Source organism: Arachis stenosperma, chromosome 5, assembly GCF_014773155.1.
Source record: "Arachis stenosperma cultivar V10309 chromosome 5, arast.V10309.gnm1.PFL2, whole genome shotgun sequence".
NCBI lineage: Eukaryota > Viridiplantae > Streptophyta > Magnoliopsida > Fabales > Fabaceae > Arachis > Arachis stenosperma.
The window spans coordinates 126,984,945-127,056,594 of NC_080381.1; the positions used below are offsets into that span (position 1 = coordinate 126,984,945).

The window sequence follows — 71,650 nt, forward strand, 5'->3', positions numbered from 1 at the left end:
GCTTATGGATTAAATGGAATGAAATATATGTAAATGTGATATCAATTATGTGAATGAAATATTGTTATGTATTTGATTATTTTTTTTTCATGGACCTAGAAATTGATGACAAAATAGAAATGAAATTATATGTTCTTTTGGGTAATGATGTATCCTGTGAAAGTTGTATAAAACTGAGATTATATGAAAGAGGTATAAAATTTTACAAAATAAGTTATAAAAAAACAAAAGATAGTGATTCATTAATAATTCATAGCGATTAATCATTGTCCTCAGTGATAAGTAGCAATAGCAATAGCAGTATTTGTAACACACCACAATATCCTACATAACACAGTTTTAGAGTATCCTAAGCCAAAACAGATTACCCTACATAACAGAGTCTCAAAATATCAAAAGAGTATAGTTTGATCAAATTCTCTCTACAAAATATGTCCTACACAACTTTTAGTCAACATTGAAATCGCATTCTATTTTGTTGTTGGTTGTTTGTAGCGTGGGGTGGGGACGAATTTCATAAACTCTGCCAAGCGTGCAGCTATCCCAGAACTTGCTCCTTACATTGAGTCCATCTTAAAAGTTATTTTTCTCTTAGATTGCAGCTTCTCAGGCCTTGTCACTTGTTGTGCAGGTGGAGGTGGAGGTGGGTCTGATGGAGAGACTTAGTATGATTTTTAACAGAATTAAAAACTAATACAATCCAATTAAAAGATATCAATATATAATTAAAGAATCCCGCTAGAAAAACAATGGAATATATTTACAATGGCTACAGTGGGTTTTAGAATTGGCCCAATAGAATAAAAACACCCCCTTCTCCCACCAAACCTTAATTTTAACTATTCAAGTTTTAACCATCCTTCCCCCACCCACCCACACCCCCCAAATTTGAAAATACAGTAGCACACACCCTAACCGTCGGTGCTGCAACAGAATCTCCCACGATAGTCCACTGCAAACTGCACATCCGGCGCCATCCACACACTTCTCCCGCAAGAATCAAGGTCGGCCATTCACGGTGGTCGCGCACTGCTCCCCTCTTCCCGCGTGCCTTCCTCACACCACTATCGAAAGTTGATGTCGTCGAGAAGCTCCTGGTAGCCGTCGCCGCGCCGCCAACCGTACGCATCCGGGGTCGCACTCCATTGCACCTGACCTAGCGCTGACCCCGGAGCTTCTTTGCGCCCCCGCTATTTTTGCGTGAATGCCCCCGACGCCGGGGTTTCTCCCTCCTGCTCGCTGCTGTCAAAGGTTAGTTGCTTGTTGGTTGTTTATTTCATGAATAGTTGTTCATGCAAAGGATTTAGTTGATGGTTGATTGAAATGGATGTGTTGCATCTAGGGGTGGCAAGCGGGGAAGCCCGCCCCGCCCCGCCAGAAGCCTGCCTTTTGGCGGGCTGGCCCGCCCCGCCCCGCCTAGTGAGGCGGTCCTAGAATCCTAGCCCGCCCCGCCTAACTGCGGGCTGGCGGGCTGGCGGGCTAAGCCCGCCAAAGCTCCTCTTTTTTTTTTTTTTTACTATTAACTACTAAGTAATATATATAATTTCACAATCATATTAATAAATTTATAATTTCTAATGGCATAAAAAATTATATTTTTTATATTCACAAACATTAAAGTCTTTGTAATTATAAATATCTAATAAATATAATTATAAACCAAATTTTCATTCAAAATATAAGTATAAATATTCTCTCCAAAGCAAAATAAATATAATCCAAAACATAATTATAAATATTGTCTCCAAAATAACATAAACATAATTCAAAACACTCAATTTTTATCTTCATACTCTTGTAAGTTAGGTTGGGGGAAGTTAGGTATTGACAAAAAAATTGCAAAAATACCCCCTCACTAATAAAAACCTTGGCCCGGCGGGGAAGCCCGCCCCGCCCCGCCAAAGCCCGCCAAAACCCGCGGTTTAAGCGGTGCGGGTTAGGCGGGCTTTTGCTATTTGGCGGTCCCGATTTTCGAGCCCAGCCCGCCTTTTTTGGCGGGTTACACGGACCGGCCCGGCGGGTTTAGGCCCGTTTGCCACTCCTAGTTGCATCTGCTTAAAGGTGTATATATTTGATTTATTGCACTAATTTAAAAGAAAACTTATTGTGGTTGGTGCTAATTTATTGGTTTTTAACCACTGTCGTTTATATACTTTTTTATTTGGGTTATGTTTGTCCAGGCAGAGAAGCTCCTGGTTGCTATCGCTGTGCCGCCAAACTTTCGCACCCGGCATCACACTCTCTTCCACCGGACCCGACGGTGACCGCCTCCCTCATCGCTGCTTCAATAGGTTAGTTGATGGCTATGGATTTATTTGATAAACAGATGTTTACTCAACGGCTTTGGTTAAGTTACTGAATTTTTCTTCTTCTGTACACCATTTTATTATTTGAATAATTTGTTAGATATTTATTATCAACTATAGTGGATGTTCCATATACTATGTATGCAGATGTTCATTTTATTCTGTGTTGGATTTGAGTTTCACTCTATTTTATTGATTAAAGTGAAGGCAATCATTTAGTTATGCTTTGATGAATTTAAGATTTTCTTCTCATCCCTATTGACTTTTCACTAGGTTGAAAAGTAAAAGATTTTTAGTATTAAAACCTGAAAATTTTGATACTTGAATGGACCATTTTTATGGGTTTAATGTTGCCAAATAAGAAACCAAACATGTCTATTATTTTGTAGTTTCTAGGCTTAGTGGAGCATCATGGCTTGCGTATAACTGTTGCTGATGCACGGTTCTGCAAGCCATTGGATTGTTTCCGCAGCCAGTTATATACATCTTTAAAGATATTATAAATCGCGGATAACTCGTGCATTTTTTTGCATAAAAACTGGGCAGTGGAGGCCAATGGTTCTTCCATATTGTTATATTGACCACGGATCGCCTACTGATCAGTGGCCTTGCTCCAACTCAGATAGCAACAACTGTGTTAAACATACTTAGACAGACAAGGGAGGCACTAGAGATTATGTCATAAAAAGAGAAATATCAATAGGGGTTAAATTTTCACTCCTTACAATATACACATATTAACGATATAAATCACCTTGTGTAACACAAACAAGGTACTATTAGAATGTGAATTACGTAAATGTTAGTAACAATGTAGTTATATCAAATAGTAGTATCAGCTGGTTGCAACTTGCAAGGAAGAAATAATATCAATTTTTCGATGCTATTTGCTGAGGAAGTTGGTTCATGAAATGACCAAATTTAAAATAGTTTTTTTAGATCGTTTATTACAAACTCAATCCAAAATTGGCAAAATCTACAAAATGGCATTTTACATGGCATTTTTGCTTGATCTCTCTCTCATTCTTATCTTTCCTATTTTGCAAATTTGAGACTTCTCTATCTATCACTTACCTGATCATGTTAAAAACTTTTACCTTGTATTTAACTATACTTTTTAAATTGCACACTTTCTAATCAAATAAACATCCACTTAAGAATAAAAATAACCATCTACATACCTAGTGAATTGAACATCCAACATATTTTAATTTTATGTACTTAAATTCAATCCAATCAACTAAATATCCACTTAAAAATGAAAATAGTCATCCGCATACCTAGTAAATGAACAATCGACATATTTTAATTTAAAAATATGATTTGAAATTGACCATTTCACTAGTGATCAATGATCATGTATTTTAGTTAGCCAGCAATAGCAAGGTAACTATTTTGTGACGAAACTAACTTATTCTTTTTGTTTAATGCATTTTATTATTCTATTAATTACTTAACCCTTCATTTTTTCATTGTTGTTACCCTTCATGCATTGATGACACGAATATATTATACGTTGAAAAGGATTAGAACCATCTGAATGATGCAAATACGTGAACCACATACATAGATGTAGGTTAATTTAGAAAAACATTAAAATCAAAGGTGAGTTCACTCTTATTTAATCTTTGTCACAATTTAATTTACACCACTATCTATAAAATTTATATATATTGAGAACGATAAAGTTTTCTAGTTACTCTTTCTAACGAGTAAAAGATTAATTTAATTTTAATACATTGTCAATATAAATTAGTTTTATGCATGTATCTGACTATTGTTATTACCATTTTACTTTAACTGCGTGAATAATTATCTAAAAAAATAGATGTAATTGGTCGATTACGTAAAATATTTTACACAATCAGTGTATCAAAATTAAATTACTTAACGATATAAAAAAATTTTGCCTTTATATATTCACATAAGGTACACAATAATTAATTAATACAAAAAACTATACATCCACCTGAAAATGAAAATAATCATTCGAATACCTATTAAACTAAACATCTAGTATAATTTAATTGTATCTAGTTGAATCTAATACTAACAACCAAACATCCACTCAACAATAGTAATATGAACATCTAACATCTTTCATAATTTAATTGTATTACTTGAATTCAATCCAACCAACTAAATACTTAATAATTATATTCCAAATTTCTGACATTCTTCATAATTTGCTGAGGAAGAATTACAGAAGAAGTTGATATCTGAGATAGAAAAAAAAGATAGCATCTCTAATAATAGAGGAAAAATAATCCAATACAAATTAGCTTATGTGAAAAAGTTGATTTGGTTAGTGCAACAACCACCATGCCTCTTGAGTATAGAAACTATTTTAACTCTAAAGGTGCATACAAATTATGAAATTAAGTCTTATGGCCATCATTAACAATAATGTAGTTAATTTTAAAGAACATTGTGTTTTGAGATTTTACATCTTTTATAGTTGAAGAACAGAAAAAAACAATGACTAAGTCTAAACAAAATGCACAACACTAGCTAACACTTTATGTTATTATTATGTTAATATAATTAACATGCACAAAAAATGGCTCTAATAAACTGACCAATTGAAACAAGACATTAAGAACAGGATAGGATAAGACATTGAAGGAAAGAAACATAAATTTTTGTGATCTTATATTCTGTTTGGTGATAAACTAAAATAAATTATAAAAATTTAATTTATTCTCATTTTTTTTCATTTAAAAAATTTGAGATGAAAAATATAATAATAACAAATATAATCATGAAAAATTAATAGGAATAATAAGAGAAAAAATAAAAAATAAGTTGTATCTTGTTAGTATCTCCGTATCCTTCCTATCTCAATGTCCTATAAAACGTATTGTCTCTGTCTATATCTTCTCTGCCAAATACGATTCTGTATTTCTGTGTCCCTATCTCAATGTCCTATAAACAAATGTAGCCATTGTGTCGGAAGTATCACCACCACCATAAAAAGTGGCATGTCCACCCTGCCAACCACCACCATAGTCAGTAATGGCACCTTCAAGATTGATAACAATAAATAAAACAATGAGAGCAACTTTGCAGTTTGTGTATAACCTTGTGGATGCTGGTCTGCATGGCGCTTGGTGTTAGAATTTTTGTTGTTTTTCTGAATTTGGGTGCTGAGAATTATGTTTTTTTCGAAAGCGTTAGGTGCCAAGTTTAGGCGCTGGGGCCAAGACTCTGAGAATTAGAAAATTTTTGGACATTAGACGCTAGTATTGGGCACTAGGTGCCCATTCTCTTCTTCATTGCAGGCGCCACAAAGAGGACGCTGGGCTCCCATTCCTTGGGTGCTTCCATGGGCGCTGAGGGCCATGTTATGGTTACTAAGCACTCAATCTTGTTGCTTTCTGGGTATTTTTTCTAATTGCTCATCTTTACCTAAATTCTTCAAAAATAACTCGAGCACATAATTTTTAAAAAACTCCAAATGACATAGATTAGTGGTGAAATTTTTAATAAAACATAAAAAAAACTTTTAAAAAGACGGAAAAAACTACTAAAAATACCAAGACTTTAAAGATCTAATTACCTTATAAATTATAATGAAATTTATTAAAAACTTATTTATTTTATACGTATGTTAAATACTTTATTGTTAATAGTAGAAAAAGCAGGCAGTGTGATAAAAATGATACTTAAATTTTTTAAAATAATAAAAATTTATTAGAATTAAAATATCTAATTTGAGATTCGTTCAGAATCAATTTAGATATATTCTAATTATTGTTATTTGTATTATAAAGTAAATGAAGAAAAAAAAAATATTGAGGGTAAACCATCAAAATATAGTAAAAAATTTATTATGATTACAAAAATAATACAAAAAATATGAACGATAAATAAATCTGTAATAATTTAAAAATATGAAAAATATAAAAAATATCAATTTTTTTATAGATGACAAAAAAATTGTATTTGGTAAATCTTATGCATTTGATTCAACTTTTTTTTAAATATTTGCATAATTATTTAAAAAATACATGCCAAAAGTTAAAACAAATTTAATTTTATATTATCTTAATACAAAATTATCAAATTTTAAAAATAAAAAATCACAAACTTTAAATAAAAATTACAAACATAATATTAAAATCTAATTTTTAAATTTTAAAATATATATTTAATATTTAGTTATTTTTATCATATTTTTATGATTATTTTTGTTCAACTATATTAATTTTAGGATACAATTTTCATAACATGACGTAACCAGTGGCAAACTGGCAATTCATACTCCGACAGTCTTTTACTACTTTAATTATTTATTTATTTATCTTTTTTGTCTTAATCGATCATTAGATATATTCACATGTCATAAACTCATAACTCATAAGACTGACTTTTCAAATATTACTTGTTATATTTATATATTTCTCAATATTCTTTGAAGTCTTTTGTAAGCTTTACAGCTCTAATTTTTGATGGTATTCTTTGAAGTCATAAATGTGTTCAGTTCAGACTTCAATTCCTCTTTGTCTTCCAAGCAACTCTCTCAGAGGAGAACCTCTTCTACAGTTATCAACAAGCTCTTAAAAATGAACTTTTTCATCACTTAATTTCGTGCTGCCTGATTCAAAAATCCTCTTCCTAACAGGTCTTAGTACTACTCTTTCTAGGTTTACATTGTCTTTTTGGTTGGTATTATTATTATTATTATTATTATTATTTGGTTGCTGTGATGTAGACGAGTTGTGTTTGTTTCAGAAACTAGAGATTGGATTATGTATGTATTCATTGCAATTAGATATATGATTAGGGTTTGTTTTTGCTTTGTTTCTCTCAAAGCTTTCATAGGATTTGTTATGAGGGAGTTCATTACTTCTTTCTTAATACGTGATCCATTTTAATGATTAAGAGGGGAATCCAAACCTACAAGGATGCATTCAAGTATTCAAACCCATCATAGATTTACTCTTTTTAATTTCAAAACAAGCACTCCTTGGAATAACTTCTTATTCTCAATGTTTCTGTTTTATAGTTATAAAAATGTGATAGTTTCTTCATCTTTGAAAAGAAAATTTGCAGCCAATTTGAGTTTTGGTAAAGATTAATAATGAGTATATGACTAATACATGCAACTATGGAGAAAATCGTATCTTTTTGGGGACAGACAGATTTTCTTATAATATTTTATAGGATTCAGCTGCTATGGCCACATGTTAAGGTTATGTAGAATTTAAATTTTTAATGTATTTGTTATTTATTTATTAAAGCAAAATGTTAAGAAACTTCTATTAATAGTAATTTTGAACGCATGTTAACTACATCCTATTTGGGTTTATATTATGTGTAAGGATTTAAAAAAAAAAAACTAATTTTTAAACGGTCTCATCTCCAAATTTGAAATTACTACCAAACACACTTTTATCTCCGTTTTTGTCTCCGCTATTTTCTGTGTTTGGACTAATAAAGCCTTATGACACAGTCACTAGTTTCTTATAGTTTTATTATTCATATTCTCCTTCTTCAGGTTTCCAAAATTAAGATAACTTATATGATACAGGTTATGTATTCAGTGGCAGGTTAATTTGGGAAGAAATTACAGAACTGGAAAGGAACCATGGCTAGTCTTAAAAATGATGAGCTGCCAATGCTGTTGAGAAAGGAATCAAAGGATGAAGAACAATATGATGAGACCCTGAATTCCAAATTGCAGAGATTCTTATCCAGGACACAAAGTTCAATTGCAATTCCTATGAGCACCCTGGAGTCATATGATAGCGAAACTAGTCTTGTTGGACACACTGGTCCACTGAAGAGTGAGAGAAAAACCCCCTTTCCACAAATGAGCGGTCCACTATATGCTACCGGAACTGTCAGTCATTTACAGCAGAGGATGGTTGGTACAGGAAGAAAAGAAGATGAAAGAAAGACAGAAAAATTTGATGCTTTCCGTGGCACTGGTTCGAATAACTGGCATAATAACCATGATAAGGAAAATGAACACTTAATGAGGTCTGGACAACTTGGAATGTGTGATGATCCTTATTGCACTTCTTGCCCAACATACTTCAAGCCTTCTCAACATAAAGTTTCAAAATCTTCGACAATATTTGATCCCAAGGTAGCATCATAGTCGAAAATTTAATGGTACATAGCTTTTCATGGTATAGATCTTGATTCTAGATGCAAGTATAGCCTTCTAGATGTTTGATAAATTGACTTATGTGATTCTCAAGTAGCCTATATAATTTTCATAATTATTCATATCTTTTTTTTACCTTTTACATTGTTTCTATTGTCAGTTGCTTCAATAGATATACTTTAGTATCTATCTTGTAATCTGTATCATCGTAATATAATTTAGTATTTATTTTGTGTTATACATCAAGATGATGACTGGTATTTCCGTGAAAAGCACTTTCGATTGGTATTTACCTAGATATGCATTCATAATAACAGGAAAACGGTATTAACCAAAAGGAACCAAATGTATCTTGACCAAAACCCTTTTAGTTACTCAAGCTGCACCAATGCATCTTGTTCTCTTGACTGCTGAAATTAGTTTTGTTGTTGCTATCACTGTTCACTTTGAGTTATTGTCACATGGGTACTTCAAGCTGTCTCATTGTTTATCAATAGTCAATAGAAATTTTTCTAAGACTATTCAAAGCTGAACCGTATCATTATTCTTTACCTTCATTTTATTGTAGATATTTATCATGTATTATCGGTCTATAACTTTTGCATAATGTAAGCTACTTTTGTTCATATTCTGAATGCCTGCAGTTCCACAATGCTCTCTATGGGGACGCCAAGGGATTTGCAACAAAGTTTTATTCCCTTTGTTGTTCGTACATTCCTGGAGTTATAAATCCTCACACTAAAGTCATACAACAATGGAACAAGATTTTGGCCATTTTTTGCTTGGTTGCTATTTTTGTGGATCCATTATTTTTCTTTGTATTTTATGCACGAGAGGTATGATTGTTTCTGATAATACTTAATTGCAACATCTTGCAACATGCAGTCTCTTATTTTTCCTTGATACTATGCCTAAGGTTACTCTGCACCTTTTTTCTTTTCACTGGTTGTAGGATCATAATTGTATTGTTGTCGACTGGTCAATGACAACAACACTTGTTATTGTTCGAAGCTTGAATGATTTGGTATATTTCTTTAACATTCTTCTCCAGGTATGTTCTCTATAACTACCATTTTAAAAAGGTTCCTTTGCACTCCTTCTAATTTATACAAATCAATATATACTTGTGGAACATTACTGCATTGATAATACAAGTGGAGGATTTTCTGATATCTTGTTGAGTCACTCAACACAATCTTAGCCTCAATTCATCTGAAATTGTTCCATATATCTTTGAATCATAGATGTTTTTTCTGTTTCAATCCACAAACCTTAGACTTCAGAGTATTGATGTTTTTATCTTTTTTCCCCGTTGTTAAAGGATATTTGTTATTTACTGAAGTTAATATGACATACAGTGTCAACTACCTTTTATAGATTAGACGGGAAGAAATTACAAATGAAATGGTTAACCAAAACAGATGATAATAATCTGGACTATAACCTTGTTACTTCTAAGTAGAGCTGCATTCTGTGCCAATTTCTTTGCTTTGCTATTTTTGAGGTTAAAGCCAAGGGGAATAGAGAAGAAAAATAACTATGCATTATGTTATGAATTCTAAGCATGGATGTTAAGTTTTCTCGTCTAGTGTCCAACTTTCTGTTATTAAAGGCTTACATATGCAACCAAATGTTATTAAAGGCTTACATATGCAACCAAATTGCCACTTTGCAGTTCAAATTGGCTTATGTTTCTCCTGAGTCAAGGGTGGTTGGTACTGGAGATTTAGAGGACCATCCGAAGAAAATCGCACTTCATTACCTTCGGGGTTATTTTTTTCTTGACTTATTTGTTGTATTTCCTCTTCCTCAGGTAGATGTCTTCCCATCTCCCTTTCTTTGCTTGTCATGTTTTTTCAATTTACAAATACCCATTTTTTCATGATGTCTTCCCATCTCCCTTTCACCATGAATACTTTCAGACTTTATTTTTTATTTTTTATGAAGGCAATGAGATCCAAAAATGTATATTTTTCTAATATATAATGTATGTTCTTGCACAGTTAGGATTTTAGTTGCCATACATCTTTGATAAAAAAAGGAAAACACAAAGTTCGTTGGTGCTTCCATTATATTGAGATTGTCATTGATTAGTTTGACTTTATTGGAATTTTGTATTTCAACTTATTTGAAATTTAGTCATTTTGTAACCATACTCCTTTCCATGACATATATAGTGAAATATGTGCAGATAATGATATTGTTTGTCCTGCCAAAATCCCTTGGGGGAGCAAATTATGCTAAGAATCTTCTGCGTGCAGCAATCCTTGTGCAGTACATCCCCAGATTGTTTAGATTTCTGCCTATGCTAATTGGCCAGTCTCCATCAGGATTTATATTTGAGTCAGCCTGGGCAAATTTTATAATAAACCTTCTAATTTTTATGCTATCTGGACATGTTGTTGGCTCTTGCTGGTACCTCTTTGGTCTACAGGTGAGTGAAAACAGCATTCGAAGCTTGTTTTTCTTTAAATATATAAAAAAATATGATACGCTGTGATTTGTCGCCCTCTGTTCAAGAGGTGGCAAGCTCTTGTTATTATAGGTTTCAGTATTAGAAGCTACCAACTGAATGCCTAAACCTCAAACTATGATAAGAGTGAAAGAGAAAAAAAAAAAAGCATAAAAGTAATGTATGATCAACTTGAAGACACACTTTAATGTCACAATGCCAGTTATATTATCATATGGAATGAGATTTAGGCTCAAGAACTAGAATTTTCACCTGAATTTGCTTATCCCAATAATGCTTTATACTTGTTGATTCTTGATGCCTTGATGGATAAGTCCTTCACATCATATCCTATTGAACAATTGTATTAAATAATTCTGATTATTTGTTTTGGGTTATGTAAGTATCATGTCCTCATAAATCTGATCCTTCTAATTAGCACTGCAATACTGGTAGTGAAATTCAGACTATCACAGTTATTATGTTTCCTTCAATAATTTAATAGATGGCTAAACTAGAATTGAAGTATAATTGATGTTTTATTTGCTAACTTTTTCCTTTTCTACCGTTTTCTTTCTTCAAGAGGGTTAACCAATGTTTGCGAGATGCCTGCCACAATTCTAAGATCCCCGGATGCATGACATTCATTGATTGTGGGCATGGTCATGATGGAGTCTTTCAGCCTGGCCAAACATCAAATCAGTGGAACAACAATACTGATGCTGTTGCTTGCTTGAATCCCCCATCTGATGGTGGTTTTGCTTATGGGATATATCAAAATGTTGTACCTCTTACTACAGAAACTAATGTGATCAACAAATACATCTATTCTTTGTTTTGGGGATTCCAGGTGAGCTGTTACCTTTTTCTTTTTCCTCCCCCCCCCCCCCCCCCCCCCCCCTTCTCTCTCTCTCTCTCTCTCTCTCTCTCTCTCACACGCACACATTCAGTAGCTAGTTGTGAAAATGATTTTAGTCAATTTCACAAAAGGAATGTATAATCCATTGACTGCCTGAACAATATAAATTGAAGTATAGATGTATAATATATCAAAACTAAACTCTAATTAATATTATGTTAATCTAACATAACTTTTAGACTACTTGCCAAGGGAAGATACATAAATGATTTTGATATATGTAAGAGTAACAATTATACCCTTGATGATATTTGTGCAGCAAATCAGTACTTTGGCTGGTAATCTAGTCCCTAGCACTTTTGTGTGGGAAGTCCTTTTCACTATGGCCATTATAGGATCTGGACTCTTGCTTTTTGCTATTCTCATTGGTAACATACAGAATTTTCTTCAAGCTCTTGGGCGGAGGTAGAACTTACCGAATGCTGAAAGTTGGTTGTAATTAAACTTTGACAGCCTTATTCTAATATATTATCTTTTGCAATATGGTTGAAATCTTTTTCTTCCATCAATTTTTTAGGAGGCTAGAAATGCAACTCAGGGGACGTGACGTGGAGCAATGGATGAGCCATCGACGCTTACCAGAAAATCTAAGAAGGTATAAATTCCTCATTTTCTGTAGTTTACATGCACATTTAATGACAAGTGACATGATGACTTATTTCAGATTTTAAAGAGATGCAAATTATAACTTGAAGTTTCTCCTTGCATCTACTTCTAGCTGCCTGCAAATATGTTTATGTTCCTGTATGTGCAACTAGTAAATCTGATTTATAGTCACCAAAAGAAATAAGTATGAATATGTTTTATCACTATGTACCTTAAAAGTGCACATAATCCTGCAATGGATGTGAAATAATTGTTGAGATCGTGTTATTTGGCATCGTTTTGAATTAAGTTATTAGCACTAAAAATGGTTGTGATATAGAAATATACACATAAGAGAAGTTAGTGATAGACCTGAACTTACTCAATAAGTCAATATTAAGAAAATAGAATGTCCTCTATTTGTCATTTTTGTTTAGGTTTGGTGTTGCATGAAACTTTTTACTCACATAATGTATAACTCAGATAATACATCTACATTGTAGGAGAGTACGACAGGCTGAACGTTATTCTTGGGCTGCAACAAGGGGAGTGAACGAAGAAATGCTTATGGAAAATTTACCAGAAGATCTACAGAGAGACATAAGGCGTCATCTCTTCAAATTTATTAAGAAAGTATGCACTGGTATCATGCTTATAACAAGTTATCATGATAGAATTGAATACAAGTTTAAACACGAGTTGTATGTATAAACAGCCAAATTATTGTCAAAGCATACTAAAAGTGGCCTTTGATGAAGACTTTGCTTTCATTCTTAATGGAATTTGTGCCCAACATTTGCAGGTTCGAATTTTTGCTTTGATGGATGAACCTATCCTAGATGCCATTTGTGAGAGATTAAGACAAAGGACATACATAAAAGGAAGTATTATATTGAGTATGGGTTGTCTGGTAGATAAGATGGTATTCGTGGTGCGAGGAAAGCTCGAGAGTGTCGGAGAAGATGGAATAAGACTTCCGTTATCCGAAGGGGATGCCTGTGGCGAAGAACTTCTAACATGGTATTTAGAACATTCTTCTGTCAGTACAGGTATATTAGCAAACCTGAAAAAACCATGCCCTATTAAAGAGTAGATTTCCTTAGGAATTGCAATAATCAACAACTTTTCTAGTAAATTCATGGATTAATGTATATGAATACAAAAGGTTTGTTTCTAAGATAAGAATTTTTTTAATTGATAATTTTAAATTATCTTTTGAAAAAGTAAGAGTAAATATATCATGAAAAAATATTTCTTTTATCTATGAATTATGTTTGAATACAATAATATAAAAATATTATTTTTTTAGTAAAAGAATCTTTTTAAATTTGATGTAAATTGTAGTTTTCAAATTTTTTATTTTTTAAATATTTTTATTTTTAGTAGTAAAAATTGATCAAATCTACTAAAAATTCATTAACATTCTTTTTAACGGCCATCCAAAGAAGCTCAAATTTCATCTAGGCACTTTGACTTATGAATGTCGTATCAATATGATTTTCCATGCAGATGGTAGAAAAGTAAGGCTTCCTGGACAAAGGTTGCTTAGCAACAGAACAGTGAGGTGCTTAACAAATGTAGAGTCATTTTCGCTCCGCGCCGCAGATCTTGAAGAAGTCACAATCCTTTTCACAAGATTCTTGCGGAGTCCGCGTGTTCAAGGAGCCTTAAGGTCACATCTCTTTTCTCCATTAAATTTGTATCAAGCTTCAATCTACGAATTCAAATCCATGATTCATTCGGTAACTGTGTTGCTATTGTAGGTATGAATCACCTTATTGGAGATCCTTAGCTGCAATTCGTATTCAAGTTGCATGGAGATACAGGAAGAAACGTCTAAGTCGTGCTGATTCTGCAGTTTAAAATTTAAAATTGAAATATAGTGCGAGTATCGTTATTCGTTACCATATACAAACGCGTAATTGTGTAAATAATAAAGGACAAGATTGTAGTCTGAAAATTTTCAATAAGACAATTATTGTAACTAGTAAATGCCCAAAAAATGAATCAGATTGGTGAATCGCTGACGCGGACGTTATCATTTTCGCAACAGTTGCAGGTACGGTCGCTTTAGGTTTCTCGCAGTTTGTGTTTTGCAGGTGCGGGGGCTTTTAGGGTTTTGATAGAAATTTTATATATTATAGAATGCACTAGCCGGGAGGAGAACTTCTTCATAGTTCATAGATCTAGATCTGTAATTGTGAGAGAGAGAGAGCGAAGAGAGAAAGAAGCAGCGGCGAATACGATGAGGAATTTCTTCGGTGACGGCTGAGTATATATCATCACGGTTGGTTCAAACAGCACTGTCTTCTTTATTTATTTATTTTGCCATATTTATTTTGTTTCTTTTCGGTCTTTATTTATTTAAATATTTTTGGTCAGGCTTATTTTGTTTGAATCTTCTGTATTCTTTCTTTTTTGGTGAACAATGTATTATTTATTTTTGAGTTGAGTTATCCATAAAAGCATGAAAAAAAAAAATAAAAACAATGGATGCTCGAACGAAAAATTGAAAGTAGGGTTAGATCACGAAGAGTACTACAATTGTGAGATTGTACAAAATTCATAGTCTGAGATTTGATTGTGAGATTTTGTCAAGGTATAGTATCTCATTCTTAGGAGGGCCACTGGTAGAAATTTTTTTTGAAATAAAATAAAAAAGTATTTATTCTGAAACAAATTAATCCAACTTTGTTTAATATATAACTTTGTTTAATACCCACCGATTTTAGAGCAGAATCGGGATAACTGGCACGGATCTGTATGCAAATCGGGAAAAATCACTTGATCCGGGAGAAAACACAGATCAGAAGAGTGGAACTGGGTGGCAGAGGCATTGCACCAATGGTCAATATGTTGGCATCATGGAAGCCACATTCCAGGTTCGAATTCCAGCTATGGCTGGGTAGTAATGAAACCTTTAGTGTGTGTGAGTGTATGACCAAAAGAAAAAAAAAGTGGAACTGGATTTTCTTTATTTTAAATCTGCCTGTCACTTGCTCTATCTTCTTCTTGGGTTGAGTTGAGATGACAACTCTGTGGCCATTTTTTTTTAATTTTAATTTTTAATTTTTATTTTAAATTGATATAATTTTTAATTTCTTTTAATACAAAACAATTTTTTAGGGGTTAATTTTTTTCGATATGAAAAAAATGTTGGTATTTTTGCTAGAAATAGAATTATTTGACATAATTTCTGATGGATAGATGTTGCAGGTAGAGTAGGATGAACACATAGGGGACGTGTTTGGTTAGCACGCGAGACACGTGTTAGTCACGTGGCAACATCTAAGGCAACACGCAGGGGCATGTTGGGTGCTCTGTCTATATAAGGCGACGCTCATTTCCATTTTACTTAATTGCGAAGAAGAAAGTTGTTTGTGTGTTGGTAGTGTGATGGAGGGTACTGCAAAAATGGTAGTGTATCATAACGGTAAAATTATACGAAATACTCAAGAGGGGGTGAGTTTTTGAGTGTGAAAATTTGTTTTCGCTTGTGGTTCCATGCACCATGACGTTTGCAGAGTTACAGTACAGCCTCTGTCAAAACATAGAGAGTGATATCTTAAAGAGAGTAAGCAATATTCTATATCGGAATCTCGTTATCATATTTGGTAGCCTAATACAGTTTGATATCATGCCGATCATTGATGATGCAAATATGCAGCGTATGTTCCATATTCATCGACAGACTCAGGTGCAACAGACAAAGATTGAGTTGTATATTGAGTTTGAAAATATAGATGCAGATGAGATTCAAAATGATTCAGATATGAAAGATGATAGAGGCGAAGTATATGAAGGAATGAATAGTGATAGCGAAGAGGATTTTGAAGCTACCTACGAAGCTGATGAGAAGGATGAGAATGGTGATGTGAGAGGTGAGGCAATAATAAAAAATGTAGTGGTTTCACCTGCAGTCAGTCAACCGATGGACGTTTCACCTTTTATGCGTAGTTTGAATCTTGACACCATACATGTACCGAAATTTCCTGAATATACAAACATAGGTATGTGATGAATGAGTAATACATTTTCCTTAATTTATATTTTGGATAGATCAATGAGTGACAATTTATTTTTTCTATAGGTGTTGTTGATCTTGAGGAAGGAAAATTTAGGATCGGAATGGAGTACAGCTCTAGAAAGTCGATCGTCGAGGCAATTAGGAGCTACACTATTTCTAGAGGAGTCGATTACACTGTTTATAAGTCCGAGCCACAGACATTTTATGCAAAATGCAAGATGTATAGCCATGGGTGCGATTGGCTTATCCGAACCAGCTTGATACGGAAGAAAGGTTGTTGGGAGATACGGAGATATAAAGGGAGGCACACGTGCACCTTAGGAACGGTTTCACAAGATCATTCCAAGTTAGACTCAAACATGGTTGCTGAGGCTATAAGGCCATTGGTTGAAACCGACCCATCCATAAAGGTGAAATCTATAATTGCAGAAGTCCAGTTAAGGTTCAACTATACCATCAGTTACCGAAAGGCTTGGTTGGCAAAGCAGAAGTCGATAACCAGATTTTTTGGTGGTTGGAAATTATCTTATGAAGCTTTGCCGTGGTGGTTCTTAGCAATGGTTCAGAAGATGCCTGGCTCAACTTTCAAAATAGAAACACGACCCTTGTGTAACGGGGGTGAAGAGGCGGACGGTGTCAGGATACTTCAGCGGGTATTCTGGAGTTTCACTCCATACTATAAAGTGTTCCGGCATTGCAAGCCTTTAGTTCAGGTTGATGGCACACACCTTTACGGCAAATATAAAGGTGTCTTTTTGGTTGCAGTTGCACAAGATGGGAACCAAAACATTGTGCCGATTGCTTTTGCCATTGTGGAGGGATTGACTACTGATACGTGGTACTTTTTTTTCAGTAATTTAAGAAGGCGTGTTGTTAGGAGAGACGGTGTAGGGATAATCTCTGATCGACATGAGTCAATACGGACAGCAATAAATCGTAGCAACAGTGATTGAAAACCTCCAAGAACATGGTGGATGTTTTGCATTAGATACATCAGTTGTAACTTTTTAAGGGCATTCAAGGATCCATACTTGTAGAAGCTTGTTGTCAATATAGGTATTTGACGCTACTGTTATTTCTACTTATGATGGTTGGTAGTGCCTAATATGACTATGTACGGTGTGATTTGCAGGCTATTCAAGAACCGTGGATGAATACAACATCAACTACAAGAAGTTGCAAGAGCGAGGTGAGAGATATGCCCGATGGTTTGACAATCTCGAACTTCACCAGTAGGTATTGGCATTTGACGAGGGACATCGATGGGGTCACATGACGACAAACCTAGTCGAATGTCTAAATTCATTGTTGGAGGGTGTCCGAAATGTTCCTGTGTTGGCCCTTGTCCGAGCAACATATTATCGGTTAGACCAGCTCTTTATGCAAAAGAGTGCTGAGGCTCAAGAGCGCAAGCGTGCTGGATTTACCTACTCTGAATTTGCCACTCAACGCATAGAAGAAAATATGCAACGTGCAAAAAATTTAGTTGTGCATCAGTTTGATGGAAGAAATGAGGTGTTCACGGTGCGCGAAATGCCTAGTGGAAAAGTGTTAGTTGTTGATCTTGCGCAACGGGTGTGTAACTGTGGGCATTTTCAGGTGGAACGACTACCTTGTTGCCACGTTATTGCTTGTTGTGTTAACCAGCGACTCAATTGGCAGGTGTATGTTAATGATGTATACAAGATGTCAGAGATTCGCAAGGTCTATGGAGTGGAGTTTGTCCCAGTAGGCGATCCTGAGACATGGCCTGCTTACTCGGGACCGACGTTGGTCGCTAATCCTACCTTGAGGCGAACGTCGAAAGGTCATCCCAAAGGTCCTCGGATATGCCATCTCTGCGGTAGACAGGGTCATAGCCGTAGTCGATGTCTTCAGCATGTTGGACCGAGTGGGGTTGGTAGCAGTGGTGGTTCATAGGTCTTTGTTGGTCGTTGTATTTGTATTTTAAAGTTAATTTTATAAATTAATGTATTTGAATTTATCTATTAACTTTTTGAATTAGTATAGTTGAAAGTTTCTGTTAATTTTACAACTGAATACAACTAAATATGACAAAACACAACTTTTAATGAGCAAAGTACTTCTATTATTAATAAAAAATCTAATACAATAAGCTTATACAAAAAAAATTAAAATATGATACAATAAACTTACAAAAATTAACTTAAAAATACAAATAAACTTGCACAAAATTCTGATATAATAAACTTACACAACTTTTTTATGAACACCCGCTTACTTTTTTCCGAGGATCCACTTCATCCCCTTGCTCATTAACCCCTTATCAAACCCCGATGGAGTAAACTTATCTGGTGGATTTCTCTCCATCCGTAGGTTATACAGATGACCCCGACCTGAAACACTAACATTAGTCATACTCAACCCACCTGCCCCTCTCTTGGGCATACCCAACCCAACTGCCTCTCCCAAAGTAAATGCACCAGGGTTGTACTCATCACAACCTCTTGTTGTACCACATTCAAGTCAGGATTGTTCGGCCTAGTTAGTAGTAGATCAACACAAGCTATATCGAATAAAATATGAGAAGCGATGCTACCACTCCCTCGGGAATCAACCGACATATAACTTGAAGTGTGGTCAGAAGTAGTCTCCCTCGACGAGAGGCCATATCAACAGACACCCGATGTAGTTGAGACAACCCCTATTGTGGCTCAAATATGGTCCAATCCGAAAAACTACCCACACTGGTGTTAACCCATTGCTGGATATGATCATCCCCAACAAAAGGCATTTGCAATGGGATTAGGGAGAACTCTAAGTATAGAGGACTGTAGTTTGCGCTCTTGTTTAATGTTGGTGGTGGTGGCTGTGGTAGCTGTGATAGTTGTGGTGGTTGTACTGTAGTTGTTGTGGTGGCTGTGGACGGTAATAAGGAAATGGTTGAGATACTACATACTAAGGAAATTATTGTTGCTAAGGCGGTGGCTGAGGTAGTTGCTGAGAAACTCCCTTTGACAATCTCAGTCATACTTCGAATAAACCCAAGTATCAATCATGGTAATTAGCAGCTGGTCTAAAATCTCAAATTGGAAGGGGATGCTGTTCTCGCAATTGAGTGTTGCGACGGTTGCCCCAATCCTCTATCCATCCCGCATGTATCACCCTTCACTCATGAAGTTGTGCTTCGCAAAAAGTAATACAATGGTCTTCCACTCTAATGATTTTTGCAGGCTTAAGGGCAGGTTGTGCATACCTAAACTGGCGCATCACTCAATTCGTAGGGTGTCATTCGACACACTCGAATGACAACAATGGTACCATTGTGTCACACACTTTAAGGTGTTCATATAATTCGTCGAGTATGATTGATCCTTCGTATGGTTGCCATACAAACTGTAACATATTAGAAAATAAAAAAAAATTATGATCGTGTTAAATATTAACATACACCAAGAACAAACACTAATCTCTGCCATGTTATTATAGGTTTTAGTATCAGAAGCTACCAACTGAATGCCTAACCTCAAACTATGATAAGAGTGAAAGAAGGAAAAAAAAAGCATGAAAGTAATGTATGATCAACTCGAAGACAACTGTAATGTCATAGTGCCAGTTATGTTGTCATATGTAATGAGATTTAGGCTCAAACTAGAATTTTCACCTGAATATGCTTCTCCCAATAATGCTTTATACTTTTTTATTCTCGATGGATAAGTCCTTCATATCATATCTTATTGAACAATTGTATTAAATAATTCTGATTATTGTTTTAGACTATGTAAATATCATGTCCTCATAAATCTAATCCTTCAAATTAGGACTACAATATTAGTAGTGAAATTCAAGCCGTTACAGTTATTACGTTTTCCTTCAATAATTTAATAAGTGGCTAAACTAGAATTGGAGTATAATTAATGTTCGATTCGTTAACTTTCTCTTTCTCTACTTTTTTTTTCTTTCTTTGAGAGGGTTATTCAATGTTTGCGAGATGCTTGCTAATAAAACGGAAAGAGTACGCAAAGATAATAAAATTGTGAAAGGATAATAATGAAAGAAAAGAAAAGATGAAAAAAATTTATTGATTGTTAATTGATTGAATTGTTCACTATGAAGGTAAAACTAAGTATATATAGAGCATTAGCCTATGAAAGATAAGATAAAGATAAGATATAGATAAAGATAAAGATAACTATAAGATAAGATAAAGACTAAAATTATGATTGAATTTGTGTATTCTGTTGGGCCGAATTTGTGGGCCGTGAGACGTCTTTATTGTTGTCATGGGCTAAGGTGGAAGAGTGATTTAATACGCCCCTGCAAGCTGGAGGATGAAAGATGTCAAGAATACTAAGCTTATTCAGATTAAGATGGAAGGATTGAGGAGACAAAGGCTTGATGAAGATGTCGGCTAGTTGTCTAGAAGAGGGAATTGGGAGAAGTTTCATTACTCCAATTTGAGCTTTTTGTCGAACCAAGTGACAATCAACCTCTAAATGTTTGGTCTGTTCATGAAAAATCGGGTTAGCAGCAATATGAAGAGCACTATGATTATCACAATATAAAACTGGTGGGCGGATAGGAGAGATGCGTAAAAATTGTAACACATTTAGTATCCATTGAAGTTCACAAGTTGTGTTGGCAAGTGCACGATATTCTGCTTCCGTGGATGAGCGGGCAACGTTGGTTTGTTTCTTGGTCTTCCAAGAGACTAAAGAACTGCCTAAGAAGAAACAAGAACCTGTTAAAGATCGTCGAGTGTCAGGACATCCGGCCTAATCAGAGTCACTGAAGCCAAGAAGCTGAATTTCTGATTCCTTTGGAAAGAAAAGTCCTTTGCCGGGACTAGTTTTCAAATATCGTAACACATGCTTGGCAGCTTGAAGATGAGATTCAGTAGGAGATGCCATGAATTGACTTAATTGTTGAGTGGCATACATGATGTCCGGTCGAGTAGTGGTGAGATAGATAAGACGGCCAACCAAACGGCGATATACAAAAGGGTCGGATAGTAGGGGACTTTTGTCTTGATATAGTCTTGTGGTACTATCCATTGGAACAGAGGCAGGTTTAGCACCTAATAAACCAGAATCCTCCAAAAGATCAAGACAATATTTTCTTTGAGATAAGTAAATTCCCTTCTATGATTAAGCAACTTCAATACCCAAAAAATATTTTAATGGGCCCAAGTCTTTAATTCGAAAGTGTTGGTGCAAAATAGACTTAATGGCAGCAAGTTCAGAAATGGAATTACCAGTGAGAACAATGTCGTCAACATAGACTAAAAGGATAGAAATTTGATCACCAATGAATTTAACAAATAGGCTATAATCAGATGAGGTCTGCTGATATCCATGAGATAGCAAAAGATGAGAAAGTTTGTCATACCACATACGACTAGATTGTCGTAAACCATACAGTGACTTTAGTAGCTTACAGCATTGATTCGGTTGAGGAGATGTAAATTCGGGTGGCAGAGTCATATAAACATCCTCAGAAAGATCCCCATGTAAGAAAGCATTATTGACATCCAACTGATGTATGGGCCAACGCTTCTTAGAGGCCAATGCCAAAACTAATCTGATGGTGGCAGGCTTGACAACAGGGGAGAAAGTTTCCAAGAAATCAACACCTTCAGTTTGAGTGAACCCTTTAGCCACAAGGCGTGCTTTATATCGATCAACTGAACCATCAGGCTTGCGTTTGATGCGATAAACCCATTTACAGCCAACCGGCTTAACCCCTGCAAGGCAATCAACAAGACGCCAAGTTTTGTTCAGCTCAAGAGCATCCAACTTATCTTTCATAGCACTACGCCAATTAGAGTGTTGATTGGCGTCCTTAAAAGACTTTGGCTTAACGTCAGAATGTAGAGATAAAAGAAACTTTTTATGTGAAGATGAAAGAGAAGAAAAAGACATGACTGAAGATAAAAGATACTTGCACTTTGAGGGAGATTGATTTGTAGAGATGAGAGAGGAATTACACAAGTAATCAGAGAGATATGCTGGAGGTCGGTGAGGCTGGTCGGAATGACGAGGATGGGGTTGCTCAGGTGGTGAAGAAGGTGACGGGGGATGAGAAAGTGATGGTGGACTGGTGTCTAGTGCGGAAGGAGATATAGGTGTCTGTGTTGAAAGTGATTCGGTTGTCATGGGTTCAACTTGACTAGGTAACGATAGTGAGGAAGAAGGAGAGATTGTTGGAGAAAATAAAGAACTAGGTGGAGTTGGGTCAATGGGTATAGGTGAGGGTTCAATTGGAAGACTAACTGAATCTTGTTTTTGAGAAGGTGTGTTTGGCAATGTTGGGCTGAGTGTATGAAATTGGACATATTTTGTGACAAAGGGCAAGATCATTTCATAAAAAATCACGTTTCTATAAATCTCAATTCTTTTATCTTCTAAAACATAAACAATATATCCTTTAAAACCACTTTGAAAGCCAATAAATACAGTCTTTTTGGCTCTTGGATCAAATTTTGATCTATTTGCTATTAGGGTAGAAACAAAACATAAGCATCCAAAAATTTTAAGGTCATGATAATTTGGTGGATGATTAAATAAAATCTCAAATGGTGTTTTAAAATTAATTGCGGATGATGGAACTCTGTTAAGTAAATGAACAGCATGTCTAACAGCATAAGACCAAAAGGATGATGGTAAATTAGATTGAAACATAAGAGCACGAGTTATATTCAAAATATGTTGATGCTTGCGTTCTACCCTTCCATTTTATTGAAGAGTTTCAACACAACTACGTTGATGAATAATACCCTTTGAAGCATAAAAATCAGGTAAAATAAATTCTGGTCCATTATCGGAACAGATAGTTTTGACTTTGGAGTTGAATTGTGTTTCAATTAAAGTAATAAAATTTTTTATTTGATTTTGCACTTCTGCTTTTGATTTTAATAAAGTAACCCATGTAAAGCGGCTAAAATCATCAACAATAGTAAAAAAATATTTATGATTATGAATAGAATTTTGTCGAAACAGACCCCAAATATCAAAATGTAAGAAATCAAAACTTGCATTGGCTTTGTTAAAACTTTGAGAAAATGAAAGTTTTTTTTACTTAGAAAATGACAAATGTCACAAGCCTCATCATGATGCATAGAGATAAAAGGAAATTGTTTATGTAAATGATTAAGTCTTTGCCTAGAAAGGTGTCCTAAACGAAAATGCCATTTATTGGATGGTGTAATGGGTGGAGATTGGATGGAATTTATGGAGTGTGTAGTGGATGAATTTTTACCGAAATTGGGTTCAAAGACATATAATCCCTCTCTCATTCTGGCCAAATCAATCGTCCCCAAATTGTTGCTCTGTAAAGTGCAAGAAGAAGATGAAAAAGTGAGTTCACATATGAGTGCTGGAGTAATTTTTGAAACAGAGATAATATTAAAGTTGAAATGAGGTAAATAAAGAACATCATGAAGAACCAAGGATGGTGAAAATTGAACAATGCCTTTATAAGAAACAGTAGTTTGAGAACCATTTGGTAAATGAACAAATAATATGAGAAATTTGTGTGTAAGAAATAAACCAAGATAAATTTGATGCAATGTGATCTGTGGCACCAGAATCAATGATCCAAGTATTCAAGAATGAATCTCGATTTGAAGAATTGTTAACAGTGGAAAAAGTATTGAAAGAACAAAGATAATGAGTAGTTGGACTTGGCAAAAGCTCAAATTGGTTTGAAGGACGAGCTTCTTCATTGAAAGGAAGTGCCGTGAAGGAAAAGTGTTGGGCTGACGAAAGGTCCAAAAGAGGCTCCGAATGAAGTTGCTGATGTGTCCTTTCTCCTTGATCCATGGATGTCAGCAGAGCTCAAGAGGAGCTCTGATACCATAATAAAACGGAAAGAGTACGCAAAGATAATAAAATTGTGAAAGGATAATAATGAAAGAAAAGAAAAGATGAAGAAATTTTATTGATTATTGATTGATTGAATTGTTCACTATGAAGGTAAAACTAAGTATATATAGAGCATTGCCCTATGAAAGATAAAAATAAATAAAGATAAGATAAAGATAAGATAGAGATAAAGATAAAGATAACTATAAGATAAGATAAAGACTAAAATTATGATTGAATTTGTGTATTCTGTTGGGTTGAATTTGTGGACCGTGAGACGTCTTTATTGTTGTCATGGGCTAAGGTGGAAGAGTGATTTAATAATTGCCACAAATCGAAGATCCCTGAATACATGTTATTCATTTATTGTGGACATAGTCATGATGGAATCTTTCAACTTGACTAGACATCAAATCAATGGAACAATAATACTGATGTTGTTGCGTGCTTAAATCCCCCATCTCAGGATAGTTTTGCTTATGGGATATATCAAAATGTTGAAACTCTTGTTACAAAAACTAATGTGATCAACAAATACATCTATTCTTTGTTTTGGGGATTCCAGGTGAACTATTACTTTTTTTCTTTTCCCTTTTTTCTTCCTCTCTCACACGAGCAGTTCTTGTGAAAATGTTATTTTAATTAATTTCACAAAAGGAACGTATAATCCATTCACTTTCTAAACAATATAAATTGAAGTATAGATGTATAGTATACCAAAATTAAACTCTAATATTATGTTAATCTAACATTACTTTTAGAGATTCTATGAAAAAAATTTATATATGCTTGAAATATCAGTTGGTTGAGTTTTCTGTATTTATTTAAAAACTATTCTATATGTATCCAAAATCTTGGATGCAATTGATTTGATATCTATAAGAGTAACAATTATATCCTATGATATTTGTGCAGCAAATTAGTACTTTAGCTGGTAATCTGGTCCCTAGCACTTATGTGGGAAGTCCTTTTCAGCATGGCCATTATAGGATTTGGACTCTTGCTTTTTGCTATTCTCATTGGTCACATACAGAATTTTCTTCAAGCTCTTGGACGGAGGTAGAACTTATCAATTGCTGAAAGTTGGTTGTAATTAAACTTTGACAGCCTTATTCCAATATGTTATTTTTGCAACATAGTTGAAATCCTTTTCTTCCATCCACTTTTAAGGAGGCTAGAAATGCAAACTCAGTGGCTGTGACATGGAGCAATGGATGAGCCATCGACGCTTACCAGAAAATATAAGGAGGTATAAATTTTCTCTTTTTCTGTGGTTTACATGCACATTTAATGACAAGTGAGATGAAGACTTATTTCAGATTTTAAAGAGATGCAAATTATAATTTTAAAGTTTCTTTTTGCATCTATTTTCTCTCTACAAATGTGCTGGCTGATTTTTTTTTATATGATTTAGCGGTGTGAGTAATGCTTCATTATGATCATTTGGGGGGAATTACACTGTTATGACAGCGTTAATTTAAGAAATTTAGGGGAGAAGAAATCAGTGGGACCGATTTCAAGGAGAGAGAAGAGGGAACACAAATCGGTCCCACCGATTTGTGGAGGAGAGATGAAGAACACAAATCGGTGCCACCGATTTGTGTAAGATGGAGAAACCAAATCGGACCCACCGATTTGTAGGAGTCCTACTTTATAACATAGTAATCGGTGGCACCAATTTCGGGCGGGAAAATTTTTTTTAATACGACCGTGCACCAATCGGAGCGAGCGATTTGTGTAGAACGCGGTCGGTGGGTCCGATTTGCGGTAACTGCTTAAATAAAACGAAGAAAACATCACAGAAGCTTCATTTCTTCGTCTGTGCTCTCCGTCTAAGCTGATGTTCTTCTTCCTCTCCTTTTAGTCTTCTCCTTCATTCTTTCCATCATTCTTGTAGAAAAAATTTAAATGAGTGTGAGAATAGACAAGTACGTATACTGATATGGATGATAGAGTTGTGTTGAAGATTTTAAATAGTACAACTTAAATTTTAAATAGCGATAACAACCTAATTGACATACTTATTAAGTAAATAGTACAACTTAATTAACAACTTAGTTCATCCATACAACTTCACTTCCTTGGTGCCCACTTCATATTGGTGTATAACTTTCTGCACTTTTTGGCAATCCTGTTAAAAGCAGATGGTGTATACCGATTTGCACTCCGACGAGGAGGATCAGCTCTAAGGTTGTAACCTTTTCCTCTTTCACTTGTGGCCGTACCTACGAAAACACAACATGTAATACAAATACATTTTCACCATAAAGCTACTAATACAAATACAAATGGTGGATCCTATTACTCAAATGGGTATTCAATATGTAATAAAAATACAATTTCACCATAAAGCTACTAATAGAAATTAAGTAATTAAATACAAAAACAACTTTATTTTACCTGCACTGGGAGCTGGATCCTCATCATCATCATCATCATCATCATCATCATCCTCATCCTCTCCCTCATCCTCATCCTCATCCTCATCCGCATCATCTGGATGGTCTACTAGGTAGTTATCAGTCTCATCAACTGCCCTGTTACTCTCATGAATCAGACTCATCGGAATATGTCTAGTATTTTCACTCTGTATAATCCCTCCAATGCCTTCAGCACTTCTGCTTGAGTCAACAGACATTCTGGCACCAGAATTAGCCGAGGAAGTGTGAACCCGAGGTCTCGAATCCAATGACCTCCTAGCCTGAGTAATCCCACCCGAATGTGCTTGATGGTCGGTGGGAATGTCAACATAATTACCTGAATGTGAGTGGTGCGACCCCGATGCCATGAAACCAAGCAGCTGACTGAATGAAGTTTGCTCTGGATACTCAAAATGTGGACCACCCAAATACTGTTGCTGTACCGGGACTGGCTCTGAGAAATAATCAGACGGATGTGTCTCAGGAACATATGATGCAAAGTATTCAACCCCCTGGTGTGGCGGTATTACTGGCGGTGGTGGTGGAGGTACCGGATCCGGTTCCGGTTCCGGCGCAGATGGTGGTGGAGGACCTTCTGGATTCTCTTCGAATACAAGGTTCGACAATTGCAAGTGGTCACCAAATGCAGCTCGATACCAATGCATGTAAATTTCCAATGGATAATGTAAATACACCAAGTCATCCGAGAGAGTGTGACTATACCAATTGGTCCACTTCATCACCCAAGAAGAGTGGGTATTGGTCCACTTCATCACCCAAGAAGAGTGACTATACCGATTGGTCCACTATACGATCTCTCAAACCCCTAAACCATGTTAATTTTATAAAGCTCCCTCTACATTCCGTCTTCCTCGGTGCAACTCCAAATTGGTGCAAGCACTCGGCTTCCATTGCCTCAAAACTACTCATGGTCGGTCCTGTTACCGGAAGACCATTTGTCGGCAGACCGAGAATCATCGCCACATCCTCCAAGGTCACGGCACACTCACCAACTGGAAAGTGAAACGTGTGAGTTTCAGGCCGCCATCTCTCAATCAGAGCATTAATCATTGCTGACTGACATGGAATAAATCCAATTTGTGAAACATTATAAAATCCTGTCTCGCGTAAGTGTGACTCAACAATTTGGTTGTATGAATCCGGCGGCTTTAAATGATCACACAGCAACAACCGTGAACCCTACAATATCACGTTTCCACTATAAGTCCCAGTATAATATAACTATTCTCAAAAACAAAATTATCATTACATGACCATTATAACTAATTCCAGCTTAATTGCATTCCAAATATACGCAGTAAATCTGTTATACAAAAATCTTTCAATCATATTCATTACCTTAAAACAAAAATTATTTAACCTTAACTAACTAAGCAGAATAACCTCACGACTGATAAACTATTTATTCGTAAAACAGCATACTAATTTTATTATTGTTATTATTACTCATAAAACAGCATACACATTTATTATTATTATTATTATTATTATTATTATTATTATTATTATTATTATTATTATTATTATTATTATATTATTATTATTATTATTATTATTCATAACACAGCATTACAATTTTCTAATCTAAATTTAGTTACTACTAAATTATTTTCTAAATTTTAATGATTTAAAATTCATTTATTATTGATCAAAAATAAAATAATTTATTAAATTTTAATTATTAATCATAATAAATTATTAAACTCAATTACTACTACTAATAATAACTACAATCTACTTTAGGGGAGCATGTACAGTATCTGATTTCATTAGTTCATTAACTAAAAAAAAAATTATTATTTACAGCTTACCATACATACATACATACATACATACATACATGATTAATTTCGATTTTAATTTCTATTACTACTAACCACCTAATCATACATCCATACATACATACATACATATATATATATATATATGTACATACATACATGATTAATTTCAATTTTAATTTCTATTTCTAACCACCTAATAATAAAATCATACATACATATATGATTTAATTAATCTCTACCTAATGCTATTACAATATATATTTCTAATTAAATTTAATATTTATCACTATTATTAATATTAAATCAGATTATTTAAAAATAAAAACTTATATAATTTGGATCTCCAAGATAATTAACAATGTGAAGTTCTGGTTGATTTACTTCTTTAATTTTCCGTCTTCTTGGCATTTTCTTTGAATTCTTTTCAAAACCTGTTGTTGTCCAACAATAGTGTGCAGCAAAGATTTAGTGGGGTTGAGGTGGGGTTGAGAGAGGGAGATGAAAGTTAAAGAGAGTGAAAGGGATCCGGTGAAGGTGCTAAAGAGAGGGATAGGAAAGTGAAAGAGAGTGAAAGAGAGTGAGAGGGAAACGAAAGTGAAAGAGAGTGAAAGAGAGTGAAAGGGATACGCGGATGAGGGGGTTCTTTTGTTGCAAGGGGTCACGGGTGAACTGCATGCGTGACACGTGGCGAAAGAACGCAAATCGGTGCCACCGATTTGTGCACCCTGTCCCACCTGAAATCGGTGCCTCCGATTTCTTTGTTTCCAATCGGTGCCACCGATTTCTGTTGCTCAGCCGTCACAAATCCGTTAATCCCCAATAATCACCATATCGCTGCATAACTCCATCAACGGCATCATATCTAAATTAAAAAACTCTTTAGATGGATTTCTGTATGTGTAATTATTGATTAGTAAATATGATTCATAATAACTAAAAAATCGGTCATTGGCCTACCAAGATGGTGTGAGAAATTAAAAAAAAAAATTGTTGCTTCAATGGATGAACCTATCCTAGATGCCGTTTGTGAGAGATTAAGACAAAATAAATACATAAAAAGAAGTAGAATATTGAGTATGGGTGGTTCTAGTAGATAAGATGATATTTGCAGTGCGAAAAAAGCTCAAGAGCATAGGAAAAGATGGAACAAAACTTTCGGTATCTGAAGGGATGTTTGTGGTAAAGAAATTTTTACATGGTATCTAGAACATCGTATAATAACAAACCTGAAAAGAACATTTTTATTGAAGAGTAGATTCATTAGAAATTGCAATAATTAACAACGTTTCTAGTAAACTCATAGATTGATGTACATGAATACAAAGATTTTGTTTCTAAGATAAGATTTTTTTTAGTTGATATCTTTTTTCATTTATTAATTGTATTTGGATAGTATTGTAACCGGACCGATTTGGACGGTCAGAGGTCACCCAATGGCTTCAAATCGGTCCCAGGACCAGAGAACGTGCATAATCGGTGCGAACTGGTTTGAGCTGGGAGGTTTTCACCAATGAGCTGGGAGGTTTTCACCAAAACCGGGGAACTGACAGTTTTCAAAAACCCGGACCGGTTCGCTTTTATCTTTTAAACCCCCGCGCGGGGGGGGGGTACGACATCGTTTCATGTTAAGAAAAAGTAAAACCCTAATTTCTAATTTGGACGGCACCCCCTTCTCTTCCCCAACCTCATGCTCTCACACTTTCGGCCAGTCACAGAGCTCTCAACCTCTCACTCTGACCGGTCCATGCTCGCCTCTCTCTCGCCGGTGCTCGCCTCTCACTCTCGACGGTCTGTACTCGCCTCTAGCCGGCTCATCTTCTCGTCTCCGTGTGTGCTGCTCTGCTCACCTCCGTCTGTCGCCTTCATTGCCCCGCCTTGTGACTCGTCTGTCCCTGCAGTGTTCTTTGACGTGCCTCCACCTTCTCTGCTGTGACTTGGGTTCTGCTTCTGCAGTGTAGAGGTGAGCTTTTGATTTTTTTTTAGTTATTTTATATTAATTTTTAATAGTTGATTGTTTTTGTTTTAATGTAGGTTTAGAATAGAAAATTTGAAAATGTTTATAATGTTTTAATGCTTCTGTTTTAATTTCTGTTCATTCATTGAAAATGCTGCTCTTTGATGCTGTGAAAATGCTGGAATGCTGTTTTAATTTCCTCATAGTTGCATATGAGAAATGCTGTGATGTTGTAGTGCTGTTTAAATTTTCTCATAGCTGAATATGGCCAGGGAGAATTCTAACTTCTAGATTTTTAATGCATCTGTTTTAATTTTCTAGATGTTCTAATGCTTCTGCTGCTGCTGTTTTTACACTTTTTTTTTTTTTACACACATTTATAGGAGGGAAAATTAGAACATGATATGATGATGAATAAGCAATTACTAAATCTCTGGGTAGCTAGCTACGATATCCATGACTGACCATGAGTATCCATATAGTAAACCTAACAATTCTTATAAAACACAATTTACAACAATAATTTTTCTGTAAAATTCATGACAAGATACTGCTATAAAATTTTGCTATTGTTATATCTCAAATTCTCAAATGAATTCTATTTTGTGATATATCATTATCAAATTTCAGCTCCTTTAAATTCTCAAATGATCTGATTCATTCAACTAATATATACTAATGAGTGAAATATAGAAAATCAGTGATCGGTTCAATTTTGTTCAAAAGACAGTGACATTTCTTTAGATAAAACAAAAGTGTTACTACCAAGAAGTATATTATATAATCATCCATCAAGTTCAAATTCACAAACATAAAGGCTAACCATTGCCACACGCTGAATGAACATTCAAAGTAGCAGTAATAGGCAATCATCAAATTACATAAGTGCCAGAGCACATGATAACTCCAAAACCTGTGGCATCATTAAATCAAAATTAATTTTTGGCTGCCTCTAATACAAACATCCAAACATGAATAATTATCTTCCAAATATAACCCTACTTTTAGCTCAATCTGACACATTCTGTTCTATTCCATAGCATCACAAAATACTCACACCAAGTTAAATACATCACAATCAAACAAAATAGAGAACCTAACAAGCTACCTTCAAATTATATTGGGTATAAATAAAAAAATTGTCTCTGGTACAAGAAAATTAAGGCTCTAGAATGTTAAGTAGTTCATTCTTTCATAAAGTAACAAGGTTTAATCATACACAAGCAAATTAGTCAAATTAAGGCTCTGTTTGGGCAGAACATATCAAAGAGATTAAAAGGAAGAAGACGAAGATGACGAACCCGGCTGACCTCGAGGAAGAAGCTGTGATCGGTGAGAGTGAACAGGGGTTGGAGCTTTGGAGCATGCCGACAGGACGAAGAGGGAAGCTCCTGAGTGCGATGGATGGCTGCAGTGTCCCACTCCTTGCGGTGGCAGTGGTGGAGGCTAGAAGGCTAGGTTTTTTTTTGGTTGAGGGTAGTGCAAGGTTCTGAATTGTGAAGGAAAGAAAAGGAGAGAGGGGCTGGGTCACTGGAACAAGGAAGGAATCAGATTGCTTTTCTTTTTTTTTTTTTAAACCAAGCATAAAACGACATTTCATGTAAACCGGCTGGTTCAACGATTTTTATATGGTTTTTGAAATGGTAGTTTCTCCTGATGGACTGAACCGCAAAGGCTTCCGGTTCTAATTGGTTTGGTTCGACAGGCCAGTCCGGTTTTTAGAACCATGGTTGGAATGCTTCTGTTTTAATTCCAATTCTACTAATAGGTTATGCGATAGTGTGATTAGATAATAGACTTTGTGAATTGATTGAATTTTTTTGTTTTCTTACAGGATTTTAAGGTGGTGTCATGACTTTCATCATGTACACCATTTTAAGATTTTTTTTATTGTGTGATTATATTTTCATTTAAGTGGGATTGAGTCAATTAGTTCAACTTGTGATCCCCTAGTTGAACTAGTAACCTAGTGATCTAATAACTTAACCAATTGAATTACTGTTTTGATTCTGACAATTATATATTTGGGTATAAAAATATAAAAATATTATTTATTTATTATTTTAAAATAATTTTTAATAAAAAGATCTATGTAAAAATAATGTAAATTGTAATTTAAAAAATATTAATATTTTTATTTTTACAATTAAAAAATTTATTAAGCACATTAAAAAAGAGAAATTTTTTTTATTTAAAATTTTTAAACAACTCAATTGCAGCATCCAAAGAAGCTCAAATTTCATCTAGGTACTTTGATTTATGAGTGTAAGAAGAAAATTAAGACGACTTAACAAATAATATATTAATGGGAATAATTAGCAGCATGTTTTATCAATATGATTTTCCAGTAAGGCTTCCAGGACAAAGGCTGCTTAGCAACAGAACAGTGAGGTGCTTAACAAATGTCGAGTCATTTTAGCCATGGCCTCCGGCCTTGAAGAAGTCACATTCCTTTTCACAAGATTCTTGCGGAGTCCGCGTGTTCAAGGAGCCTTAAGGTCACATCTCTTTTCTCCATTAAATTTGTATCAAGCTTCAATTTATGAATTCAAATCCATGGTTCATTTGCTAACGGTGTTGTTATTGTAGGTATGAATCACCTTATTGGAGATCCTTATCTGCAATTCGTATTCAAGTTGCATGGAGATACAGGAAGAAACGTCTAAGTCGTGCTGATTCTGCTGTTTAAAATTTAAAATTAAAACAGAGTGCGAGTATCACTACCGCATACAAACGTGTAATTGTGTAAATAATAAAGGACAAAATTGTAGTCTGAAAATTTTCAATATGGAAGACAACTGTTGTAACTTGGAAATGAATAGCTGACGTGGACGTTATGCATTTTCGCAAAACGCAGGTTGCGTTTTGCAGGTACGGTCGCTTTTTGGGTTTCTCGCAGGTTGCGTTTGTAGGTGCGGTGGCTTTTAGGGTTTTAATAGAAATTTTATATTATATAATGCACTAGCTGGGAGGAGAACTTCTTCATAGATCTAGATCTGTAATTGAGAGAGATAGAGAGAAAGAACGAAAGAAGCAGCGGCGAAGACGATGAGGAATTTCTTCGGTGACCACTGAGTATATATCATCACGGTTGGTTCAAACACCACTGTCTTCTTTATTTATTTACTATTATTTATTTTGTTGATTTTGTTTTGGGTCTTTTTTTTTATCAGTCTTTATTTATTTATTTATTTAATTTTTTGGTCAGACTTATTTTGTTCGAATCTTCTATATTCTTTATTTTTGAGTTGAGTTATCCATAAAAGCATTAAAAAAAACAGTGGGTGCTCCGAAGGAAAAATGGAAAGTAGGGTTAGATTACAAAGTGTACTATAATTGTGAGATTGTCAATCTGAGATTTGATTGCGAGACTTTGTCAAGGTATAGTAGTAGCTCATTCTGACGAGGGTTAGTGGTAGAAATTTTTTTTGAAACAAAATAAATAATTTTATTTATTCCTGAAATAAATTAATACAACTTTGTCTATAAATATACAATTTTTTATTATTGTGTCATCGTAGATCAGGTTATTACCCACCGATTTTAGAGCAAAATCGCGATAATCGACACCGATCTGTATGCAAATCGGAAAAATATCACTGGATCCGGTAGAAAACACACAGATCCGAAGAGGGGAACTGGATTTTCCCCTCAGCCAGCTCATTGCTGACCCAATCTTTGGCCGAGTTTAGCTGACAACTCCATGGTCATTATTTTTTTTTTCTAATTTGTATCTTTATTTTAAATTAATACAAATTTTAGTTTTTTTATTTTTAAATACAAAAAGATTTTTTTATGACTCCATTATTGTGATTACTCACTAACATATAAATTTAGATTTTAATGACGTCAATAACATTTAATATTAAATTTTAGTAAAGTCACAACATTTTGAATTTTATTATTTCAATTTGTTAATTTATTTTTTGAATGAATAGAAATTGATCTTTTTATTTTTAACTACAAAAGATTATTTGTTGACTCATATTACTCATTAACATATCATTTTAAATTTTAATAAAATCAATAACAATTAATTTTTAGTTTAATTCTAACATATAATTTTATTTTTTATTTAATTTTTTTCCGAATCAAGTAAATACTTTCTTGATTTGCATGCAGATCGGTGTCAGCTATCCCCATTTTGCTCTAAACTTGGTGGGAGGCCCCGATCTATTGCATAATTCCAAAAAAAAAAAATTATATTTGTAAATAAAATTTGTTTAATTTAATTTGGGAATAAATAAATTATTTATTTTATTTCAAAAAATTTTGTCGCTGATATTTTATATAAGTGTTTAATTGGTGGATTAATACAATTTCAAATAATTCGATATCTGATGAACTCAATATGTATGAAGTATCTTTGTGAATGTAATTTAGTTCAAATATTAATTTAGAGCTGTATGTTTATTTTGAACAGTTGACTAGTAACAAAAAAAAGGATGATCCATATATAAATGAGGAAAGAGACATGGAATGAGAAGAAAACAATAGTAAAAATGGAGACTTATTTGAAGCAAATTATAAAATTGTTGATGCAAATGAGGATGAAAATGAGGAAGAAGATGAAGTTGACAACATTGACGATATTGGTGTGCCTACTACAGGTATGACTACTACAACATATAATCAATTTGAGATACTTAACTACTAGGTTGTTTAGGTATTAATATATTTTTTCTTGACCGTTTAGTTATTTTTATTTTATCATCATGTACCTTATTTTTTCCATCCAACATTTAAGTTAGTATCTACTTTTTATCAAAGAAAAGACATCCAAACAAAAAGTTTTGAAATATTTAGGGATAACATTAATAATTATGTTATATAATATTATAATTAAGTTGTAAATAAAAATAACAGCCTACAAACTTATAAATATCTAATGGAAAAGTCTAGGGGCCAGCAACTTTTGTATTTTTTGGCCAGCACTTAACCATCAAAACAAAAGTGATAGATCTCCCACCATTAGATACCATTAGATGTAATCTCACACCATCAAAAATACTATTGATGGTTACAAAACATCAAAATTGCTGGCCCTAACATTTCTCATATCTAATTATCTGCTGTTGTGTATGTCGTTATACGGCCACTAAAATCTTCCTTCAATATAAATTTAAGAAACTAATGGCCATTCACCACAACCAATTTATAGCTTAGATATTTATGGGGTAATATATATATATATATATATATATATATATATATATATTTTAAATTTGTTAAAAATTTTAAAAATATTTTCAATATTTAATTCGATTTAATTTTATTTTTAATATTAAAAATAAATTTTAAATTTATCTTTTTGTTAAAATTTCTATAGTAAAAATTTAATTAAAATATTATTCTTTTTCAAAAATCCTCTACACTCTTTATTATCATCCTCTCACTTTATCCCTAATTACCTACATTTCCTGAATCAAAATTAACATCATAATCCAACCCTCACCCATACCCATTTACCATCGCCTTCACTTCCTCATCTTCAACCTCTATGGTGATCCTTTTCAGCCTCTACAGACGAGTCAATAGTTAGTGAAAGTTATTTGACCACAATATTTGTTTGCATGCGAGACATAAGTGGATCTCCAACATATATTATAAGTACTTTTTTTTTTCTGTCAGATTATATAATTAATTTTATGGTATCTTATTTTAACTTGGTAACTTATTTCCTATATATTAACAATTTTTCCTGTTTATTATAACTATAATACTTTAAACCAAATAATAGGGCTTAATTTTCTTTCATATAGTATTTGTTGATACATGTCCAAATGAGTCTGCATGGGATAATTGTTTGCATATGGTGTTAGGGAAATTACATGTTGCGTTTTCCATGTTTTTTAATTTTTTTTTTTCCTGTAATTCACAAGTTGCGTTTTTCATATTCTATTTTTATTACAAAATCCAGATTGTTTTTTTAGCAACTTTTTAATTTTTTTTACTTTTTTGACAAAATGCAGGTGTCATTTTGATCAACTTTTTCTTCTAATCGGTTGGTTTATGCAAAACGTAAGCTGCGTTTTGATTATTATACATGTTTAAATTGGGAGGTTTGACGATAAAAACTGTTCTCCATTCTTTCTCGAGCATCGTGAGTTTTTGGTAAGTATTGGTGGTGTAAAATTTAGGAGAGTGAGTTTAAAGAAAAGAAAAAGTTGAGACTTTCGAAAGCAATGGAAGGTACTGCAAATTTGCGAGTGTATTATAATAGGAAATTATACCACATACACACGAGGGTGAGATTATACCACATCCGTTTTCCCTTATTATTCCATGCACCATAACGTTTGCGGAGTTACAAAACAATCTTTCTAGAAGCATACAAAGTCATATTTCAAAGAGAGTGAACAATATTTTGTACAGGAATCCGATCATCTTATTTGGCAAGCTAATGCAGTTTCATATAATGTCCATCACTGATGACACAAATATACAGCAAATGTTTCATATTTATCAACAGAGTCGATTTCAATTGCCAATGATAGAATTGTATGTTGAGTTTGAACATCTTGGTATAAATGCGATTGACCACGAATCAGACATGGATGAAGTTAAGGATAAAGTTTGGGAAGAAGATAACAGTGATAGTGAAGATGAATTCGAAGCCAACTATGAAGTCAATGACGAAGATGAAGATGAGAATGAGTATGCAAATATAGGTATGTTTATTCAATATAGTTACCATTGGTTTATTTACCCATGACTGACTAATGATAGTTCACATTTGTTTTGTGAAGGCGTTGTGGCGGCCAATGATGGTGAGTTTAGTATTAGAATGGAATTTAGTTCTAAAGAGTCAGTGATCTCCGCAATCAAGAATTATACTATCTCTAGAGGAGTTGCTTACACGATGTACGCGTTTGAGCCTATGACGTTATATGCAAAATGTAAGAGGTATGACAAAGGTTGTGATTGGCTTATCCGAGCTAGTTTGAATAGAAAGAAAGGCTATTGGGAGATTCGGAGTTACAATGGCAGACACACGTGTACCATTGGAACGATTTCACAAAATCATTCCAAGTTAGACTCAAATATGATTGCAGATGCTATCAGGCCATTAGTTGAAGTTAACCCATCGCTAAAGGTGAAATCTATAATTGCAGAAGTTCAATCTAAATTCAACTATACTGTAAGTTACCGTAAGGCTTGGTTGGCAAAGCAGAAGTGTGTTGCAAAAATCTTTGGTGATTGGAAAATTTCTTATCGGACTCTACCATGGTGGTGCATGGCAATGTGTGCCAAGATGCCAGGCTCACGAGTTCGAATAGAGACTCTACCTATTTATCGTGGGAGTGAAGAGGTAAACGGCATAAGGATACTTCGGCGGGTATTTTGGAGTTTCTATCCATGTATTAGAGCGTTCAGACATTGCAAGCCATTAGTCCAGGTTGACAGCACACGACTTTATGGAAAATTTAAAGGTACACTTTTGGTTGCGATTGCACAAGATGGGAACCAAAATATTGTGCCGATTGCTTTTGCCATTGTAGAGAGTGAGACCGCCGAGGAGTGGGACTTTTTTCTTCATCAATTGCGAAAAAATGTTGTTACTCAAGATGGTGTGGGTATTATCTCTAATTGCCATGAGTCCATCCAGGCAGCAATAGCTCGTAGTGACGGTGCTTGGGCACCGCCAAGAGCACGACACATGTTTTGCATTAGGCACATTGGAGCTAATTTCTTAAAGAGATTCAAGGCCCCACACTTGCATAAGCTTGTTATTAACATAGGTATTTGAAACTACTTTTAGTCCAATTGATAATGAATTTATAGTGCCTACTTATGATAATATGGTGTTTTGTAGGCTATTCTAGAACAGAACAGGAGTACAATATAAACTATGAGAGGCTTCGGGAGCGAGGCGAGGCATACACTAATTGGTGTGATGAGATTGGTCTTCAGCGTTGGGTATTGGCATTTGACGAGGGTTATCGTTGGGGTCATATGACGACAAATATGGTAGAGTGCATAAATTCGGTCTTGAAGGGTGCACGCAATCTTCCTGTAAATGCGATACTTAGAGCTACTTGTTATTGGCTGAATAAGTTGTTTACTCGGAAGAGTGATGAGGCTCATGAGCATATTCGTAATGGATTTACTTATTCAGAGTTTGCCACTCAACGGGTTAAAGAAAATCTTCATCGTGCGGGAAACATAGTGGTAAACCGATTCAACAAGCACAATGAAGTGTTTGAGGTTCATGAAATGGACAACGGTTCAATATTCACCGTTAATCTTGCGCAACGAGTTTGTGATTGTGGTCATTTTCAAGTGGAGCGACTTCCATGTCGTCACGTGCTTGCTTGTTGTGCTAACCAACGTCTTGACTGGCAAGTATATATAAATGACGTGTACAAGATGTCTGAAATTCGTAAGGTTTACAGTGTAAAATTTTTACCGTTAGACGACCCAGTTACATAGCCTAAATATAAAGGTCCAAAGGTAATTGGTAATCCATTACTAATGAAAGTGGCAAAAGGACAACCTAAATCAATCCCTACCTGAGCGAAATGGACTCGCAAAAAATGCATGGTACTTGATAGTGTACTCTATGCAAAAGAGAGGTCATAGCTCTAGTCGATGTCCTCAGCATGCTGGTTCGAATTCAGGTGGTATTGGTGGAGGTCTGTAGGAGTAGTGGAGTACTGGTGTTTTTTTTTTCACCTTTTTGTATATAACTTATGTATTAATTGAAATGTTATTACTTTTAACACACCACATATTTGTATATCAGCTTAGTGTGCAATATATCTGCATTTGTGTACCAGCTTTTCCATATAAACTTTTCTTCAAACACTTTAATTTTGTTTTCAGAAGGTAACCCTACTGAGAAGTGAAAACCCTTTCACTCATGATGTATGCGAGAACCCTCGAACACCCTTCATCACTAAGAACTCATCACTGAGAACCCTCTCTCCCAGCCTTCTATCGCACCCTCTATCACAAGCTTCCTCCTCAGATTCGCAACCCTCGCACCCGCTCTCGCAACCCTCCATCAAAGCTGCCTCTGTCGGCGCGCCCTCCGTCAGCATGCCCTCTGTCAGCGCGCCCTCCATTGGTGCGCCCTCCCTCGGCAATCACTCTATCTCGCAAACCCTCTCACTATCTTTGTTGCCTCTCTCTCTCGCTCTTCCCTCAATCGTCGCTGCCTCTCCCTTAATCGGTGGTCAACCCTCACCATAAACACTACAAGGTACGTATTTATTCCCTCATTGTTTCTTTGTTCCTATGTGATAAGGTTCATTATTTTGGTTCCCTCACTGTTTTGCTGTTTCTCGATGTTGTGGTGATGTGGAATGGAAGTGAAGCGAATGTTCATTACCTGGGAGTTTTACTCCTGTTTGAATTTTAGCATACTGATTTTGATGCTCCTGATGAATTTATTGTCATGGAAAATAAACAGTGGATGCGTTTTAATTTTTTTCTTTAAATTATTTTTCTACTTGGTGTTTCAATGAAAAAGTGTGTGTGTGGTAGTATGATGCATTGGGCTAGTTAATCTATCCAGTGGACATTATTTGACCTTAATTTCATTTACCAATATTGATTCATAGAAAAATTGGCTCTGTACCATTAGATGCTATTTAGAGATCTTTGAAAGGCCAACATTGGAAGGAAGATGAAATATGATTTTAAACTGATGTCAATGGCTCAATTCTAGTAATGTTTTTAATATCATCAACTTCTGAAAGGGAAAAGTCTTTTATGACGTCTAATAATATTTATATATCTCCCTCCTATTGACCTAAGAAAATTAAGCAGCAAAACAAATAGAATTATGTGAACTTAACTTCACCTGTAAACACTACTTTTACATTTTATATGAACTTAAATTCGTCTTGTAACACTTATTTTACATTTTATTTGTCAGCCTTAAATATGGGTTGAACATTCTGCAGGGCATTAAAGGTGAAAACAAGAATTCAAAGAAATCGCTGAAGGTAATATAATCACTGATTTTCAACTCTTTTGTTGTCCTTGTTACTATTTGAATCAAATCTTCAGCACCCATGGCCAACTGTAATTGAATTTTGCATCGTAGCCTCGTAAACATATTTTTTAGATGGAACTTCAATTACTTGTTTCGATGGTGGTTCTTTACTAAAATATATGGGGACTATTCTTCAATTCAGTATACATTGTTGTTTTACTTTTTCCCCTCCCCATTTTGCTCAAGATGTGGTTATTGAGAATGAATTTGAGAAAGAGCTACTTGCTGATGTGATTCCTCCAAGTGATATTGGGGTCACTTTTGATGATATTGGGGTTTTAGAAAATGTGAAGGACACCTTGAAGGAGTTGGTCATGCTTCCTCTACGGAGACCTGAACTTTTTCGCAAAGGACAGTTGGCTAAGGTGGGGACTTCTATCTTTTCTGTCTTTTCTCTAGCCAGCAAGATTGCCCCAAGTGTTATTTTTGTCGATGAGGTTAGTATCATATTTATGTGTTTTCCTTTTCTGTTATCTTTTTCTGTATTTTTTCCTGGTTTAATATTATGTGTGTGTCAGGTCGACAGTATGTTAGGAAGACGTGAAACTCCTGGCAAACATGAGACTATGCGTAAATGAAGAATGAGTTCATGATGAATTGGGATGGTCTTCAAACAAAAGATAAAGAGCGTGTATTTGTTCTCGCTGCTACAAATAGGCCCTTTAATCTTGATGAGGCTGTTATTAGGGGGCTTCTAAGAAGGTAAACATACTATTTCAATATCCTATTCTAAGTGCTAACATCAGCCATTGGTTCAAAATTTTCAATGGCTATGATTCATAGGGAACCTTGGATCATCAAGAACCAAAGTATAGTTTGCCCCATTAAAGAAAAGCTCTTGTTATTCTACATAATATTGTACAGGTTGTGTACTAATTGGTAGTCTTTTATCTTTAAACATGCAGATTTATGGTTTCCCCTTTCTTTCAGGCACTCTATTAATCGAGTTACTAAGTTTTGTGAATACTTGTATTAAGCTTTAAAATGGTTTTATCACTGCTATTGTACACATTTTTTGTATGAGAAAGGCCTTTCATTTTTAGAGGGTTAAATAGCAATCCTTGAAAGTTCATGGTTTATCGCTGGTATGCATTTATATTGATGTTGCTGATTGTCAAAAACCGTGGGTTTCTTTGTGTTTGAAGATATCATTCCTATGCTAATATGTAATAAACTTACTTAGTATGCAAGTTGGTATCAATTTGATTTGCTCTTTTGCAGGTAAAATATGGCAAGAAAACCAACACTTGCATTGAGAGTTATACTTGTGGAAGGGTCACAGCATTCGCTAAAATAGCCGACGCAATGAAGGCTGCAGATGGTGTAAAAATGGGTGCAGCTACGGCTGCAATGATAGTAGTAGCAACTGCAGCTGTGATAGTAGTAGCTACGACTGCAATGATCAAAACAATGAACAAAAGATGCTCCTCAACAGTCTCCAAAATAATGTATCTTTATCTGTTTTTAGATTTCTTTATGTAGATTAGTTGAATGTTTTCTGAGTTTTATGGTAACAACGAGAGCCATTTGCGGATTGTGATATTGAGAGATGGTGAATATAATGACCACTTCAAATGTTCTGTTAGATATAGAATCATGAAGTCTTAGATGAAGCTGTACACTCAACTGAGTAGTGTGTTTTAGATATTGTAAATTTTATTTTGCAAATGACTTTGTAGTGAATTTATTTTCTTTTTTTTTTTTCAATTTTCCTGTTCCAGTTTATGATTGTATTTTTATATAAAGTTTATTTTGATAACATGATTTAGTTTTTGCATAATGATTAATTATTTAATGATGATTATGCTAGCTTCCACAATGTTGAAAGTAGTGTGGAGTGGCCTAGTGAAAGGTTTATGTAGCTATGGCTGGCTTTTTAAAGGTAGTCATATCTTGTAGTCATCAACTACCACGCTTATTAAGTGTAGCTATATCTTTTCCTATTGACATAAAAAGGGTAGTCATATCTTCTCTATCGGCACGCTTTCAAACCGTAGTCAAAACCAACCCTATGGGCACGCTTCTAAAAACATGGCTGTATGCCCACTTTTTGGTACGCTTTTAAAGCGTGGTTATAGGGTTATCCATACCACCATGTTTTTAAGCATGACAATAGATGAAAGCGTGACAAAAAATAAAGTGTACCAAGAGATCGACAAAAGTGTGGCAATAGAGCTACTGACACTCTTGCGGATGTGACCCTTTTAAAAGCGTGCCGATAGCTCAAAAAGTGTGGTGAAAAACTATCGTCACGCTTTTTCGTATTTTTTGGCACATTTTAAAAGCGTGACAAATAACTGATTTTCTTGTAGTGCATCATTGAAGAAGAGAAGATTTGGTGATGATGAGGATTATTTTGAGCAAACAGAGAAAGAGAAGGAAAAGAAAAAGGACAATTCTCAACAAAAAAGGTAAACGTGACTTTCTTAAAATTTGATTATTAATGTATCATGTTATGTTGTTTTCTTATTTAGTTATTTATTTGATTTTCTTATTCTTATTCATTTGCATTTGCTATTTTTAATTATGAACATATATGGGAAATTATTTATGAGAGGTGGGAAAGCTAACTACGTAGGCCATTGCATGCTGCTGTGTATTATCTTAATCCTCATTACCACTATGAACCTAATTTCATGGTATAGTTGTATGATAAAATTGGTTCCTAACCAAGAAGAAAGGAGTAAGATTGGTCTTCAACTTCTTGAATTCAACATGCTAGAGGCCTCTTTGGCAATAAAACTACAAAGAGTAGTAGAAAGACCATGCTACCTACTAAGTGGTGGGACTTTTATGGAGATAGTTGTCCATAACTAAAAAAGTTTGCTATCCGTGGCTTAACTTGTAGCTTTTTTGGATGTGAACGTAACTGGAGTGCATTTGAAATGGTGATTTCCAAAATTATTCTTTATTTATTTTATTTTTTATTTTTGTATACATATTAACTACAAGTATTATATGTTTTGAGGTTCATACAAAGAGAAAAAGTCGATTGTATCAAAAGAAAATGAATGACTTAGTGTATGTGATGTACAATTTGAAGTTAAAGAGCAAGCATATTAAAAAAATTTCGAAACTTGAATTTGAGACAGTACATTCTGATGATGAGTGGATAACTTAAGAGATTGATGAGAATTTTGCTGAACGTGTTGAGCATTCTCACCCACCAACGCTTGACAATACTAATGATGATCCTATTATTGAATTCACTATTCAAGTATGAATAGTAATAAGCTTAACATAGGTGAGGGAGGTGAGTATGAGTTCATTGGAGATCCAAATAAAAATTAATGGAAGAAGAACATGAACATGTGAATGATGATGATTTTGTTGATCATGTCACTTGAACAGTTGAACCTGAAAGAAATGACATTTCTGAAGAAGATGGTGAAGATGAAGATGTTGATGGAAGATGAAAATATCGGAAGATTTTAATTTTAGACTTTTAATTTATTAGAACATTTAATTGTTTTTTTTTTTCGATTGTGTGTGTTCTATGTTAAACACTTAAACCAGATACATACTTGTAAAGGATTTAAATTTGTGTTCTAAAGTATTTGTTATAATTGTAGTATTATTTTAATTTATTATGTGTTTTGAGTAGGGCTGGAAGTGAGCCGAGCTGAGCCGAGCTAGACCAAGCTCAAGCTCGGCTCACGAAAATTGAGCTTGGCTCACGACTCGGCTCATTAACAATCGAGCTTATTTCTTAAACTCAAGCTCGACTCACCAAAAGCTCACGAGCTGGCTCAAATAAGAGAAATATAAATACATAATCTATAATTCTATATGAATAAATTATAACTTATATATTTTAAAAAATATTTGAAAAGATCAATTTTATATATTGTTTATCTATCAATAAATTATAAATTTTTTATTTATGTCCTATATTAAAATTATATGTAAAAATAAATATAAATATTAAATAATTAAGATTGTTATATATATATATATATATATATATATATATATATATATAATGAGCTGAGCTTATCCAAACTCAACCTCGGCTCATTTAATTTATGAGCTCAATTTTAGGTTCAAGCTTGGCTCATCAGCTCACGAGCTTAGCTTATCGAGTTGTTAACAAGTCGAGCTCGAGCTGGCTCATGAGCTGACTTAACTCACTTCCAGCTCTAATTTTGAGATTAAACTTGTTAATTTTAAATGCCTAGATTTATATATATATATATATATATATATATATAAAATGTGATTTTAATTTTAACAACACTTGCATAACCACCATAAGCATAGACATATTAGAATCCATCATTTATATACACACACACCCCTTAAGTTAAAAATCCTTCCCTAGCCTTCAGTGCCTCACCTTAATGACCTCACCTCCTTCTTCCTCTCAAAGTCACAAAGTTTCCTTCAGTAGCGTCGTTGGCAAGCCTCCAACCGCTCCCACCCAGTTCCCTCCCAGGCTCTCACACACCTTCCTTCGTCTCACTCATCTCCTTGGGTATTCATGTAGTTTTATATTCACGATATTATACAGATACCCATGGGGTAGATATTACTCCCCTTGCCCTACCCCATTTATTAATCGGGTACTTGTACTCACCACCCACAGAAAAAATACTCCCTAAATCTACTCTCCAGCGGGTAAATCTCCACGAATACTCGCCTGCCGAGAGAATTTGTCATCTCTATAAATGACAACTCTATATATGTGAATCCAAAGGGGGAAAAGGAATAGTAGATGTAGCAAAGATAAATTGGACCCTCAACCATAAAAGCATTCATGTTCCCAACAAGTTTGAATTTCAAATATTTTGTAGATTTTTTTTATTTTTTGTCAAGCTTTTCATTTTCATTTTAATACTTCAAGCAAAATCATTTCACTTCGTGGTATCCGCTGCGAATTAGTGATGCACACTTTGGGATCTATTTTTTTTATCCGTGCGTATTTTGGGAGATAATATTTTCTTTTTTTTATTTCAATAAAAAATCCTCATATATACATCTGCTATAATGCATTAAGTATTTTGTATTTTCTTTCCTTGTATTAGAGCACTGCAAACCATTTGTTCAGGTTGATAGCAACCCAGCCTTTATGGAAAATACAAGGGAACTTCGTTAGTTCCAGTTACATAAGATGGCAATCAAAATATTGTGCTAGTTGGATTTGCTATAGTTGAGGATGAAACCGTTGATGCATAGTGCTTTTTTTTTTTTTATAATTTGCAGAAGAATGTTGTTACTCAAGATAGCATTGGTTATTTCCAAGGTTCTGAAAACCGAACCGGTCATCGAACCGCTCTAATGACTGGTTTACTGGTTCATAGGTTCAACCGGTTTAACCATAGTTGAACCGAAAAAACCGTTTTATAATAAAATAATAAATAAAATATAAATAAACACATGAAAATTATTTGAACTATAAACTAGTCATTTTTGTGACTAACTTTTAATTTTAAAATCTTTTTGATAGATAATTTAGAAAGTACATATGTATCTAGCTTTAGGAATTATTTAATCAACACTTTACTTTGTATTACAATTTACATGTTAGAATTTAAGTAACCTTTGTTCTATATTAAATATTTTGGATTCAGAGATTATCCTTTGATGATAACCAAGCAAGAATTGGAGCTTTAGTTGTTCCATCAAGCATTACAAAATTGTGTCTTCTTAACAGTGGTTGTGAATGAATTCACTGAAAATGGTTCACAGATCATAGTCCACTTTTATCTGTCAAAACAAAATTGTTAGGCTTCTCAAAATGAGCATGATATCAAAAAATAATACATGGAAGGAGAATAACTTTTACAATGAATCCTAGCATAGGAGGGTCACACTCTAGTAGAGTATAAACTATAAAGTAACATAGTTTCATTAATTCTGAAACCTTCATTTCTTCACAAGAACATAAAGAACAACTCTGTTGCTGCGATAATCAGGATGCCACAGATTTTGATCAATGCGACTAATTCTGAAATTGTTCACTGCAGCTTCTAGGAAGTACTCAAGAATGGCATCTGAAACCAGAAAAGAAAAAAAGATCTTAGAACTTATAATACTTGTGAGGATTAGGGTCCAAAAATGAAGTTAAAAGAAACAAATCCTTCACCATTTTGACGCTCGCCAGCCAAAAAGATAGTTGTATTAGGCCCAAAGAGCTACCCTAGCGTCTCTAGCAGATTGAGTTGATAATTCATTGATATATTAACTCAAAATCTTAAAACATCTTATAGCACTCTTTATCTTTATATTATCCAGTTTCCTAATATACCAAAATGGATCTTTCTTAATCATGTCAAAAGCCAAACTATAAGAACTAATTTAAAAGAAAATAAATGACAAACTATATCACTTCATCATGTCAGAAAATCCAGTTCAGTTTAGCAGGATCAGTTCAGAGTTCACAGTTTCAGAGTTCATCATGTCACAAAATCAAAGAGCTACTCAATCAAACTCATCAGGAGACAGAGACATGCAACAGTTATTCAATGATTCAATCAAACAATCACAACACCACCCCAGATGAAAAAAAGTTAAAAGAAGCTCCCAAGATTAATACTTGGGTGTATTATTGACCTGTTCAACAATGTTGCCTGCTGGAGAAAGAACTTCTTGCCTTTTAGCAGAGAGCTTGGCCAAAGTGGTTGTGTGAATGGCTCCAATGACAGCTATAGAGTAACAAATTCATTTTTAGCAATAATTTCAACAACACAAAATCAATTATTTGATTTCCATTTACAATTTCACATTCAGAAATTAAAAAAGCAGCAACAGAGTATCAAATCCATTTTTAGTAATAATTTCAACAACACAAAATTAATTATTTGATTTTCCTTCACAATTTCACATTTAGAAATTAAAAAAAGCAGCAACAGAGTAACAAAAATCAATTATTAATTACAAAAAAAATTAATACCTAGACTAGAAGTTGGATCCTGGAAGGCTGGAACAGGGCAGAGCTGGTGAGGGTGTGGAAGTGGCTGGGGACGGTGGCTGGGAAGACAGTGGCCGACGTGGTGGTGTGAAACAGAGCTGGCACCGGCAGGAAGTGGCTGCGCGACGGAGGCAAGAGGCGAGACCGGCGACGGTGGCTTCGATTTTTGAAGCTCAAACGGCGGTGGCTGGATGGACGTTGCGCCGTTGCCTTCGAAGCTCGAAGTTGGGACGGCGGCGGTGGCTGGACGAACATGCGCCGGCGGCTTCGATGAGGTTGAGACGAATTGGGGCTAGAGTCTGGACTCTGGACTGCTGCTTCGCGTTGTGGAGGCTGGAGACTAGAAGGAAGAGGGGTTAGGGAGCTTAGGGTTGCCAACTTGCCATCCCTGCACAACAAAACGCTGCGTTTTTGTTAAGATTCAAAAACCGGCCGGGTCACGGTTCGGTTCGACCGACCGGTTCTCGGCCGGTTCAACGGTCCAATGGCGGTTTTCAAATTTGCCGGTTTTGCTTTTTGTCCGAACCGTAATTGATAGCGGTTCGCGGTTCGACCGGTTCGACCGTCCGGTTCGAACCGGTTTTCAGAACATTGGTTATTTCTAATCATCAAGCATCTATCAAGTCCGCGATAACTTGTAGTAATAGTAAGTGGAATCCTCCGATATCATTCTATCTATTTTATGTAAGGCACATTGTATTGAACTTCATAAAGAGTGCAAGTTAGTCGATTTGAAGAGTGCAATGAGGTATTCGAGGTGCATGAAATTCCTAGTGGCACATAATACATGGTTAATCTCATGAAGTGAGTTTGTGACTTACTTAATTTTCAAATAGATTAAGTTTTATGCCGTCATGTCTTTGCTTGTTGTTCCAACTATCATTTTGATTGGAAGGTGTTCTTGTATGGATACCTGGAGAGAGAGCTCAGTCTCTGGGAGTCGGCGCCGAGCTATCGCTTTCGGTGCCGACCTTCAGGTCTTGTGATAATCCGAGCTTTTCTCCAAGAGTGTGTCCAATCGCGTAGAGCTTTGAGTAAGAAACAGGGGGAGTGTACCTGCAAAGGCACTCCGAATCTTAAGTTAGTATTGAGAATTCAATGTGTCCTTTAAAATAGAAGATCATACCTTTTTATAGGTGACAGCGTATAGATCGGTTGCGTTCCTGTATTTATTGTCTGTAATAAAGAGTAGTAATAAGAGTAAATGTCAGGTTGGACGTTTCACATTTGTGAAGTAGTCCGTTGAGCTGATCTGTAACGTCAGATTTCAATAAATGATATTGATTATCAAATAGTGTCTGCAGTGCCGAGTTATAACTGTAATGCCGAACTGTAACGCTGATGTTGTGGTAAATGCCGAGTTATGAATAGTAAAGCCGATTTATGATATTGAATTTATTATGGCCGGACCACAGCCCCCAAGCTTAGCCTGGGAGAGTGTTTAATGAAGCAGGTTGAGCTTTTAATGACGTGTGAATCGGTTGCTGATCAGTTCGGCATGTGATTTAACTTTGTTTTTGGTTTGTGGTTTAATCTGGTAGCCCCCAGTTCAAGATGTTTTATTGAACAGTTACTGAGGCTAAGCGTGCGTGATTAGGAAAGAGAAACAATTAAGTGGGGTATTAATTTTTGCTTGTTTCCAAGGTTAGTGTTTAGGGTCTGAGACATTGGATTTGATGGGAAGGGAAAGTATTTGGTTTAAAGTGGGTTAATTTAAAGTTGGGGAAAACTGAAAGGTTGCATGCTTGCTGCTTTATTTTCTTCAAGTCGTTTCATCTAAACAATGAGTAAGAGAGGTGAGTTACTTTGTGACTATTTTGGCTTTCTCTGTGTAACCGCGTGTCTCTTCTTCTTCCTTTCTGTTTTTTCTGTGTAACCGTTTGCCTCTTCTTCGTGTTTTCTGCTTTTGATTTTTCAATGGGTTATGAGAAAGATATAAGAGGGGAGATAGATTGGTCTTATGATTGGGTAAATGGTGATGTGAAAGATCGTGTTTCTTTGTTTCTGGATGTTGGTGCTGTGAGTCAGATAGATAAGCGGAGGGTTGTTAGGGCTGATTCTGGGGTTCGATTGGAACTGTTACCCTGTAGTGTGGATGATAGGGTTTTTCATAGAGGGGAGGGTTTTGAGCATTTCTTTATGTATAGTTCCGTTTTGGAAGAATTGAGAGTGAGAATCCCTTTTAGTGAGTTTGAGTGTAAGGTGCTGAGGCAGTTAAACTGTGCGCCTTCACAACTTCATCCTAATGGTTGGGCTTTCCTTCGGGCGTTTGAGATTCTGATGGAATTCTTGGAGGAGAATCCGTCAGTTGAATTGTTCTTTTCACTGTTCCAGGCTAAAGGAGTTTGGAAAGGTGGTTGGGTAAATTTGAATAGCTCTCCTGATTTTGCTGTGTTTAAGCTATACAAATCATCTTTTAAGAATTTTAAGGAAATGTTCCTGAAGGTAAGTAGTTGTGAAGATGACTTTCCCTTTTATGTTGACGAGCATTTGGGGGAGAGATTTCCTCTCTGGTGGTGTTCCGAGCCTCAAAACATTTTGGGTCCTGAATGTATAAGTCCGAAGGATGAGTGCATTATTGAGTTTTTGACCGAGTTTATTGATCGGCGAGATTTGATTTCTGTTTATGATCTGCTGCAATGGGAGGAGAATAAGGCTGCTGTTGTGGAATATTTGGGTAAGATTTTGGACTGTGGATGTTATATTATGTCTGATGTTTTTGATTAGGTTTTCTGTTTCGTGCTTTTCAGGTGGCAAGTATCCAGGTGTATCTGCGGCGAGTTTGAGGTCTCGTGTGAAGAGCAAGGGTTTGGATAAAGAGGTATCTTCGTCCAAAGCAGAGAAGGTTGGTGTTGGCGAGGTTGAGCAACCAAAACGTGGGAGGAGGAAAGTTATTGCTAAGAAGAGGAAAGGTGATGTGGTGGATTTGTCCGATGTTTCTGGTGATGAGAAGGATGATGTTCCAATGGAAGATATTCATAGGTTTTGTGAGAATCAGGAAAGGTTGCATGGTTTTGTTGAGCGGAGTGAGGGGTTATCGCTTTGGGGGAAAGATCATCCTTTTATGAGTACGGTGGATGAGGTATGTCAGACTCCTTCTGATGTTAGTTTGGCGGAAGAGGTAGGGGATGTGGCGATTGATCAGTATATGCAAGTAAGTTTTGTTTTTGAAACGAAAGTGTTTTTCGGGTGTTTTGTTTTGGGGTATTAATCTGTTACTCTTTCAGGTGGTTGGTTTGCGACTTGCGAGTTTGGGGCGCAGTCGTGAGAAGATTCATCGCAAGGTGGTTGAAAAGAAGGAGGATCCGAGTTTGAAGGAGGAATTGGCTGTAAAAGCTGCTAAGGTTACTGAACTTGAGATGAAGTTGGTTGAGGTTGAGAAACAGTTGAAGGAGGTGAAGGAGAGCTATGCTAAGGATGTTGAAGATTTAAAGAAGAAAGAAGCTGACTTATCTTCTTTGAGTGCCCGTATGATTGAGGTCACTGCACAGATGAAGGAGTTGGAGAAGAATAAGCAAGGAGAGATTCTGGATTCCTTCCTCGAAGGTTTTGAGAGGGCTGTTCTGCAGGCAAGGTTTCTAGCTCCTGATGTGGATTTATCGTCTATGGATCCGGGCAAGATAGTACAGGATGGTGTCATGATTGAGGATGATGGTGCTGCAGAGCAGGGAGATGAAAATGTGTAATTATGATTGTTTGTCTGTAGGCTTGTTTTGCTCTTGAGTTGAGCTTTTGATATGTCAAATTGTGGACATTTGTAGTTTGTTTTTTGTTATTGTAGCCTATATGTTGCTACTTTTGTAGAGAAAAACGTTTATGATAATATAATGCTGTTGCTGGATGGAAAGTTGTTATGCTGATAGTAATAACTGTGATGGTCATTTAGCAATGATTGTTTGGTAGGTTAGTCTGACTGGTATCGGGTTTTTGATTTGGCTGAGTTAGGCGTAACTGGCTTCTGAAATGTGTTCTGAGTAATATGTGGATCTTGTAGGATTCAATGATCGGAGTTCGAGTTTGATCGGATTGCAATTTGGTTGCTTGATCTGATTCCGAATTGAATCGGTTTCTTGTCAGATTTAATGGTCAGGATCCGAATTAGATCGGATTGTTATCTGATGAATTGATTTGATTCCGAGTTAAATCGGGTTTTGTCTGATTGAGTGATCTGAATCCGAGTTGTATCGGATATTGTCTGATTAAATGATCTGAAACCGAGTTAGATCGGATTTGTCTGAGTATATGGTCGGAATCCGAGTTAGATCGGATTGTTATCTGATGAAGTGATCTGATTCCGAGTTAGATCGGATTTTGTTTGAATACGTGGTAGGAGTCCGAGGGGGGTCGGACGTAAATCTTTTATTGATGATTTTATCTGGATGTGGTTAAAATCGGTTTCTGACTTTTGTGAAATCCAAAAGTATAGGATGCAAGTAACGTTGACTGAATAAAGTAATTTATTAATATAAGACCTTTGAATTTAAAGGCCCAGGTAGGCTAGCCTCGTTAAAACCTCTCCAAGCAAAACCCGTGTGGGAAAAATCTTGGTAGTAGGAAAAAGAGTACTTGCCTGTCCCTGGTATTAGCTGTAGTATAACTTTAAGGAAGATACATTCCAAGTGTTAGGGAGATCTTTACCCTCTAATGTTTGTAGGCGATATGCTCCATTGCCGATGACTTCTGTGATTCTGTAAGGGCCCTCCCAATTAGCTGCCAGTTTGCCATGTGCTGTTGGTTTCCTGGCTTGTTATGTCTTCCTGAGCACAAGGTCGTGAACTTGGAAAGATCTTGGTTGTAGTTTTTGGTTATATCTACGGGCAATGCGTTGTTGCATTGCTAAATGTTTTATTGCTGCGGATGATCGGATTTCTTCAATGAGATCAAGTTCTGTTTGCCGAGCTAAGTCTTGGGTAGTTAGGTCGGCCAAGTCTGTGCGTAGTGAGGATTGGGAGATCTCCACAGGGATCATTGCGTCTGAGCCATAGACCAAGCGGAAAGGTGTCTCCTTTGTAGTTGAGTGAGTTGTTGTATTGTACCCCCAGATGATCTCTGGGATAAGCTCTTCCCATAGACCTTTTGCATCATCCAGTTTCTTCCTTAAAGCATGTAATATGACTTTATTTGCGGCTTCGGCTAACCCATTTGTTTGTGGGTGCTCTACTGATGAGAAGTGCTGTTTGATCTTTAAGTTCTGTCTTGCGGCTGTGGGGAAAGGTCCGAGGATATCTATCCCCCATCGGTTGAACGGCCAGCTAACCTCGGAACAGTGTAAGAGTTCGGCCGGGAGATGTGTTATCGGGCTGTGTTTTTGGCAATGGTCACAGCTTTTTACTTTTGTGTGACAATCTTTCTTGATAGTTGGCCAGTATAATCCAGCTCTGAGGATTTTTGAATACAGACTGCGGGCTCCGAGGTGTGTTCCACAGATCCCTTCATGTGCCTCAGCGAGCGCAAGCTCTGCTTCTGTTCTGCAAAGACATCTAAGTAGTGGACGAGAGAATCCTCGTTTGTATAGGCAGTTATTATAAATTGTGAAAAAGGAGGCCTGTCGACGGAATTGTCGGGTATTTCCGACATCACCTGGCAAGATTCCTGTTTGGAGATACTGTATGTATGGAGATCTCCAGTCTGCTTCCTGTGTCACACTTAAGACATGGCTTAGTTCAATGCTCGGCTTAAGTAGTGTTGATTGATGAAGTGAGGATTTGTTTGGTTGAGTGCTGGCGAGTTTAGACAGAATGTCGGCTCGGCCATTACTCTCCCTTGGGATGTGGTGTAGTTCATATTTGGAGAAATTTGAAAATAGATGGTGTACAACATCCAGATATTTTGAGAGCAAAGGGTCTTTTACCTGGTATAGATTATTTACCTGTTGGACGACAAGTAAAGAGTCGCAATATACCTTAAGTTTGGTGATGTTAAGGTCGGCTGCGAGTCTAAGGCCGGCAATTAATGCTTCATACTCGCATTGATTGTTGCTTGCTTTAAATGAGAAGTTGAGGGAATGTTCGATGGCGTTGCCGTGGCCATCATCAAGTATAATACCTGCCCCACACCCGTGTGGGTTGGATGATCCGTTGACGTATAAAGACCATTCGATGTAATCTTCAGTTGTATTGGGTGTTAAGAACTCGGCGATAAAGTCGGCCAAAAATTGTGATTTGATGGATGCTCGGCCCTCGTATTTGATATCGAATTCTGAGAGCTCCACCGACCATTTTACTAGTCGGCCAGCTAGCTCAGGCTTCTGCAGCACTTGTCGCAAAGGTTGATCTGTTCTGACATGGATCTCATGGCTCTGGAAGTATGGCCGGAGTCTTCTGGCTGAGAAGACAAGGGATAGTGCCAGTTTCTCGATGCTTGGGTATCGAAGCTCGGCGTTTTGTAAGGTCTTGCTTGTGAAGTAGATTGGGAATTGTTTCTTTTCCCTTTCTGCAACAAGAGCGGAGCTTATAGCCCAGTTAGTAACAGACAAATATAAGAATAATGGCTCCCCTTGTAGGGGTGTGTGTAAAATTGGTGGTTTTGAAAGAGTTTCTTTTAAAGTTGTAAATGCTTGTTCACATTCATCAGTCCATTGGAAAGCTTTTTTTGTTTTTAAAGTTTGGAAAAAACATGAGGATTTAGATGCTAGGCAAGGTAAGAATCTAGAAAGTGCAGCAAGTCTCCCTGTCAACCGTTGGACTTCTTTGAGGGTTCGTGGGCTGGTCATGTCTAAAATAGCTCGGCATTTTTCCGGGTTTGCCTCGATACCTCGGCTAGTGAGCATGAAGCCGAGGAATTTACCGCTCTGGACCCCGAATGCACACTTTTCAGGATTTAGCCGCATGTTATATTTTCTTAGCTGTCCGAAGATTTCTGTGAGGTCCTCAAGGTGATTATTGCCGATCTTTGTCTTGGCGACCATGTCGTCAACGTAGACCTCAATGTTCTTGCCGATTTGTTTGGCGAAAATTTTGTCCATCAGACGTTGATATGTTGCACCTGCATTCTTAAGGCCGAATGGCATGACTTTATAACAATAATTTCCATATTCAGTAATAAAGGCTGTCTTGTTTTGATCGGATGGATGCATTTGGATCTGGTTATAACCAGAATATGCATCCATAAAACTGAGTTTCCCAAAACCAGAGGCATTATCAACTAAACAGTCAATAGAGGGTAAAGGGTATGAATCTTTGGGGCATGCTTTGTTGAGATCGGTGAAATCAACACACATGCGCCATTTATCGTTATGTTTTTTAACCATGACGACGTTTGCCAGCCATGTTGTGAACCTGATTTCTCGGATGAAGCCCGCGCTGATGAGCTTCTTGGTTTCGTCTAGGGAAGCTTGCTTTCGATCGTGTCCGGGATTTCTCTTTTTCTGTGCAACGGGTCGAATAGATGGATCTAATGCTAGCTTGTGTGATATGATGGATGGATCGATGCCTGGCATATCAGCTGGGGTCCATGCAAACAGGTCGGCATTCTGTTGTAAGAATGTTCGGAACGAAGATTTTTCTTCTGAAGATAACGTTGATCCGACGTATGTGAACTTATCCATGCTTTCTGTGAAATAGATTTTATGTAGGTCTTCTGTTGGAGTCGGCCTTTCCAGTGTTCCTGCACGAGGGTCAAGGTCGGCCAGCATGTGTTGGTTGTTCGTGTTGCCGATATTGTGGACCTGGGCTTTAGTGTTACGGTGAGGTCTTTTGAGGCTATTGTTGTAGCATTCTCTGGCCTCTTGGGCATCGCTATGAATGGTTGCAATTGTGTTATCCTGCAAGGGGAACTTAACGCAAAGATGAATTGTAGATACTATAGCGCCGAACCTATTTAAGAAAGGTCGGCCAAGTATAATATTATAGGGACTGAAGCAATCGACAACTAAGTATTGAATGTCTGAGGTTTTCGATGAAGGGAACTCACCGAGTGTGGTTTGCAACCACACAGAGCCCATAACCGGGACTCGCTCACCTGAGAATCCTACCAAGTCACCAGTGGAAGGTCGGATGATGTTATCGCTCAGTTTCATCTTCTGGAAAGTCGAGTAAAAGAGAACGTCGGCGCTGCTGCCTGGGTCGAGCAACACTTTTTTAATGAGGAGGTCTCCGAGCTGTAGGGAAATTACGACTGGATCATCCAGATTTGTTATGCTGTTGTTATGGTCGGCCGTCTGGAATGTTATCTGTGGAGATGTATGTGGCGACTGATGTGGATTTTGATCGGCATTGATAGAAAGGATAGCTCGGTAGGATCTTTTCCTTGCCGAACTTGTGGCTCCTCCACCTGCGAAACCTCCGGAAATACAGTTAATCGTACGTGTTGGTAGTTCGGGGTGGTTATTGTTCGGGCGGTCTCTGTCTCGGTTATGTTGTGTAGCCGAGCTCTGGTCCTCTGGAGCGGGTGCGCGTCGATGCATTTGGCCGCTGATGAATTTGTCCAGATGACCTTGCCGAGCTAATCGCTCCAGCAAGTCTTTAGCGATGATGCAATCGTCGGTATTGTGTCCGTGCTTCTGGTGGAAAGAGCAGTATTTTGATCGGTCAGTGCCTTTTGAATCTGGGTAATTACCAGCTTTTCGTGGTGGCTTGATTAACTTTGAATTCAAGATCTCCTTGATGATGTCATCGCGTTTGGTGTTGAATTTGGTGTAGGTCTCATATCGGGGGATTGGTTTGAAATTCTTCTTGTTGTCCCGTGGCTTGTCGTCGTCTTTATAGTAAGGCCTTTCTGTTTTCCGAGCTTGTCGGAGTTCTTCGATGTCAATCTGTCCTTTGGCTTTTTCACGGAATTCGGCCATTGTTTTTGGTTTGGCCACAGCGATAGTTTCTTGGAACTTTCCTGGTCTTAGTCCACTTTTTATGGCGTGTAGTTCTACCTCGGGGTGGAGGTCGGGTATGCTCATGGCTATCTTTGTGAAGCGCGTCATGTAGTCCTTGAGGCTTTCGTGTTGGCCCTGCTTGACCGTGTTCAGGTAATCGGAGTCGTGGAGGTAGATGGCGGATCCAGCAAAGTGCTCCTCAAAAGGTTTTGATATGTCTCGGAATCGAGAAATGGAACCTGCAGGCAGAGAACAAAACCAATCAAGTGCAGGACCGTCTAAATAAGATGGAAAACAACGACACAAAACTTTATCAGATGCACCGTTTACTATCATTATGGAGGTGAATTTTTTGATGTATTTCTTCGGATCACCTAACCCATCGTATGGAGTTAGGGTGGTCGGCAGAGTAAACCTTCGGGGCAGCACGAAGTTCATCACCTTCGCCGTGAATGGTCCAGGGGAGCTTTCCTGATCGTCATTTTCGATGTTTTTCTGAGTATTCTCATTATGTTCAGGCCGCTCTTCTTCTTGTCGAGCAGTGTCTGAGACATGTGTTGGCCCTGACTGCTGCTCGGCTTCTTCTGTCCGTTCTTGTCGGTCATCGTTTTCAATCCGAGTGTTATTCAAGTTGGCGATTTGATTTGCCATTCTTTGGTTCTCCTCAGCCACGACTTGCCGCAACTCGGTCACCATCCGGAGCAATTCGGATGGCGAGGGTGGAGGTTGTTCAGCCATGACTTCAAGACGGGAACCTTGAGGCCGATAATATAAAAAAAAAAGAGGTTTATATTCTCGGACCCACGGTGGGCGCCAATTGTTCTTGTATGGATACCTGGAGAGAGAGCTCAGTCTCTGGGAGTCGGCGTCGAGCTATCGCTTTCGGTGCCGACCTTCAGGTCTTGTGATAATCCGAGCTTTTCTCCAAGAGTGTGTCCAATCGCGTAGAGTTTTGAGCAAGAAACAGGGGGGAGTGTACCTGCAAAGGCACTCCGAAGCTTAAGTTAGTATTGAGAATTCAATGTGTCCTTTAAAATAGAAGATCATACCTTTTTATAGGTGACAGCGTATAGATCGGTTGCGTTCCTGTATTTATTGTCTGTAATAAAGAGTAGTAATAAGAGTAAATGTCAGGTTGGACGTTTCACATTTGTGAAGTAGTCCGTTGAGCTGATCTGTAACGTCAGATTTCAATAAATGATATTGATTATCAAATAGTGTCTGCAGTGCCGAGTTATAACTGTAATGCCGAACTGTAACGCTGATGTTGTGGTAAATGCCGAGTTATGAATAGTAAAGCCGATTTATGATATTGAATTTATTATGGCCGGACCACAGCCCCCAAGCTTAGCCTGGGAGAGTGTTTAATGAAGCAGGTTGAGCTTTTAATGACGTGTGAATCGGTTGCTGATCAGTTCGGCATGTGATTTAACTTTGTTTTTGGTTTGTGGTTTAATCTGGTAGCCCCCAGTTCAAGATGTTTTATTGAACAGTTACTGAGGCTAAGCGTGCGTGATTAGGAAAGAGAAACAATTAAGTGGGGTATTAATTTTTGCTTGTTTCCAAGGTTAGTGTTTAGGGTCTGAGACATTGGATTTGATGGGAAGGGAAAGTATTTGGTTTAAAGTGGGTTAATTTAAAGTTGGGGAAAACTGAAAGGTTGCATGCTTGCTGCTTTATTTTCTTCAAGTCGTTTCATCTAAACAATGAGTAAGAGAGGTGAGTTACTTTGTGACTATTTTGGCTTTCTCTGTGTAACCGCGTGTCTCTTCTTCTTCCTTTCTGTTTTTTCTGTGTAACCGTTTGCCTCTTCTTCGTGTTTTCTGCTTTTGATTTTTCAATGGGTTATGAGAAAGATATAAGAGGGGAGATAGATTGGTCTTATGATTGGGTAAATGGTGATGTGAAAGATCGTGTTTCTTTGTTTCTGGATGTTGGTGCTGTGAGTCAGATAGATAAGCGGAGGGTTGTTAGGGCTGATTCTGGGGTTCGATTGGAACTGTTACCCTGTAGTGTGGATGATAGGGTTTTTCATAGAGGGGAGGGTTTTGAGCATTTCTTTATGTATAGTTCCGTTTTGGAAGAATTGAGAGTGAGAATCCCTTTTAGTGAGTTTGAGTGTAAGGTGCTGAGGCAGTTAAACTGTGCGCCTTCACAACTTCATCCTAATGGTTGGGCTTTCCTTCGGGCGTTTGAGATTCTGATGGAATTCTTGGAGGAGAATCCGTCAGTTGAATTGTTCTTTTCACTGTTCCAGGCTAAAGGAGTTTGGAAAGGTGGTTGGGTAAATTTGAATAGCTCTCCTGGTTTTGTTGTGTTTAAGCTATACAAATCATCTTTTAAGAATTTTAAGGAAATGTTCCTGAAGGTAAGTAGTTGTGAAGATGACTTTCCCTTTTATGTTGACGAGCATTTGGGGGAGAGATTTCCTCTCTGGTGGTGTTCCGAGCCTCAAAACATTTTGGGTCCTGAATGTATAAGTCCGAAGGATGAGTGCATTATTGAGTTTTTGACCGAGTTTATTGATCGGCGAGATTTGATTTCTGTTTATGATCTGCTGCAATGGGAGGAGAATAAGGCTGCTGTTGTGGAATATTTGGGTAAGATTTTGGACTGTGGATGTTATATTATGTCTGATGTTTTTGATTAGGTTTTCTGTTTCGTGCTTTTCAGGTGGCAAGTATCCAGGTGTATCTGCGGCGAGTTTGAGGTCTCGTGTGAAGAGCAAGGGTTTGGATAAAGAGGTATCTTCGTCCAAAGCAGAGAAGGTTGGTGTTGGCGAGGTTGAGCAACCAAAACGTGGGAGGAGGAAAGTTATTGCTAAGAAGAGGAAAGGTGATGTGGTGGATTTGTCCGATGTTTCTGGTGATGAGAAGGATGATGTTCCAATGGAAGATATTCATAGGTTTTGTGAGAATCAGGAAAGGTTGCATGGTTTTGTTGAGCGGAGTGAGGGGTTATCGCTTTGGGGGAAAGATCATCCTTTTATGAGTACGGTGGATGAGGTATGTCAGACTCCTTCTGATGTTAGTTTGGCGGAAGAGGTAAGGGATGTGGCGATTGATCAGTATATGCAGGTAAGTTTTGTTTTTGAAACGAAAGTGTTTTTCGGGTGTTTTGTTTTGGGGTATTAATCTGTTACTCTTTCAGGTGGTTGGTTTGCGACTTGCGAGTTTGGGGCGCAGTCGTGAGAAGATTCATCGCAAGGTGGTTGAAAAGAAGGAGGATCCGAGTTTGAAGGAGGAATTGGCTGTAAAAGCTGCTAAGGTTACTGAACTTGAGATGAAGTTGGTTGAGGTTGAGAAACAGTTGAAGGAGGTGAAGGAGAGCTATGCTAAGGATGTTGAAGATTTAAAGAAGAAAGAAGCTGACTTATCTTCTTTGAGTGCCCGTATGATTGAGGTCACTGCACAGATGAAGGAGTTGGAGAAGAATAAGCAAGGAGAGATTCTGGATTCCTTCCTCGAAGGTTTTGAGAGGGCTGTTCTGCAGGCAAGGTTTCTGGCTCCTGATGTGGATTTATCGTCTATGGATCCGGGCAAGATAGTACAGGATGGTGTCATGATTGAGGATGATGGTGCTGCAGAGCAGGGAGATGAAAATGTGTAATTATGATTGTTTGTCTGTAGGCTTGTTTTGCTCTTGAGTTGAGCTTTTGATATGTCAAATTGTGGACATTTGTAGTTTGTTTTTTGTTATTGTAGCCTATATGTTGCTACTTTTGTAGAGAAAAACGTTTATGATAATATAATGCTGTTGCTGGATGGAAAGTTGTTATGCTGATAGTAATAACTGTGATGGTCATTTAGCAATGATTGTTTGGTAGGTTAGTCTGACTGGTATCGGGTTTTTGATTTGGCTGAGTTAGGCGTAACTGGCTTCTGAAATGTGTTCTGAGTAATATGTGGATCTTGTAGGATTCAATGATCGGAGTTCGAGTTTGATCGGATTGCAATTTGGTTGCTTGATCTGATTCCGAATTGAATCGGTTTCTTGTCTGATTTAATGGTCAGGATCCGAATTAGATCGGATTGTTATCTGATGAATTGATTTGATTCCGAGTTAAATCGGGTTTTGTCTGATTGAGTGATCTGAATCCGAGTTGTATCGGATATTGTCTGATTAAATGATCTGAAACCGAGTTAGATCGGATTTGTCTGAGTATATGGTCGGAATCCGAGTTAGATCGGATTGTTATCTGATGAAGTGATCTGATTCCGAGTTAGATCGGATTTTGTCTGAATACGTGGTAGGAGTCCGAGGGGGGTCGGACGTAAATCTTTTATTGATGATTTTATCTGGATGTGGTTAAAATCGTTTCTGACTTTTGTGAAATCCAAAAGTATAGGATGCAAGTAACGTTGACTGAATAAAGTAATTTATTAATATAAGACCTTTGAATTTAAAGGCCCAGGTAGGCTAGCCTCGTTAAAACCTCTCCAAGCAAAACCCGTGTGGGAAAAATCTTGGTAGTAGGAAAAAGAGTACTTGCCTGTCCCTGGTATTAGCTGTAGTATAACTTTAAGGAAGATACATTCCAAGTGTTAGGGAGATCTTTACCCTCTAATGTTTGTAGGCGATATGCTCCATTGCCGATGACTTCTGTGATTCTGTAAGGGCCCTCCCAATTAGCTGCCAGTTTGCCATGTGCTGTTGGTTTCCTGGCTTGTTATGTCTTCCTGAGCACAAGGTCGTGAACTTGGAAAGATCTTGGTTGTAGTTTTTGGTTATATCTACGGGCAATGCGTTGTTGCATTGCTAAATGTTTTATTGCTGCGGATGATCGGATTTCTTCAATGAGATCAAGTTCTGTTTGCCGAGCTAAGTCTTGGGTAGTTAGGTCGGCCAAGTCTGTGCGTAGTGAGGATTGGGAGATCTCCACAGGGATCATTGCGTCTGAGCCATAGACCAAGCGGAAAGGTGTCTCCTTTGTAGTTGAGTGAGTTGTTGTATTGTACCCCCAGATGATCTCTGGGATAAGCTCTTCCCATAGACCTTTTGCATCATCCAGTTTCTTCCTTAAAGCATGTAATATGACTTTATTTGCGGCTTCGGCTAACCCATTTGTTTGTGGGTGCTCTACTGATGAGAAGTGCTGTTTGATCTTTAAGTTCTGTCTTGCGGCTGTGGGGAAAGGTCTGAGGATATCTATCCCCCATCGGTTGAACGGCCAGCTAACCTCGGAACAGTGTAAGAGTTCGGCCGGGAGATGTGTTATCGGGTTGTGTTTTTGGCAATGGTCACAGCTTTTTACTTTTGTGTGACAATCTTTCTTGATAGTTGGCCAGTATAATCCAGCTCTGAGGATTTTTGAATACAGACTGCGGGCTCCGAGGTGTGTTCCACAGATCCCTTCATGTGCCTCAGCGAGCGCAAGCTCTGCTTCTGTTCTGCAAAGACATCTAAGTAGTGGACGAGAGAATCCTCGTTTGTATAGGCAGTTATTATAAATTGTGAAAAAGGAGGCCTGTCGACGGAATTGTCGGGTATTTCCGACATCGCCTGGCAAGATTCCTGTTTGGAGATACTGTATGTATGGAGATCTCCAGTCTGCTTCCTGTGTCACACTTAAGACATGGCTTAGTTCAATGCTCGGCTTAAGTAGTGTTGATTGATGAAGTGAGAATTTGTTTGGTTGAGTGCTGGCGAGTTTAGACAGAATGTCGGCTCGGCCATTACTCTCCCTTGGGATGTGGTGTAGTTCATATTTGGAGAAATTTGAAAATAGATGGTGTACAACATCCAGATATTTTGAGAGCAAAGGGTCTTTTACCTGGTATAGATTATTTACCTGTTGGACGACAAGTAAAGAGTCGCAATATACCTTAAGTTTGGTGATGTTAAGGTCGGCTTCGAGTCTAAGGCCGGCAATTAATGCTTCATACTCGCATTGATTGTTGCTTGCTTTAAATGAGAAGTTGAGGGAATGTTCGATGGCGTTGCCGTGGCCATCATCAAGTATAATACCTGCCCCACACCCGTGTGGGTTGGATGATCCGTCGACGTATAAAGACCATTCGATGTAATCTTCAGTTGTATTGGGTGTTGAGAACTCGGCGATAAAGTCGGCCAAAAATTATGATTTGATGGATGCTCGGCCCTCGTATTTGATATCGAATTCTGAGAGCTTCACCGACCATTTTACTAGTCGGCCAGCTAGCTCAGGCTTCTGCAGCACTTGTCGCAAAGGTTGATCTGTTCTGACATGGATCTCATTAAATGTGATTTCATGCTTTGTTTTTATATGATTCGCACTTGGTTTATATTTATATATTAATTACAAATTGCAAATATATTTACTATCACCTCAAATTTATTTGATCCTTTTTATGACTATCCAGTAATTCAATTTCTGTAAAGAACTACAAAAACTAATAACTACTCATTAAGATGTTTATGTTGTGAGAAACTAAGAATGAAAAGTCTGGAAGTATTTTGTTAGTTATAAGGTTTTTTTTCCTGGTTTATATTGGCTAATTTACTTGGATTATAATTATATTTCTTTTTTTTAGGTTGATGATATCACTCAACTCTCAGCAATTATTATTTCAAACGTTGTTATGAATATTGCGTATGTATTCCTATGTTTTTTAACTACATTAAACTAATAATTTTAAATAATAATTTGACACCATTTTTTCATGAATTAAGAGATAATACAATCTTATTTGAATAATATTGCACATACTTTAATGAGAATGTTAAAAGATCTAATCTAACAATGCATGTTGATATTTGATTTTGTTATAGTTTCATCTGACTTTTTTTTTTTTACATTAAACTCATTTAGATAAGGATATTTGTTTTTCAACACGATATATTTAATACTTTTATTACTAAGGATACTAGGATTAATGATCAAATTAGTTCTAAAAGATAGACTATTCATCAATTCATTTTCGAATAATTTTTTCAATTAAATTAGTCATTGAAAGATTTAAATTTAATCATGTTTGTCCTCTATCAATGGATTAACAGTTTCTGTTAATAGTTTCCAGCTTCCGTAACAACAATATCACCAAAACTTTCTCTTCCAAGGTCGCCGCTTCTCTTGCTCCAATAACAACTTCTCATGACCAAGGGCCTCTCAGGTGATGATTCCACCATCCGCCACCAGATCTCTCCAAGGCACTACTCTGGCCTCCAATCAGACTCACTATTTTCAGCATCCACAGGTTCAATATTATTAAAAATATGCTACTACTATTATTAATATTAATTGTAAAATTAATTATGATGTGAAATTATTTTCCGTAGCCCTTGCTAAATTGGAAAACGACAAATGAACAAAAAGACAGAATTTTGGGAATAAAGAAAGTCAAAGCAAAATTTGCAACCTTTTCATTAGAAGGAATTATGAAGAACTGGTGGTGCTCACTTTACTAGCAACTATAAATAATTAAAATAATACAAGTAAGATCAAAATATTTTGTAATGGTTACTTACCGTGTTTGTTGGAGAGAAATTCCAATAAAATATGTAACTAACTTTATCTTGATGTTCTTTTTCGTTCTGATCAATAGAGTGAAGAGGGAGTGAAACAAGATGAAATTAATAATATAAATGGAGGAGTGGAAGAATTTAATCTTAATAGTTACACAAAACGGCATCATTTTATATCAATTTAACCCGAGTAAATAGTCAAATTGGTCCCGAAAGATAGCTCGATCTCCAAACCAGTCCTCATAAAAAAAAGATAATAAAAATTGTCCTCGAAAAATTTAAAATTGGTAACGTTAGTTCTTCCGTCAACATTCCGTGAATTTCGTCATTGACGCCGTTAACTGTTGCTTATGTGGCTGTCAGTGTGGCATATCAGCATGCCAGCTTGGCGCAGAGTGGCTGGTGACAAGATATGTTTCCATATGTATGACAAATTAGTCCTAGGTCTGTAAACCCTAATCCCTTCTTCGTCTTAAATGCCATTGTTGCTGCAGCTTGAGATTGATTCTGCAGAGGCTGAAAATTCTTGACCAATTGCACGATGGGTAGCGTAGGTGGGGTCGCAGTCGACAAGTGTCGCAATCACACAGAAGCCATGCTTCGAGCTCTTCGCTGCGGTGGCGGAGGAAGAACTCCGACCAAGTTTACTTTTGTGGGCTGAAAACAGTGATCAAGAAGTCTGGGACAAGAGAAAATCCTGATAGATTGTTGGTGCGGTATTTTATAACCCACAGACTAACCGGTAAGTGCACCGGGTCGTACCAAGTAATACCTTACATGAGTAAGGGTCGATCCCACGAGAATTGATGGATCAAGCAACAATAACGTTTGATAGGATTAGTTAGGCAAGCAGAAAGTAGTGTTTGGAAGTTCAAAAGCATTAACAGTAAATTCATAATATTAAAGACAGACAGATAAATAAGTTGGGAATAAAATATGGAAAAAATAGTTAAGGTTTTAGAGTTATCTATTTTTCTGGATTAACTTTTCTTACTAACTAATTTAATTATGCAGGATTTAATTTATGGCAAACTGTATATGACTAGACCCTAATTCCTTAGACCTTCCTAGTCTCCTCTAAAATTCATTAACTGCCAATTCCTTGGTCAATTAATTCCAATTAGAGGGTGATAATCAGTTCCTAGTTTATATGCCACAAAAACTCTAATTACCCAAGAAATAAAAGGATTATATGTCACGTATCATGTTAAATTCAGATAATTAAAATTTAGGAGAATTTGTTTTCAAGTTGTTGTTCAAGTATAGAGCTTTTCCAAGTTATACAAGAACTCAAATAGAAAGAGGGTCATACTTCCGTTCCATCCAAATTCATAAGATAAAGAGCGAAAACAATTCTTAAATTATAAATCCATGCATAAATAAAAATAGAAAAAGCAATAAAATCAATCCATACAAATAGACAGAGCTTCTAACCTTAACAATAGATGATTAGTTGCTCATGGTTCAGAGTAAAAACTAGGATTCTAGTAAAATGTCTATGTCCTATCTGATGGCATCTAAATTCCTATTTATAACTAATGCTAATAAATTTAAAATCTAATTATCTAAAATTAAAAATAATATCTTTTTCTAACTAAGATTTGAATTTAAATTTGAATTAATTAACAAGTCTTCAGCTGATGGGTGGGGACCACTTGATTTGTCCATTTTGTAGCTTCTAATCTGTGTTTTCTGGGTTGAAAACTGAGTTAAAACAGCCCAGAAATTGCCTCCAGCGTTTTCTGTTAATTCTGCAGATCACTCATGTGACGCGTTCGCGTCGTCCACGCGTTCGCGTCGTTTGTGCGGATTCCAGTCCACGCATTCACGTCAGGCGCGCGATCGCGTCATTACGATTTCCACCATTCCGCGCGGTCGTGTAAGCCATGCGTCTGCGTCGGTATTCGCTGGTCATCTCCTTGATTTCTTCTCTTTCTCTGCAGAAACTTCATCAAATCCATCCGAATGCTACCTAAAATAAATAAAATTGCACAAAACTCAAAATAGCATCCATAGTGGCTAAAATATAATTAATTTTTAATTAAACTCAACAAATTAGATGCAAATTCACTAGGAAAAGATAGACAAGATGTTCACACATCAATTGTTCCATGCTTGTCCAAGATACCGGTGAGTTATGAATGTAGTCTTCTTGAAACTTCAAATTATTTGAGTTGGATTTTGACATTTTGGTACCCTGATGTTGTGCAGAAGGGCAGCCACTGCAATTACTTTAGGTGGGTTGAGGATGACGAGTATGAAGGATTAGAGCACTTAGGAGAGGTTAAAACTGATGCAGAAATGGAGAGTGATGCTGCTTTCTTGAACCATAACATATCATGGAGAATGATAACCTTAGAAGCTGAAGTAAAAGCACTTAAGATGCAACTGTATTTTGGATTAATAGTTGTGATTGTGGTTTTTATGATTATGTGTATGTTCTTTACTGGGAAGTGAAACAGTTACTGTGAAAAGGATGATGTTGTGAACCTTGATAGTTTTCTGTTGTTGTGAAAACCTTGTATGTTCATATTTCTTTACTAGTAAAACCTTTACATGCAACATTGTTGTTGATGATAACATAATGTAAGCAAATCAGAATAAGCAGAATTAAAATTAAGTGAAGTAGGAATAGCATAACATCATCAATGGTGTACTAGTTTCCATTGTCTCAGATTCAAATAACAACATTGTTTTAACATGATAATAATACAAAAGGTAGTAGTTGACAGTTAAAAGCAGTATACCATAAAGGACTATACAAAATACAGGGCTATTGAAGATACCACAACTACCACATTGTTTATAAATGGTAAAATTTGGCCCTGACAAAATAACAGATACTAATTGCCCTATATTTTATGTCTTCAAGTCTTGAAGTCATTCCATGTCTTTTTTTCTGGGAGGTTTGAAATCCGGAGTTGGAACAAATGTCATGAAGCTGGCAAGTTTCTTGGCTGTTGCGGAGCTTCTACCCTTGATGGTTTCAACAGATACAGGAACTGCTCCTGGAGAGGCATTTCTCTTTGCCCTGGCCCTGGTGACATGGAGTTTTGGAAGCCTTCCTCTACCTCTAGTCTGCATCAAACAGTTATCATCATTGTCTGAAATAAAAAACAGCTACAAGTAACTAATGCTCAATTTAAAGCTCTTTAAAAGATAACCTGAGTGACATTGGTTGAGGTCTGGGATTGTTGTGTTAGTGGAAGCTAAGCATGCTGAGTAACAAAAATTTTAGTCTGTTCATCTGGAGCAGCTGCTACTACTGCAGGTAGTGTCTGTATGGGCTGAGTGTGATCTTCCTTTTCTACTTCTGGACCAGGTACAGGTTGTGGTGGTTGAACAGCTGCAAGCTGCAACTGCATTATCCTTGCTTTCTCCTGAGCATCGTCTTACTTTTTCTTGCTGCAAGTTCTCTTGTTGTGGCCCACCTCTCCAGAGTACATGCACCGAATTGGAGCATACTTCCTTTTCATTTTTGTCTTCGTGCTACTGGGTCCTTCATCCTTGTCGTTCCTTCTTTTTGTTGTTGGTCAGCCTGGTTTAGGTTTGATAGGAGGTGGAACAGGTGCAGGAGAACCAGTTTGCTCCCATAGATCTTGTCCCTTGACAGGGTTAACATTGAATTGGTATGTTCTTCTATACGCCTCCATGGTCTTCATGGCAATACTCCTCAGGCCTCTTATCATTTTTTTTCTTGAATGGCTAATATTGCGTGCATACAAGGCATTCCTATGTATTTCACACAAAAAAATTTCATTCAGTTAAGTATGTATCATAGTATGCATATGAAAGAAGAAATCAGTTATGAATTCGACCTGTCAACTGCCAAAACCTGCAGGAGCAAGTATGGTTCCCCAAATCTACAACCATATTAGTAGGCCATCCTTGAACTTCGTAGACTTCCTCTTTCACATCACCCGATCAGTAGGGAGCCCAGTTTCTTGATAACTTAATAAGATATTCTAGCCTACTTTGCTGAACTGGAGTAAGTATTCCTTGATAACTCAGAAGCTTTAAGGTGGGGGAAGGCTAGCCGTGCCATGTGTGAAGGCTTGTCGGCTATTTTGTAGAGTTCATTGGAGATGACTTCATGAACTTCTACTTCCTCTCCAATCATGATGCTATGAATCATGATGGCTCGATCCACAGTAACTTCAGATCGGTTGCTTGTAGGGATGATGGATCTTTGGATGAACTCCAACCATCCTCTAGCTACAGGCTTGAGGTCCAGTCTTCTTAGTTGGACTGGCTTGCCTTTGGAGTCTATTCTCCATTGGGCGCCTTCCACACAAATGTCCATTAGGACTTGGTCCAACCTTTGATTGAAGTTGACCCTTCTTGTGTAGGGGCGTTCATCACCTTGCATCATGGGTAAGTGAAACGCCAACCTCACATTTTCCGGACTAAAATCTAAGTATTTCCCCCGAACCATTGTGATATAGTTTTTTGGATTCGGGTTCATACTTTGATCATGGTTCCTAGTGATCCATGCATTGGCATAGAACTCTTGAACCATCAATATTCCAACTTGTTGCATGGGGTTGGTTATGACTTCCCACCCTCTTCTTTGAATTTCATGTCGGATTTTCGGATACTCATTCTTTTTGAGCTTGAAAGGGACCTCGGGGATCACCTTCTTCTTTGCCACAACATCATAGAAGTGGTCTTGATGGCTCTTGGAGATGAATCTTTCCATCTCCCATGACTCGGAGGTGGAAGCTTTTGCCTTCCCTTTCCCTTTTCTAGAGGATACTCCGGCCTTAGGTGCCATTGGTAATGGAAAAACAAAAAGCTTAAGCTTTTACCACACCAAACTTAAAATTTTGCTCGTCCTCGAGCAAGAAAGAAAAGAAAAGTAGAAGAAGAAGAAGAGAATATGGTAGAGAGGGAGAGAAGTAGGTTCGGCTATATGGGAGAAGAAGGGGTTTGTGTTGTGTGAAAATGAAGAAGAATGGAAGGTCATTTATAGGGAGAGGGAGGGTGGGAGTTCGGCCATTTTGGGTGGGAATGGGTGGGAAATTGAATTTGAATTTTATGAGGGTATGTGAGGTTTATGGGGAAGGGGAGGTTGATGTGAATGGTGAATGGGGTAATTGGGAAGAGGACTTGAGGTGATTGGTGAAGGTTTTTGGGAAGTGTGATCTGGGAAAGAGTGAAATGAGATTTGGATTAGGAGAGTGTGATTAGGATTAAAAGGTAAGGTGGGAATATGGTAGGTGGGGATCCTGTGGGGGCCACAGATCCTGAGGTGAAAACAAATACCATTCCTTCACCATATAGGCGTGTAAATTGCCTTCATGCATCATTCTGGCGTTCAAACGCCCATTGATGCATGTTCTGGGCGTTCAACGCCCATGTAATGCATGTTTCTGGCGTTGAACGCCAGTTTCATGCTTGTTCCTGGCGTTCAGCACCAGTTTGTCCTCTCTGTGCACCATCCTGGCGTTTAACGCCAGGATGTTGCTTGTTTTGGGCGTTCAGCGCCAGAATGGTGCTCTGTTCTGGTGTTGAACGCTGGCCAGATGCACCTTACTGGCGTTGAACGCCAGTCTGCGCTACCTCCAGGGTGAAAATTTTTTCTTCTGTTTTTGACTCTGTTTTTAATTTTTTTGATTTTTTTCGTGACTCCTCATGATCATGTACCTAATAAAACACAAAAATAACAAAGAAACAAAATAAAATAAAATTAGATAAATAAAATTGGGTTGCCTCCCAACAAGCGCTTCTTTAATGTCAATAGCTTGACAGTGGCTCTCATGGAGCCACATGGTGATCAGGTCAATTTAGTGTGTAGTCCCAACACCAAACTTAGAGTTTGGATATGGGGTTTGAACACCAAACTTAGAGTTTGGTTGTGGCCTCTCAACACCAAACTTAGAGTTTGACTGTGTGGGCTCTTCTTGACTCTGAACTGAGAGAAGCTCTTCATGCTTACTCTCTTTTGTCACAGAGGGATGGCCATGTGCTTTAAACACAAGGTAATCCCCATTCAATTGTAGGACTAATTCACCTCTGTTGACATCTATCACAGCTCCTGCTGTGGCTAGGAAAGGTCTTCCTAGGATGATGCATTCATCATCTTCCTTCCTAGTGTCTAGGATTATGAAATCAGTAGGGATGTAAAGGCCTTCAACCCTTACTAGCACGTCCTCCACTATTCCATAAGCTTGTCTTATGGACTTATCTGCCAATTGTAATGAGAACAAGGCAGGTTGTACCTCAATGATTCCCAGCTTCTCCATTACAGAGAGTGGCATAAGATTTATCCCTGACCCAAGATCACATAGGGCTTTTTCAAAGCTCATGGTGCCAATGGTGCAAGGTATTAAGAACTTGCCAGGATCTTGTTTCTTTTGAGGTAGAGTTCTCTGAATCCAAGTATCTAGTTCACTAATGAGTAAGGGAGGTTCACTTTCCCAAGTCTCATTACCAAACAGCTTGGCATTCAGCTTCATGATAGCTCCTAAGTATTGAGCAACTTGCTCTCTAGTCACATCTTCATTCTCTTCAGAGGATGAATATTCTTCAGAGCTCATGAATGGCAGAAGGAGATTTAAAGGAATCTCTATGGTCTCTAGATGAGCCTCAGATTCCTCAGGATCCTTAATAGGAAACTCCTTCTTGCTTGAGGAACGTCCCAGGAGGTCTTCCTCACTAGGATTTTCGTCCTCCTCCTCCCTTGTGCATTCGGCCACTTTGATCACATCAATGGCCTTGCACTCTCCTTTTGGATTCTCTTCTGTATTGCTTGGGAGAATACTGGGAGGAGTTTCAATAACTTTCTTACTCAGCTGGCCCACTTGTGCCTCCAAATTTCTAATGGAGGATCTTGTTTCATTCATGAAACTGAAAGTGGCCTTTGACAGATCAGAGACTATATTGGCTAAATTAGAAGTGTTTTGTTCAGAATTCTCTGTCTGTTGCTGAGAAGATGATGGATATGGCTTGCTATTGCCCAGCCTATTGCGTCCACCATTGTTAAAACCTTGTTGAGGTTTTTGTTGATCCTTCCATGAGAAATTTGGATGATTTCTCCATGATGAGTTATAGGTGTTTCCATAAGGTTCACCCATGTAATTAACCTCTGCCATGGCAGGGTTCTCAGGATCATAAGCTTCTTCAGAAGCTGCCTCTCTAGTACTGTTGGATGCATGTTGCAGTCCATTCAGATTTTGAGAGATTATGTTGACCTGTTGAGTCAACATTTTGTTCTGAGCCAATATGGCATTCAGAGCATCAATTTCAAGAACTCCTTTCTTCTGAGGTACCCCATTATTCACGGAATTCCTCTCAGATGTGTACATGAACTGGTTGTTTGCAACCATGTCAATGAGTTCTTGAGCCTCTTCAGGCGTTTTCTTCAGGTGAATAGATCCACCTGCAGAATGATCCAGTGACATTTTTGAAAATTCAGAGAGACCATAATAGAATATATCTAATATGGTCCATTCTGAGAACATGTCAGATGGACATCTCTTGGTCAGCTGCTTGTATCTTTCCCAAGCTTCATAGAGGGATTCACCATCTTTTTGTTTGAAGGTTTGAACATCCACTCTCAGCTTGCTCAGCTTTTGAGGAGGAAAGAATTTATCCAGGAAGGCAGTGACCAGCTTATCCCATGAGTCCAGGCTATCCTTGGGTTGTGAATCCAACCATATTCTAGCTCTGTCTCTTACAGCAAAAGGGAAAAGCATGAGTCTGTAGACTTCAGGATCAACTCCATTCATCTTTACAGTCTCACAGATCTGCAAGAATTCAGTTAAAAACTGATAAGGATCTTCAGATGGAAGTCCATAAAACTTGCAGTTTTGTTGCATTAAAGCAACTAATTGAGGCTTAAGCTCAAAGTTATTGGCTCCAATGGCAGGAATGGAGATGCTTCTTCCATCAAACTTGGACGTTGGCTTAGTGAAGTCACCAAGCATTCTCCTTGCATTATTATTATTATTTTCGGCTGCCATCTCTTTCTCTTGTTCGAAAATTTCTAGAAGGTTTCTTCTGGATTGTTGCAATTTAGCTTCTCTTAATTTTCTCTTCAGAGTCCTTTCAGGTTCTGGATCTATTTCAACAAGAGTGCCT

The 71,650-nt window shown here is 36.8% G+C and overlaps 3 protein-coding genes, 2 long non-coding RNA genes and 1 pseudogene across 14 annotated transcripts; 5 read left to right on the top strand and 1 right to left on the bottom strand.

The window, feature by feature from the left end:
- The first annotated feature begins 6,691 nt into the window (after positions 1-6,691).
- Positions 6,692-14,427, top strand: LOC130980097 (probable cyclic nucleotide-gated ion channel 20, chloroplastic). 3 transcript variants are annotated; one of them, XM_057903731.1, is made up of 13 exons: positions 6,692-6,930; positions 7,853-8,400; positions 9,066-9,257; positions 9,374-9,472; positions 10,097-10,234; positions 10,613-10,855; positions 11,457-11,723; positions 12,052-12,197; positions 12,310-12,387; positions 12,881-13,010; positions 13,180-13,426; positions 13,887-14,049; positions 14,141-14,427. In XM_057903731.1, the coding sequence occupies exons 2-13, from the start codon at positions 7,897-7,899 to the stop codon at positions 14,238-14,240; spliced, it is 2,307 nt and encodes a 768-aa protein (XP_057759714.1). In that variant the 5' UTR covers positions 6,692-6,930; positions 7,853-7,896; the 3' UTR covers positions 14,241-14,427. The 3 variants fall into 3 exon arrangements, with proteins under 3 accessions (XP_057759714.1, XP_057759716.1, XP_057759715.1); XM_057903732.1 differs by having other exon boundaries at positions 6,727-6,930; positions 7,840-8,400; XM_057903733.1 differs by lacking the exon at positions 10,097-10,234.
- A 5-nt stretch (positions 14,428-14,432) lies between these two features.
- On the top strand, positions 14,433-17,760 carry LOC130980099 (uncharacterized). Of its 5 annotated transcripts, none has more exons than XM_057903739.1 (6): positions 14,433-14,664; positions 15,115-15,259; positions 15,594-15,951; positions 16,045-16,387; positions 16,468-17,460; positions 17,537-17,760. In XM_057903739.1, exons 3-5 carry the CDS (start codon positions 15,889-15,891, stop codon positions 17,355-17,357), a joined length of 1,296 nt encoding a protein of 431 aa, XP_057759722.1. In that variant the 5' UTR covers positions 14,433-14,664; positions 15,115-15,259; positions 15,594-15,888; the 3' UTR covers positions 17,358-17,460; positions 17,537-17,760. The 5 variants fall into 5 exon arrangements, with proteins under 5 accessions (XP_057759722.1, XP_057759723.1, XP_057759720.1 ...); XM_057903740.1 differs by having other exon boundaries at positions 16,069-16,387; XM_057903737.1 differs by having other exon boundaries at positions 15,594-16,387.
- An 11,690-nt stretch (positions 17,761-29,450) lies between these two features.
- LOC130981345 (probable cyclic nucleotide-gated ion channel 20, chloroplastic) lies at positions 29,451-33,221 on the top strand (annotated as a pseudogene).
- Positions 33,222-37,451: 4,230 nt separating this feature from the next.
- Positions 37,452-38,941, top strand: LOC130981347 (uncharacterized). Its single transcript, XM_057904939.1, has 2 exons — positions 37,452-38,148; positions 38,223-38,941. Exons 1-2 carry the CDS (start codon positions 37,452-37,454, stop codon positions 38,837-38,839), a joined length of 1,314 nt encoding a protein of 437 aa, XP_057760922.1. The 3' UTR covers positions 38,840-38,941.
- Positions 38,942-39,207: 266 nt separating this feature from the next.
- On the top strand, positions 39,208-42,124 carry LOC130983180 (uncharacterized). Of its 4 annotated transcripts, none has more exons than XR_009087272.1 (5): positions 39,208-39,611; positions 40,290-40,359; positions 40,692-40,846; positions 40,928-41,111; positions 41,631-42,124. It is a non-coding gene; the product is annotated as an uncharacterized LOC130983180 (long non-coding RNA). The 4 variants fall into 4 exon arrangements; XR_009087271.1 differs by having other exon boundaries at positions 40,318-40,359; positions 40,596-40,846; XR_009087273.1 differs by having other exon boundaries at positions 40,318-40,359.
- Positions 42,125-45,573: 3,449 nt separating this feature from the next.
- Positions 45,574-47,684, bottom strand: LOC130983179 (uncharacterized). Its single transcript, XR_009087269.1, has 3 exons — positions 47,302-47,684; positions 46,962-47,053; positions 45,574-46,402 (listed from the first exon to the last, which is right to left on the bottom strand). It is a non-coding gene; the product is annotated as an uncharacterized LOC130983179 (long non-coding RNA).
- Between the last annotated feature and the right edge of the window lie 23,966 nt (positions 47,685-71,650).

What these genes read in the sequence shown, in the direction of transcription:
- LOC130980097 (XM_057903731.1), top strand. Translation starts at nt 7,897, where the DNA reads ATGGCTAGTCTTAAAAATGATGAGCTGCCAATGCTGTTGAGAAAGGAA. An exon ending in TTGTATTTCCTCTTCCTCAG is followed by an intron (nt 10,235 to 10,612) that starts GTAGATGTCTTC and finishes AAATATGTGCAG; the next exon opens with ATAATGATATTGTTTGTCCT. An exon ending in ACATTCTTCTGTCAGTACAG is followed by an intron (nt 13,427 to 13,886) that starts GTATATTAGCAA and finishes TTTTCCATGCAG; the next exon opens with ATGGTAGAAAAGTAAGGCTT.
- LOC130980099 (XM_057903737.1), top strand. Translation starts at nt 15,889, where the DNA reads ATGACGTTTGCAGAGTTACAGTACAGCCTCTGTCAAAACATAGAGAGT. An exon ending in TCCTGAATATACAAACATAG is followed by an intron (nt 16,388 to 16,467) that starts GTATGTGATGAA and finishes TTTTTTCTATAG; the next exon opens with GTGTTGTTGATCTTGAGGAA.
- LOC130981347 (XM_057904939.1), top strand. Translation starts at nt 37,452, where the DNA reads ATGATTGCAGATGCTATCAGGCCATTAGTTGAAGTTAACCCATCGCTA. An exon ending in TAAGCTTGTTATTAACATAG is followed by an intron (nt 38,149 to 38,222) that starts GTATTTGAAACT and finishes GGTGTTTTGTAG; the next exon opens with GCTATTCTAGAACAGAACAG.